This window comes from Amblyomma mixtum, chromosome 1 (assembly GCF_055824585.1).
Source record: "Amblyomma mixtum isolate Tamu chromosome 1, ASM5582458v1, whole genome shotgun sequence".
In the NCBI taxonomy this organism is placed as follows: Eukaryota; Metazoa; Arthropoda; class Arachnida; order Ixodida; family Ixodidae; genus Amblyomma; species Amblyomma mixtum.
This window is the reverse complement of record NC_143012.1, coordinates 117,891,296-117,957,153: the sequence shown is the minus strand read 5'-3', so window position 1 is coordinate 117,957,153 and position 65,858 is coordinate 117,891,296.

Sequence of the window (65,858 nt, the reverse complement as noted above, 5' to 3'; positions counted from 1 at the left end):
TCAGAGTTTTCGAGGTTCAGGGTTGTGGAGTTTCGGAATTTTTGAGTTTTGGAGTTTCGGAGTTTTGGAGTTTTGGTGTTTTGGAGTTTCGAATTTTCAGAGTTTCGGATTTTTGGAGTTTTGGAGTTCCGGAGATTTGGAGTTTCAGAGTTTTGGAGGTTCAGGGTTGTGGAGTTTCGGAATTTTTGAGTTTTGGAGTTTCGGAGTTTTGGAGTTTTGGAGTTTCGGAGTTTCAGAGTTTTCGAGGTTTAGGGTTGTGGAGTTTCGGAATTTTTGAGTTTTGGAGTTTTGGAGTTTTGGAGTTTTGGAGTGTCGGAGTTTTGGAGTGTTGGAGTTTTGGAGTTTCGGAGTTTCGGAGTTTTGGAGTTTCAGACTTTTCGAGGTTCAGGGTTGTGGAATTTCGGAATTTTTGAGTTTTGGAGTTTCGGAGTTCCGGAGTTTCGGAGTTTTGGAGTTTTGCAGTTTCGGAGTTTTGGAGTTTTGGAGTTTTGGAGTTTCGGAGTTTTGGAGTTTCAGAGTTTTCGAGGTTCAGGGTTGTGGAGTTTCGGAATTTTTGAGTTTTGGAGTTTCGGAGTTTTGGAGTTTTGGTGTTTTGGAGTTTCGAATTTTCAGAGTTTCGGATTTTTGGAGTTTTGGAGTTCCGGAGATTTGGAGTTTCAGAGTTTTGGAGGTTCAGGGTTGTGGAGTTTCGGAATTTTTGAGTTTTGGAGTTTCGGAGTTTTGGAGTTTTGGAGCTTTGGAGTTTCAGAGTTTTGGAGGTTCAGGGTTGTGGAGTTTCGGAATTTTTGAGTTTTGGAGTTTCGGAGTTTTGGAGAATTGCAGTTTTGGAGTTTTGGGGTTTTGGAGTTTCGAATTTTCAGAGTTTCGGATTTTTGGAGTTTTGGAGTTTCGGAGTTTCGGAGTTTTGGAGTTTCAGAGTTTTCGAGGTTCAGGGTTGTGGAGTTTCGGAATTTTTGAGTTTTGGAGTTTCGGAGTTTCGGAGTTTTGGAGTTTTGGAGTTTTGGAGTTTCGAATTTTCAGAGTTTCGGATTTTTGGAGTTTCGGAGATTTGGAGTTTTGGCGTTTTGGAGATTCGGAATCTTGGAGTTTCGGAATTTTGTAGTTTTGTAGTTTTGGAGTGTCAGAGTTCTGGAGTGTTGGAGCTTTGGAGTTTTGGAGTTTATGAGTTTTTGAGTTTTGGATTTTTGCACTTTTGGAGTTTTGGAGTTTTGGAGTTTTGGAGTTTCGGAGTTTCGGAGTTTTGGAGTTTCAGAGTTTTGGAGGTTCAGGGTTGTGGAGTTTCGGAATTTTTGAGTATTGGAGTTCCGGAGTTTCGGAGTTTTGGAGAATTGCAGTTTTGGAATTTTTGTAGTTTCGAATTTTCAGAGTTTCGGATTTTTGGAGTTTTGGAGTTTCGGAGTTTCGGAGTTTTGGAGTTTCAGACTTTTCGAGGTTCAGGGTTGTGGAATTTCGGAATTTTTGAGTTTTGGAGTTTCGGAGTTCCAGAGTTTCGGAGTTTTGGAGTTTTGCAGTTTCGGAGTTTTGGAGTTTTGGAGTTTCGGAGTTTTTGAGTTTCAGAGTTTTCGAGGTTCAGGGTTGTGGAGTTTCGGAATTTTTGAGTTTTGGAGTTTCGGAGTTTTGGAGTTTTGGTGTTTTGGAGTTTCGAATTTTCAGAGTTTCGGAATTTTGTAGTTTTGTAGTTTTCGAGTGTCGGAGTTTTGGAATGTTGGAGTTTTGGAGCCTTGGAGTTTTGGAGTTTTTGAGTTTTGGAGTTTTGGATTTTTGCAAATTTGGAGTTTTGGGGTTTTGGAGTTTCGGAATTTTTGAGTTTTGGAGTTTCGGAGTTTCGGAGATTTGGAGTTTTGGCGTTTTGGAGATTCGGCGTCTTGGAGTTTCGGAATTTTGCAGTTTTGTAGTTTTGGAGTGTCGGAGTTTTGGAGTGTTGGAGTTTTGGAGTTTCGGAGTTTCGGAGTTTTGGAGTTTCAGAGTTTCAGAGTTCTGGAGGTTCAGGGTTGTGGAGTTTCGGAATTTTTGAGTTTTGGAGTTTCGGAGTTTTGGAGTTTTGCGGTTTTGGAGTTTTGGAGTTTCGAATTTTCAGTTTCGGATTTTTGGAGTTTTCGAGTTTTCGAGATTTGGAGTTTCGGCGTTTTGGAGATTCGGAGTCTTGGAGTGTCGGAATTTTGTAGTTTTGTAGTTTTGGAGTTTGGGAGTTTTGGAGTGTTGGAGTTTTGGAGCTTTGGAGTTTTGGAGTTTTTGAGTTTTTTAGTTTTAGATTTTTGCACTTTTGGAGTTTTGGAGTTTTGGAGTTTCGGAGTTTTGGAGTTTCAGAGTTTTCGAGGTTCAGGGTTGTGGAGTTTCGGAATTTTTGAGTTTTGGAGTTTCGGAGTTTTGGAGTTTTGGAGTTTCGAATTTTCAGTTTCGGATTTTTGGAGTTTTGGAGTTTCGGAGATTTGGAGTTTTGGCGTTTTGGAGATTCGGAATCTTGGAGTTTCGGAATTTTGTAGTTTTGTAGTTTTGCAGTGTCAGAGTTCTGGAGTGTTGGAGCTTTGGAGTTTTGGAGTTTATGAGTTTTTGAGTTTTGGATTTTTGCACTTTTGGAGTTTTGGAGTTTTGGAGTTTTGGAGTTTCGGAGTTTCGGAGCTTTGGAGTTTCAGAGTTTTGGAGGTTCAGGGTTGTGGAGTTTCGGAATTTTTGAGTATTGGAGTTCCGGAGTTTCGGAGTTTTGGAGAATTGCAGTTTTGGAGTTTTGGAGATTCGAATTTTCAGAGTTTCGGATTTTTGGAGTTTTGGAGTTCCGGAGATTTGGAGTTTCAGAGTTTTGGAGGTTCAGGGTTGTGGAGTTTCGGAATTTTTGAGTTTTGGAGTTTCGGAGTTTCGGAGTTTTGGAGTATTGCAGTTTTGGAATTTTGGAGCTTGGGAGTTTCGAATTTTCAGAGTTTGGGATTTTTGGTGTTTTGGAGTTTTGGAGATTTGGAGTTTTGGCATTTTGGAGATTCGGAATTTTGGAGTTTCGGAATTTTGTAGTTTTGTAGTTTTGGAGTGTCAGAGTTTTGGAGTGTTGGAGTTTTGGAGCTTTGGAGTTTTGGAGTTTTTGAGTTTTGGATTTTTGCACTTTTGGAGTTTTGGAGTTTTGGAGTTTTGGAGTTTCGGAGTTTCGGAGTTTCGGAGTATTCGAGTTTCAGAGTTTTGGAGGTTCAGGGTTGTGGAGTTTCGGAATTTTTTAGTTTTGGAGTTTCGGAGTTTCGGAGTTTTGGAATATTGCAGTTTTGGAATTTTGGAGTTTTGGAGTTTCGAATTTTCAGAGTTTCGGATTTTTGGAGTTTTGGAGTTTCGGAGATTTGGAGTTTTGGCGTTTTGGAGATTCGGAATCTTGGAGTTTCGGAATTTTGTAGTTTTGTAGTTTTGGAGTGTCAGAGTTTTGGAGTGTTGGAGTTTTGGAGCTTTGGAGTTTTTGAGTTTTTGAGTTTTGGATTTTGACACTTTTGGAGTTTTGGAGTTTTGGAGTTTCGGAGTTTCGGAGTTTTGTAGTTTCAGAGTTTTGGAGGTTCAGGGTTGTGGAGTTTCGGAATTTTTGAGTATTGGAGTTTCGGAGTTTCGGAGTTTTGGAGTTTTGGAGTTTTGGAGTTTCGAATTTTCAGAGTTTCGGATTTTTGGAGTTTTGGAGTTTTGGAGATTTGGAGTTTTGGCGTTTTGGAGATTCGGAATCTTGGAGTTTCGGAATTTTGTAGTTTTGTAGTTTTGGAGTGTCAGAGTTCTGGAGTGTTGGAGCTTTGCAGTTTTGGAGTGTCAGAGGTTTGGAGTGTTGGAGTTTTGGAGTTTTGGAGTTTTGGAGTTTCGGAGTTTCGGAGTTTTGGAGTTTCAGCGTTTTGGAGGTTCAGGGTTGTGGAATTTCGGAATTTTTGAGTTTTGGAGTTTCGGAGTTTTGGAGTTTTGGAGTTTTTGAGTTTTTGAGTTTTTGAGATTTGGATTTTTGCACTTTTGGAGTTTTGGAGTTTCGGAGTTTCGGATTTTTGGAGTTTTGGAGTTTCGGAGTTTCGGAGTTTTGGAGTTTCAGAGTTTTCGAGGTTCAGGGTTGTGGAGTTTCGGAATTTTTGAGTTTTGGAGTTTCGGAGTTTTGGAGTTTCGGAGTTTTGGAGTTTCAGAGTTTTCGAGGTTCAGGGTTGTGGAGTTTCGGAATTTTTGAGTTTTGGAGTTTCGGAGTTTTGGAGTTTTAGTGTTTTGGAGTTTCGAATTTTCAGAGTTTCGGATTTTTGGAGTTTTGGAGTTCCGGAGATTTGGAGTTTCAGAGTTTTGGAGGTTCAGGGTTGAGGAGTTTCGGAATTTTTGAGTTTTGGAGTTTCGGAGTTTCGGAGTTTTGGAGTATTGCAGTTTTGGAATTTTGGAGTTTTGGAGTTTCGAATTTTCAGAGTTTGGGATTTTTGGTGTTTTGGAGTTTTGGAGATTTGGAGTTTTGGAGTGTCAGAGTTTTGGAGTGTTGGAGTTTTGGAGCTTTGGAGTTTTGGAGTTTTTGAGTTTTGGATTTTTGCACTTTTGGAGTTTTGGAGTTTTGGAGTTTTGGAGTTTCGGAGTTTCGGAGTTTCGGAGTATTCGAGTTTCAGAGTTTTGGAGGTTCAGGGTTGTGGAGTTTCGGAATTTTTGAGTTTTGGAGTTTCGGAGTTTCGGAGTTTTGGAATATTGCAGTTTTGGAATTTTGGAGTTTTGGAGTTTCGAATTTTCAGAGTTTCGGATTTTTGGAGTTTTGGAGTTTCGGAGATTTGGAGTTTTGGCGTTTTGGAGATTCGGAATCTTGGAGTTTCGGAATTTTGTAGTTTTATAGTTTTGGAGTGTCAGAGTTTTGGAGTGTTGGAGTTTTGGAGCTTTGGAGTTTTGGAGTTTTTGAGTTTTTGAGTTTTGGATTTTGACACTTTTGGAGTTTTGGAGTTTTGGAGTTTCGGAGTTTCGGAGTTTTGTAGTTTCAGAGTTTTGGAGGTTCAGGGTTGTGGAGTTTCGGAATATTTGAGTATTGGAGTTTCGGAGTTTCGGAGTTTTGGAGAATTGCAGTTTTGGAGTTTTGGAGTTTCGAATTTTCAGAGTTTCGGATTTTTGGAGTTTTGGAGTTTTGGAGATTTGGAGTTTTGTGCGTTTTGGAGATTCGGAATCTTGGAGTTTCGGAATTTTGTAGTTTTGTAGTTTTCGAGTGTCGGAGTTTTGGAGTGTTGGAGTTTTGGAGCCTTGGAGTTTTGGAGTTTTTGAGTTTTGGAGTTTTGGATTTTTGCAAATTTGGAGTTTTGGAGTTTTGGAGTTTCGGAGTTTTGGAGTCTCAGAGTTTTGGAGGTTCAGGGTTGTGTAGTTTCGGAATTTTTGAGTTTTGGAGTTTCGGAGTTTCAGAGTTTTGGAGTTTCGGAGATTTGGAGTTTTGGCGTTTTGGAGATTCGGGGTCTTGAGGTTTCGGAATTTTGCAGTTTTGTAGTTTTGGAGTGTCGGAGTTTTGGAGTGTTGGAGTTTTGGAGTTTCGGAGTTTCGGAGTTTTGGAGTTTCAGACTTTTCGAGGTTCAGGGTTGTGGAATTTCGGAATTTTTGAGTTTTGGAGTTTCGGAGTTCCGGAGTTTCGGAGTTTTGGAGTTTTGCAGTTTCGGAGTTTTTGAGTTTTGGAGTTTCGGAGTTTTGGAGTTTCAGAGTTTTCGAGGTTCAGGGTTGTGGAGTTTCGGAATTTTTGAGTTTTGGAGTTTCGGAGTTTTGGAGTTTTGGTGTTTTGGAGTTTCGAATTTTCAGAGTTTCGGATTTTTGGAGTTTTGGAGTTCCGGAGATTTGGAGTTTCAGAGTTTTGGAGGTTCAGGGTTGTGGAGTTTCGGAATTTTTGAGTTTTGGAGTTTCGGAGTTTCGGAGTTTTGGAGTTTTGGAGTTTTGGAGGTTCAGGGTTGTGGAGTTTCGGAATTTTTGAGTTTTGGAGTTTCGGAGTTTTGGAGCATTGCAGTTTTGGAGTTCTGGAGTTTTGGAGTTTGGAATTTTCAGAGTTTCGGATTTTTGGAGTTTTGGAGTTTCGGAGATTTGGAGTTTTGGCGTTTTGGAGATTCGGAATCTTGGAGTTTCGGAATTTTGTAGTTTTGTAGTTTTGGAGTGTCAGAGTTTTGGAGTGTTGGAGTTTTGGAGCTTTGGAGTTTTTGAGTTTTGGATTTTTGCACTTTTGGAGTTTTGGAGTTTCGGAGTTTCGGAGTTTTGGAGTTTCAGAGTTTTGGAGGTTCAGGGTTGTGGAGTTTCGGAATTTTTGAGTATTGGAGTTTCGGAGTTTTGGAGAATTGCAGTTTTGGAGTTTTGGAGTTTCGAATTTTCAGAGTTTCGGATTTTTGGAGTTTTGGAGTTTTGGAGTTTCAGAGTTTTCGAGGTTCAGGGTTGTGGAGTTTCGGAATTTTTGAGTTTTGGAGTTTCGGAGTTTCGGAGTTTTGGAGTTTTGGAGTTTCGGAGATTTGGAGTTTTGGCGTATTGGAGATTCGGAATCTTGGAGTTTCGGAATTTTGTAGTTTTGTAGTTTTCGAGTGTCGGAGTTTTGGAGTGTTGGAGTTTTGGAGCTTTGGAGTTTTGGAGTTTTTGAGTTTTGGATTTTTGCACTTTTGGAGTTTTGGAGTTTCAGAGTTTTAGAGGTTCAGGGTTGTGGAGTTTTGGAATTTTTGAGTTTTGGAGTTTCGGAGTTTCGGAGTTTTGGAGAATTGCAGTTTTGGAGTTTTGGGGTTTTGGAGTTTCGAACTTTCAGAGTTTCGGATTTTTGGAGTTTTGGAGTTTCGGAGTTTCGGAGTTTTGGAGTTTCAGAGTTTTCGAGGTTCAGGGTTGTGGAGTTTCGGAATTTTTGAGTTTTGGAGTTTCGGAGTTTCGGAGTTTTGGAGTTTTGGAGTTTTGGAGTTTCGAATTTTCAGAGTTTCGGATTTTTGGAGTATTGGAGTTTTGGAGATTTGGAGTTTTGGCGTTTTGGAGATTCGGAATCTTGGAGTTTCGGAATTTTGTAGCTTTGTAGTTTTGGAGTGTCAGAGTTCTGGAGTGTTGGAGCTTTGGAGTTTTGGAGTTTATGAGTTTTTGAGTTTTGGATTTTTGCACTTTTGGAGTTTTGGAGTTTTGGAGTTTTGGAGTTTCGGAGTTTTGGAGTTTCAGAGTTTTGGAGGTTCAGGGTTGTGGAGTTTCGGAATTTTTGAGTATTGGAGTTCCGGAGTTTCGGAGTTTTGGAGAATTGCAGTTTTGGAATTTTTGTAGTTTCGAATTTTCAGAGTTTCGGATTTTTGGAGTTTTGGAGTTTCGGAGTTTCGGAGTTTTGGAGTTTCAGAGTTTTCGAGGTTCAGGGTTGTGGAGTTTCGGAATTTTTGAGTTTTGGAGTTTCGGAGTTTTGGAGTTTTGGTGTTTTGGAGTTTCGAATTTTCAGAGTTTCGGATTTTTGGAGTTTTGGAGTTCCGGAGATTTGGAGTTTCAGAGTTTTGGAGGTTCAGGGTTGTGGAGTTTCGGAATTTTTGAGTTTTGGAGTTTCGGAGTTTTGGAGTTTTGGAGTTTCGGAGTTTCGGAGTTTCAGAGTTTTCGAGGTTCAGGGTTGTGGAGTTTCGGAATTTTTGAGTTTTGGAGTTTCGGAGTTTCGGAGTTTTGGAGTTTCAGAGTTTTGGAGGTTCAGGGTTGTGGAGTTTCGGAATTTTTGAGTTTTGGAGTTTCGGAGTTTTGGAGTTTTGGTGTTTTGGAGTTTCGAATTTTCAGAGTTTCGGATTTTTGGAGTTTTGGAGTTCCGGAGATTTGGAGTTTCAGAGTTTTGGAGGTTCAGGGTTGTGGAGTTTCGGAATTTTTGAGTTTTGGAGTTTCGGAGTTTTGGAGTTTTGGAGTTTCGGAGTTTCAGAGTTTTCGAGGTTTAGGGTTGTGGAGTTTCGGAATTTTTGAGTTTTGGAGTTTCGGAGTTTTGGAGTTTTGGAGTATCGGAGTTTTGGAGTTTCAGAGTTTTCGAGGTTCAGGGTTGTGGAGTTTCGGAATTTTTGAGTTTTGGAGTTTCGGAGTTTTGGAGTTTTGGTGTTTTGGAGTTTCGAATTTTCAGAGTTTCGGATTTTTGGAGTTTTGGAGTTCTGGAGATTTGGAGTTTCAGAGTTTTGGAGGTTCAGGGTTGTGGAGTTTCGGAATTTTTGAGTTTTGGAGTCTCGGAGTTTTGGAGTTTTGGAGTTTCGGAGTTTCGGAGTTTCAGAGTTTTCGAGGTTCAGGGTTGTGGAGTTTCGGAATTTTTGAGTTTTGGAGTTTCGGAGTTTCGGAGTTTTGGAGTTTCGGAGTTTTGGAGTTTCGGAGTTTTGGAGTATTGCAGTTTTGGAATTTTGGAGTTTTGGAGTTTCGAATTTTCAGAGTTTCGGATTTTTGGAGTTTTGGAGTTTCAGAGATTTGGAGTTTTGGCGTTTTCGAGATTCGGAATCTTGGAGTTTCGGAATTTTGTAGTTTTGTATTTTTGGAGTGTCGGAGTTTTGGAGTGTTGGAGTTTTGGAGCTTTGGAGCTTTGGAGTTTCGGAGTTTTGGAGTTTCAGAGTTTTGGAGGTTCAGGGTTGTGGAGTTTCGGAATTTTTGAGTTTTGGAGTTTCGGAGTTTTGGAGTTTTGGTGTTTTGGAGTTTCGAATTTTCAGAGTTTCGCATTTTTGGAGTTTTGGAGTTCCGGAGATTTGGAGTTTCAGAGTTTTGGAGGTTCAGGGTTGTGGAGTTTCGGAATTTTTGAGTTTTGGAGTTTCGGAGTTTTGGAGTTTTGGAGCTTTGGAGTTTCGGAGTTTCGGAGTTTCAGAGTTTTAGAGGTTCAGGGTTGTGGAGTTTCGGAATTTTTGAGTTTTGGAGTTTCGGAGTTTCGGAGTTTTGGAGTTTTGGAGTTTCAGAGTTTTGGAGGTTCAGGGTTGTGGAGTTTCGGAATTTTTGAGTTTTGGAGTTTCGGAGTTTTGGAGCATTGCAGTTTTGGAGTTCTGGAGTTTTGGAGTTTGGAATTTTCAGAGTTTCGGATTTTTGGAGTTTTGGAGTTTCGGAGATTTGGAGTTTTGGCGTTTTGGAGATTCGGAATCTTGGAGTTTCGGAATTTTGTAGTTTTGTAGTTTTGGAGTGTCAGAGTTTTGGAGTGTTGGAGTTTTGGAGCTTTGGAGTTTTTGAGTTTTGGATTTTTGCACTTTTGGAGTTTTGGAGTTTCGGAGTTTCGAATTTTCAGTTTCGGATTTTTGGAGTTTTGGAGTTTCGGAGTTTCGGAGTTTTGGAGTTTCAGAGTTTTCGAGGTTCAGGCTTGTGGAGTTTCGGAATTTTTGGAGTTTTGCAGTTTCGGAGTTTCGGAGTTTTGGAGTTTTGGAGTTTTGGAGTTTCGAATTTTCAGAGTTTCGGATTTTTGGAGTTTTGGAGTTTCGGAGATTTGGAGTTTTGGCGTTTTGGAGATTCGGAATCTTGGAGTTTCGGAATTTTGTAGTTTTGTAGTTTTGGAGTGTCAGAGTTCTGGAGTGTTGGAGCTTTGGAGTTTTGGAGTTTATGAGTTTTTGAGTTTTGGATTTTTGCACTTTTGGAGTTTTGGAGTTTTGGAGTTTTGGAGTTTTGGAGTTTCGGAGTTTTGGAGTTTCAGAGTTTTGGAGGTTCAGGGTTGTGGAGTTTCGGAATTTTTGAGTATTGGAGTTCCGGAGTTTCGGAGTTTTGGAGAATTGCAGTTTTGGAATTTTTGTAGTTTCGAATTTTCAGAGTTTCGGATTTTTGGAGTTTTGGAGTTTCGGAGTTTCGGAGTTTTGGAGTTTCAGACTTTTCGAGGTTCAGGGTTGTGGAATTTCGGAATTTTTGAGTTTTGGAGTTTCGGAGTTCCAGAGTTTCGGAGTTTTGGAGTTTCGGAGTTTTGGAGTTTCAGAGTTTTCGAGGTTCAGGGTTGTGGAGTTTCGGAATTTTTGAGTTTTGGAGTTTCGGAGTTTTGGAGTTTTGGTGTTTTGGAGTTTCGAATTTTCAGAGTTTCGGATTTTTGGAGTTTTGGAGTTCCGGAGATTTGGAGTTTCAGAGTTTTGGAGGTTCAGGGTTGTGGAGTTTCGGAATTTTTGAGTTTTGGAGTTTCGGAGTTTTGGAGTTTTGGAGTTTCGGAGTTTCGGAGTTTCAGAGTTTTCGAGGTTCAGGGTTGTGGAGTTTCGGAATTTTTGAGTTTTGGAGTTTCGGAGTTTCGGAGTTTTGGAGTTTCAGAGTTTTGGAGGTTCAGGGTTGTGGAGTTTCGGAATTTTTGAGTTTTGGAGTTTCGGAGTTTTGGAGCATTGCAGTTTTGGAGTTCTGGAGTTTTGGAGTTTGGAATTTTCAGAGTTTCGGATTTTTGGAGTTTTGGAGTTTCGGAGATTTGGAGTTTTGGCGTTTTGGAGATTCGGAATCTTGGAGTTTCGGAATTTTGTAGTTTTGTAGTTTTGGAGTGTCAGAGTTTTGGAGTGTTGGAGTTTTGGAGCTTTGGAGTTTTTGAGTTTTGGATTTTTGCACTTTTGGAGTTTTGGAGTTTCGGAGTTTTGGAGTTTCAGAGTTTTGGAGGTTCAGGGTTGTGGAGTTTCGGAATTTTTGAGTATTGGAGTTTCGGAGTTTTGGAGAATTGCAGTTTTGGAGTTTTGGAGTTTCGAATTTTCAGAGTTTCGGATTTTTGGAGTTTTGGAGTTTTGGAGTTTCAGAGTTTTCGAGGTTCAGGGTTGTGGAGTTTCGGAATTTTTGAGTTTTGGAGTTTCGGAGTTTCGGAGTTTTGGAGTTTTGGAGTTTCGGAGATTTGGAGTTTTGGCGTATTGGAGATTCGGAATCTTGGAGTTTCGGAATTTTGTAGTTTTGTAGTTTTCGAGTGTCGGAGTTTTGGAGTGTTGGAGTTTTGGAGCTTTGGAGTTTTGGAGTTTTTGAGTTTTGGATTTTTGCACTTTTGGAGTTTTGGAGTTTCAGAGTTTTAGAGGTTCAGGGTTGTGGAGTTTTGGAATTTTTGAGTTTTGGAGTTTCGGAGTTTCGGAGTTTTGGAGAATTGCAGTTTTGGAGTTTTGGGGTTTTGGAGTTTCGAACTTTCAGAGTTTCGGATTTTTGGAGTTTTGGAGTTTCGGAGTTTCGGAGTTTTGGAGTTTCAGAGTTTTCGAGGTTCAGGGTTGTGGAGTTTCGGAATTTTTGAGTTTTGGAGTTTCGGAGTTTCGGAGTTTTGGAGTCTTGGAGTTTTGGAGTTTCGAATTTTCAGAGTTTCGGATTTTTGGAGTTTTGGAGTTTTGGAGATTTGGAGTTTTGGCGTTTTGGAGATTCGGAATCTTGGAGTTTCGGAATTTTGTAGTTTTGTAGTTTTGGAGTGTCAGAGTTCTGGAGTGTTGGAGCTTTGGAGTTTTGGAGTTTATGAGTTTTTGAGTTTTAGATTTTTGCACTTTTGGAGTTTTGGAGTTTTGGAGTTTTGGAGTTTCGGAGTTTTGGAGTTTCAGAGTTTTGGAGGTTCAGGGTTGTGGAGTTTCGGAATTTTTGAGTATTGGAGTTCCGGAGTTTCGGAGTTTTGGAGAATTGCAGTTTTGGAATTTTTGTAGTTTCGAATTTTCAGAGTTTCGGATTTTTGGAGTTTTGGAGTTTCGGAGTTTCGGAGTTTTGGAGTTTCAGAGTTTTCGAGGTTCAGGGTTGTGGAGTTTCGGAATTTTTGAGTTTTGGAGTTTCGGAGTTTTGGAGTTTTGGTGTTTTGGAGTTTCGAATTTTCAGAGTTTCGGATTTTTGGAGTTTTGGAGTTCCGGAGATTTGGAGTTTCAGAGTTTTGGAGGTTCAGGGTTGTGGAGTTTCGGAATTTTTGAGTTTTGGAGTTTCGGAGTTTTGGAGTTTTGGAGTTTCGGAGTTTCGGAGTTTCAGAGTTTTCGAGGTTCAGGGTTGTGGAGTTTCGGAATTTTTGAGTTTTGGAGTTTCGGAGTTTCGGAGTTTTGGAGTTTCAGAGTTTTGGAGGTTCAGGGTTGTGGAGTTTCGGAATTTTTGAGTTTTGGAGTTTCGGAGTTTTGGAGTTTTGGTGTTTTGGAGTTTCGAATTTTCAGAGTTTCGGATTTTTGGAGTTTTGGAGTTCCGGAGATTTGGAGTTTCAGAGTTTTGGAGGTTCAGGGTTGTGGAGTTTCGGAATTTTTGAGTTTTGGAGTTTCGGAGTTTTGGAGTTTTGGAGTTTCAGAGTTTTCGAGGTTTAGGGTTGTGGAGTTTCGGAATTTTTGAGTTTTGGAGTTTCGGAGTTTTGGAGTTTTGGAGTTTCGGAGTTTTGGAGTTTCAGAGTTTTCGAGGTTCAGGGTTGTGGAGTTTCGGAATTTTTGAGTTTTGGAGTTTCGGAGTTTTGGAGTTTTGGTGTTTTGGAGTTTCGAATTTTCAGAGTTTCGGATTTTTGGAGTTTTGGAGTTCTGGAGATTTGGAGTTTCAGAGTTTTGGAGGTTCAGGGTTGTGGAGTTTCGGAATTTTTGAGTTTTGGAGTCTCGGAGTTTTGGAGTTTTGGAGTTTCGGAGTTTCGGAGTTTCAGAGTTTTCGAGGTTCAGGGTTGTGGAGTTTCGGAATTTTTGAGTTTTGGAGTTTCGGAGTTTCGGAGTTTTGGAGTTTCGGAGTTTTGGAGTTTCGGAGTTTTGGAGTATTGCAGTTTTGGAATTTTGGAGTTTTGGAGTTTCGAATTTTCAGAGTTTCGGATTTTTGGAGTTTTGGAGTTTCAGAGATTTGGAGTTTTGGCGTTTTCGAGATTCGGAATCTTGGAGTTTCGGAATTTTGTAGTTTTGTATTTTTGGAGTGTCGGAGTTTTGGAGTGTTGGAGTTTTGGAGCTTTGGAGCTTTGGAGTTTCGGAGTTTTGGAGTTTCAGAGTTTTGGAGGTTCAGGGTTGTGGAGTTTCGGAATTTTTGAGTTTTGGAGTTTCGGAGTTTTGGAGTTTTGGTGTTTTGGAGTTTCAAATTTTCAGAGTTTCGCATTTTTGGAGTTTTGGAGTTCCGGAGATTTGGAGTTTCAGAGTTTTGGAGGTTCAGGGTTGTGGAGTTTCGGAATTTTTGAGTTTTGGAGTTTCGGAGTTTTGGAGTTTTGGAGTTTCGGAGTTTCAGAGTTTTCGAGGTTTAGGGTTGTGGAGTTTCGGAATTTTTGAGTTTTGGAGTTTTGGAGTTTTGGAGTTTCAGAGTTTTGGAGGTTCAGGGTTGTGGAGTTTCGGAATTTTTGAGTTTTGCAGTTTCGGAGTTTCGGAGTTTTGGAGTATTGCAGTTTTGGAATTTTGGAGTTTTGGAGTTTCGAATTTTCAGAGTTTAGGATTTTTGGAGTTTTGGAGTTTTGGAGATTTGGAGTTTTGGCATTTTGGAGATTCGGAATTTTGGAGTTTCGGAATTTTGTAGTTTTGTAGTTCTGGAGTGTTGGAGCTTTGGAGTTTTGGAGTTTATGAGTTTTTGAGTTTTGGATTTTTGCACTTTTGGAGTTTTGGAGTTTTGGAGTTTCGGAGTTTTGGAGTTTCAGAGTTTTGGAGGTTCAGGGTTGTGGAGTTTCGGAATTTTTGAGTTTTGGAGTTTCGGAGTTCCAGAGTTTCGGAGTTTTGGAGAATTGCAGTTTTGGAATTTTTGTAGTTTCGAATTTTCAGAGTTTCGGATTTTTGGAGTTTTGGAGTTTCGGAGTTTCGGAGTTTCGGAGTTTTGGAGTTTTGCAGTTTCGGAGTTTTGGAGTTTTTGAGTTTCGGAGTTTCGAATTTTCAGTTTCGGATTTTTGGAGTTTTGGAGTTCCGGAGATTTGGAGTTTCAGAGTTTTGGAGGTTCAGGGTTGTGGAGTTTCGGAATTTTTGAGTTTTGGAGTTTCGGAGTTTTGGAGTTTTGGAGTTTTGGAGTTTCGGAGTTTCGGAGTTTCAGAGTTTTCGAGGTTCAGGGTTGTGGAGTTTCGGAATTTTTGAGTTTTGGAGTTTCGGAGTTTTGGAGTTTTGGAGTTTCAGAGTTTTGGAGGTTCAGGGTTGTGGAGTTTCGGAATTTTTGAGTTTTGGAGTTTCGGAGTTTCGGAGTTTTGGAGTATTGCAGTTTTGGAATTTTGGAGTTTTGGAGTTTCGAATTTTCAGTTTCGGATTTTTGGAGTTTTGGAGTTTCAGAGAATTGGAGTTTTGGCGTTTTCGAGATTCGGAATCTTGGAGTTTCGGAATTTTGTAGTTTTGTAGTTTTGGAGTGTTGGAGTTTTGGAGCTTTGGAGCTTTGGAGTTTTTGAGTTTTTGAGTTTTTGAGTTTTGGATTTTTGCACTTTTTGAAATTTGTAGTTTTGGAGTTTTGGAGTTTCGGAGTTTCGGAGTTTCGGAGTTTTGGAGTTTCAGAGTTTTGGAGGTTCAGGGTTGTGGAGTTTCGGAATTTTTGAGTTTTGGAGTTTCGGAGTTTTGGAGTTTTGGTGTTTTGGAGGTTCGAATTTTCAGAGTTTCGGATTTTTGAAGTTTTGGAGTTCCGGAGATTTGGAGTTTCAGAGTTTTGGAGGTTCAGGGTTGTGGAGTTTCGGAATTTTTGAGTTTTGGAGTTTCGGAGTTTTGGAGTTTCGGAGTTTCAGAGTTTTCGAGGTTTAGGGTTGTGGAGTTTCTTGAATTTTTGAGTTTTGGAGTTTCGGAGTTTTGGAGTTTCGGAGTTTTGGAGTTTTGCAGTTTCGGAGTTTTGGAGTTTCAGTTTTCGAGGTTCAGGGTTGTGGAGTTTCGGAATTTTTGAGTTTTGGAGTTTCGGAGTTTTGGAGTTTTGGTGTTTTGGAGTTTCGAATTTTCAGAGTTTCGGATTTTTGGAGTTTTGGAGTTCCGGAGATTTGGAGTTTCAGAGTTTTGGAGGTTCAGGGTTGTGGAGTTTCGGAATTTTTTACTTTTGGAGTTTCGGAGTTTTGGAGTTTTGGAGTTTCGGAGTTTCGGAGTTTCAGAGTTTTGGAGGTTCAGGGTTGTGGAGTTTCGGAATTTTTGAGTTTTGGAGTTTCGGAGTTTCGGAGTTTTGGAGTATTGCAGTTTTGGAATTTTGGAGTTTTGGAGTTTGGAATTTTCAGAGTTTCGGATTTTTGGAGTTTTGGAGTTTCAGAGATTTGGAGTTTTGGCGTTTTCGAGATTCGGAATCTTGGAGTTTCGGAATTTTGTAGTTTTGTAGTTTTGGAGTGTCGGAGTTTTGGAGTGTAGGAGTTTTGGAGCTTTGGAGCTTTGGAGTTTTTGAGTTTTTGAGTTTTTGAGTTTTGGATTTTTGCACTTTTTGAAATTTGGAGTTTTGGAGTTTTGGAGTTTCGGAGTTTCGGAGTTTCGCAGTTTTGGAGTTTCAGAGTTTTGGAGGTTCAGGGTTGTGGAGTTTCGGAATTTTTGAGTTTTGGAGTTTCGGAGTTTTGGAGTTTTGGTGTTTTGGAGTTTCGAATTTTCAGAGTTTCGGATTTTTGGAGTTTTGGAGTTCCGGAGATTTGGAGTTTCAGAGTTTTGGAGGTTCAGGGTTGTGGAGTTTCGGAATTTTTGAGTTTTGGAGTTTCGGAGTTTTGGAGTTTCAGAGTTTTGGAGGTTCAGGGTTGTGGAGTTTCGGAATTTTTGAGTTTTGGAGTTTCGGAGTTTCGGAGTTTTGGAGTTTCAGAGTTTTGGAGGTTCAGGGTTGTGGAGTTTCGGAATTTTTGAGTTTTGGAGTTTCGGAGTTTTGGAGCATTGCAGTTTTGGAGTTCTGGAGTTTTGGAGTTTGGAATTTTCAGAGTTTCGGATTTTTGGAGTTTTGGAGTTTCGGAGATTTGGAGTTTTGGCGTTTTGGAGATTCGGAATCTTGGAGTTTCGGAATTTTGTAGTTTTGTAGTTTTGGAGTGTCAGAGTTTTGGAGTGTTGGAGTTTTGGAGCTTTGGAGTTTTTGAGTTTTGGATTTTTGCACTTTTGGAGTTTTGGAGTTTCGGAGTTTCGGAGTTTTGGAGTTTCAGAGTTTTGGAGGTTCAGGGTTGTGGAGTTTCGGAATTTTTGAGTATTGGAGTTTCGGAGTTTTGGAGAATTGCAGTTTTGGAGTTTTGGAGTTTCGAATTTTCAGAGTTTCGGATTTTTGGAGTTTTGGAGTTTTGGAGTTTCAGAGTTTTCGAGGTTCAGGGTTTTGGAGTTTCGGAATTTTTGAGTTTTGGAGTTTCGGAGTTTCGGAGTTTTGGAGTTTTGGAGTTTCGGAGATTTGGAGTTTTGGCGTATTGGAGATTCGGAATCTTGGAGTTTCGGAATTTTGTAGTTTTGTAGTTTTCGAGTGTCGGAGTTTTGGAGTGTTGGAGTTTTGGAGCTTTGGAGTTTTGGAGTTTTTGAGTTTTGGATTTTTGCACTTTTGGAGTTTTGGAGTTTCAGAGTTTTGGAGGTTCAGGGTTGTGGAGTTTCGGAATTTTTGAGTTTTGGAGTTTCGGAGTTTCGGAGTTTTGGAGAATTGCAGTTTTGGAGTTTTGGGGTTTTGGAGTTTCGAACTTTCAGAGTTTCGGATTTTTGGAGTTTTGGAGTTTCGGAGTTTCGGAGTTTTGGAGTTTCAGAGTTTTCGAGGTTCAGGGTTGTGGAGTTTCGGAATTTTTGAGTTTTGGAGTTTCGGAGTTTCGGAGTTTTGGAGTTTTGGAGTTTTGGAGTTTCGAATTTTCAGAGTTTCGGATTTTTGGAGTTTTGGAGTTTCGGAGATTTGGAGTTTTGGCGTTTTGGAGATTCGGAATCTTGGAGTTTCGGAATTTTGTAGTTTTGTAGTTTTGGAGTGTCAGAGTTCTGGAGTGTTGGAGCTTTGGAGTTTTGGAGTTTATGAGTTTTTGAGTTTTGGATTTTTGCACTTTTGGATTTTTGGAGTTTTGGAGTTTTGGAGTTTTGGAGTTTTGGAGTTTCGGAGTTTTGGAGTTTCAGAGTTTTGGAGGTTCAGGGTTGTGGAGTTTCGGAATTTTTGAGTATTGGAGTTCCGGAGTTTCGGAGTTTTGGAGAATTGCAGTTTTGGAATTTTTGTAGTTTCGAATTTTCAGAGCTTCGGATTTTTGGAGTTTTGGAGTTTCGGAGTTTCGGAGTTTTGGAGTTTCAGACTTTTCGAGGTTCAGGGTTGTGGAATTTCGGAATTTTTGAGTTTTGGAGTTTCGGAGTTTTGGAGTTTCGGAGTTTTGGAGTTTCAGAGTTTTCGAGGTTCAGGGTTGTGGAGTTTCGGAATTTTTGAGTTTTGGAGTTTCGGAGTTTTGGAGTTTTGGTGTTTTGGAGTTTCGAATTTTCAGAGTTTCGGATTTTTGGAGTTTTGGAGTTCCGGAGATTTGGAGTTTCAGAGTTTTGGAGGTTCAGGGTTGTGGAGTTTCGGAATTTTTGAGTTTTGGAGTTTCGGAGTTTTGGAGTTTTGGAGTTTCGGAGTTTCGGAGTTTCAGAGTTTTCGAGGTTCAGGGTTGTGGAGTTTCGGAATTTTTGAGTTTTGGAGTTTCGGAGTTTCGGAGTTTTGGAGTTTCAGAGTTTTGGAGGTTCAGGGTTGTGGAGTTTCGGAATTTTTGAGTTTTGGAGTTTCGGAGTTTTGGAGTTTTGGTGTTTTGGAGTTTCGAATTTTCAGAGTTTCGGATTTTTGGAGTTTTGGAGTTCCGGAGATTTGGAGTTTCAGAGTTTTGGAGGTTCAGGGTTGTGGAGTTTCGGAATTTTTGAGTTTTGGAGTTTCGGAGTTTTGGAGTTTTGGAGTTTCGGAGTTTCAGAGTTTTCGAGGTTTAGGGTTGTGGAGTTTCGGAATTTTTGAGTTTTGGAGTTTCGGAGTTTTGGAGTTTTGGAGTTTCGGAGTTTTGGAGTTTCAGAGTTTTCGAGGTTCAGGGTTGTGGAGTTTCGGAATTTTTGAGTTTTGGAGTTTCGGAGTTTTGGAGTTTTGGTGTTTTGGAGTTTCGAATTTTCAGAGTTTCGGATTTTTGGAGTTTTGGAGTTCTGGAGATTTGGAGTTTCAGAGTTTTGGAGGTTCAGGGTTGTGGAGTTTCGGAATTTTTGAGTTTTGGAGTTTCGGAGTTTTGGAGTTTTGGAGTTTCGGAGTTTCGGAGTTTCAGAGTTTTCGAGGTTCAGGGTTGTGGAGTTTCGGAATTTTTGAGTTTTGGAGTTTCGGAGTTTCGGAGTTTTGGAGTTTCGGAGTTTTGGAGTTTCGGAGTTTTGGAGTATTGCAGTTTTGGAATTTTGGAGTTTTGGAGTTTCGAATTTTCAGAGTTTCGGATTTTTGGAGTTTTGGAGTTTCAGAGATTTGGAGTTTTGGCGTTTTCGAGATTCGGAATCTTGGAGTTTCGGAATTTTGTAGTTTTGTATTTTTGGAGTGTCGGAGTTTTGGAGTGTTGGAGTTTTGGAGCTTTGGAGCTTTGGAGTTTCGGAGTTTTGGAGTTTCAGAGTTTTGGAGGTTCAGGGTTGTGGAGTTTCGGAATTTTTGAGTTTTGGAGTTTCGGAGTTTTGGAGTTTTGGTGTTTTGGAGTTTCGAATTTTCAGAGTTTCGCATTTTTGGAGTTTTGGAGTTCCGGAGATTTGGAGTTTCAGAGTTTTGGAGGTTCAGGGTTGTGGAGTTTCGGAATTTTTGAGTTTTGGAGTTTCGGAGTTTTGGAGTTTTGGAGTTTCGGAGTTTCAGAGTTTTCGAGGTTTAGGGTTGTGGAGTTTCGGAATTTTTGAGTTTTGGAGTTTTGGAGTTTTGGAGTTTCAGAGTTTTGGAGGTTCAGGGTTGTGGAGTTTCGGAATTTTTGAGTTTTGCAGTTTCGGAGTTTCGGAGTTTTGGAGTATTGCAGTTTTGGAATTTTGGAGTTTTGGAGTTTCGAATTTTCAGAGTTTAGGATTTTTGGAGTTTTGGAGTTTTGGAGATTTGGAGTTTTGGCATTTTGGAGATTCGGAATTTTGGAGTTTCGGAATTTTGTAGTTTTGTAGTTCTGGAGTGTTGGAGCTTTGGAGTTTTGGAGTTTATGAGTTTTTGAGTTTTGGATTTTTGCACTTTTGGAGTTTTGGAGTTTTGGAGTTTCGGAGTTTTGGAGTTTCAGAGTTTTGGAGGTTCAGGGTTGTGGAGTTTCGGAATTTTTGAGTTTTGGAGTTTCGGAGTTTCGGAGTTTTGGAGTTTCAGACTTCTCGAGGTTCAGGGTTGTGGAATTTCGGAATTTTTGAGTTTTGGTGTTTCGGAGTTCCAGAGTTTCGGAGTTTTGGAGTTTTGCAGTTTCGGAGTTTTGGAGTTTTGGAGTTTCGGAGTTTCGAATTTTCAGTTTCGGATTTTTGGAGTTTTGGAGTTCCGGAGATTTGGAGTTTCAGAGTTTTGGAGGTTCAGGGTTGTGGAGTTTCGGAATTTTTGAGTTTTCGAGTTTCGGAGTTTTGGAGTTTTGGAGTTTCGGAGTTTCGGAGTTTCAGAGTTTTCGAGGTTCAGGGTTGTGGAGTTTCGGAATTTTTGAGTTTTGGAGTTTCGGAGTTTTGGAGTTTTGGAGTTTCAGAGTTTTGGAGGTTCAGGGTTGTGGAGTTTCGGAATTTTTGAGTTTTGGAGTTTCGGAGTTTCGGAGTTTCGGAGTTTTGGAGTATTGCAGTTTTGGAATTTTGGAGTTTTGGAGTTTCGAATTTTCAGTTTCGGATTTTTGGAGTTTTGGAGTTTCAGAGAATTGGAGTTTTGGCGTTTTCGAGATTCGGAATCTTGGAGTTTCGGAATTTTGTAGTTTTGTAGTTTTGGAGTGTTGGAGTTTTGGAGCTTTGGAGCTTTGGAGTTTTTGAGTTTTTGAGTTTTGGATTTTTGCACTTTTTGAAATTTGTAGTTTTGGAGTTTTGGAGTTTCGGAGTTTCGGAGTTTCGGAGTTTTGGAGTTTCAGAGTTTTGGAGGTTCAGGGTTGTGGAGTTTCGGAATTTTTGAGTTTTGGAGTTTCGGAGTTTTGGAGTTTTGGTGTTTTGGAGTTTCGAATTTTCAGTTTCGGATTTTTGAAGTTTTGGAGTTCCGGAGATTTGGAGTTTCAGAGTTTTGGAGGTTCAGGGTTGTGGAGTTTCGGAATTTTTGAGTTTTGGAGTTTCGGAGTTTTGGAGTTTCGGAGTTTCAGAGTTTTCGAGGTTTAGGGTTGTGGAGTTTCTTGAATTTTTGAGTTTTGGAGTTTCGGAGTTTTGGAGTTTCGGAGTTTTGGAGTTTTGCAGTTTCGGAGTTTTGGAGTTTCAGTTTTCGAGGTTCAGGGTTGTGGAGTTTCGGAATTTTTGAGTTTTGGAGTTTCGGAGTTTTGGAGTTTTGGTGTTTTGGAGTTTCGAATTTTCAGAGTTTCGGATTTTTGGAGTTTTGGAGTTCCGGAGATTTGGAGTTTCAGAGTTCTGGAGGTTCAGGGTTGTGGAGTTTCGGAATTTTTTACTTTTGGAGTTTCGGAGTTTTGGAGTTTTGGAGTTTCGGAGTTTCGGAGTTTCAGAGTTTTGGAGGTTCAGGGTTGTGGAGTTTCGGAATTTTTGAGTTTTGGAGTTTCGGAGTTTCGGAGTTTTGGAGTATTGCAGTTTTGGAATTTTGGAGTTTTGGAGTTTGGAATTTTCAGAGTTTCGGATTTTTGGAGTTTTGGAGTTTCAGAGATTTGGAGTTTTGGCGTTTTCGAGATTCGGAATCTTGGAGTTTCGGAATTTTGTAGTTTTGTAGTTTTGGAGTGTCGGAGTTTTGGAGTGTTGGAGTTTTGGAGCTTTGGAGCTTTGGAGTTTTGGAGTTTTTGAGTTTTTGAGTTTTGGATTTTTGCACTTTTTGAAATTTGGAGTTTTGGAGTTTTGGAGTTTCGGAGTTTCGCAGTTTTGGAGTTTCAGAGTTTTGGAGGTTCAGGGTTGTGGAGTTTCGGAATTTTTGAGTTTTGGAGTTTCGGAGTTTTGGAGTTTTGGTGTTTTGGAGTTTCGAATTTTCAGAGTTTCGGATTTTTGGAGTTTTGGAGTTCCGGAGATTTGGAGTTTCAGAGTTTTGGAGGTTCAGGGTTGTGGAGTTTCGGAATTTTTGAGTTTTGGAGTTTCGGAGTTTTGGAGTTTCAGTTTTGGAGGTTCAGGGTTGTGGAGTTTCGGAATTTTTGAGTTTTTCAGTTTCGGAGTTTCGGAGTTTTGGAGTATTGCAGTTTTGGAATTTTGGAGTTTTGGAGTTTCGAATTTTCAGAGTTTGGGATTTTTGGAGTTTTGGAGTTTTGGAGATTTGGAGTTTTGGCATTTTGGAGATTCGGAATTTTGGAGTTTCGGAATTTTGTAGTTTTGTAGTTTTGGAGTGTCGGAGTTTTGGAGTGTTGGAGTTTTGGAGCTTTGGAGTTTTGGAGTTTTGGAGTTTTGGATTTTTGCACTTTTGGAGTTTTGGAGTTTTGGAGTTTCGGAGTTTCGGAGTTTCGGAGTATTGGAGTTTCAGAGTTTTGTAGGTTCAGGGTTGTGGAGTTTCGGAATTTTTGAGTTTTGGAGTTTCGGAGTTTCGGAGTTTTGGAGTATTGCAGTTTTGGAATTTTGGAGTTTTGGAGTTTCGAATTTTCAGAGTTTCGGATTTTTGGAGTTTTGGAGTTTCGGAGATTTGGAGTTTTGGCGTTTTGGAGATTCGGAATCTTGGAGTTTCGGAATTTTGTAGTTTTGTTGTTTTGGAGTGTCAGAGTTTTGGAGTGTTGGAGTTTTGGAGCTTTGGAGTTTTGGACTTTTTGAGTTTTTGAGTTTTGGATTTTGACACTTTTGGAGTTTTGGAGTTTTGGAGTTTCGGAGTTTCGGAGTTTCGGAGTTTTGGAGTTTCAGAGTTTTGGAGGTTCAGGGTTGTGGATTTTCGGAATTTTTGAGTATTGGAGTTTCGGAGTTTCGGAGTTTTGGAGAATTGCAGTTTTGGAGTTTTGGAGTTTCGAATTTTCAGTTTCGGATTTTTGGAGTTTTGGAGTTTCGGAGATTTGGAGATTTGTGCGTTTTGGAGATTCGGAATCTTGGAGTTTCGGAATTTTGTAGTTTTGTAGTTTTCGAGTGTCGGAGTTTTGGAGTGTTGGAGTTTTGGAGCCTTGGAGTTTTGGAGTTTTTGAGTTTTGGAGTTTTGGATTTTTGCAAATTTGGAGTTTTGGAGTTTCGGAGTTTTGGAGTCTCAGAGTTTTGGAGGTTCAGGGTTGTGGAGTTTCGGAATTTTTGAGTTTTGGAGTTTCGGAGTTTCGGAGTTTTGGAGTTTCGGAGATTTGGAGTTTTGGCGTTTTGGAGATTCGGGGTCTTGGAGTTTCGGAATTTTGCAGTTTTGTAGGTTTGGAGTGTCGGAGTTTCGGAGTGTTGGAGTTTTGGAGTTTCGGAGTTTCGGAGTTTTGGAGTTTCAGAGTTTCAGAGTTCTGGAGGTTCAGGGTTGTGGAGTTTCGGAATTTTTGAGTTTTGGAGTTTCGGAGTTTCGGAGTTTTGGAGTTTTGTGGTTTTGGAGTTTTGGAGTTTCGAATTTTCAGTTTCGGATTTTTGGAGTTTTCGAGTTTTCGAGATTTGGAGTTTCGGCGTTTTCGAGATTCGGAGTCTGGGAGTGTTGGAATTTTGTAGTTTTGTAGTTTTGGAGTGTCGGAGTTTTGGAGTGTTGGAGTTTTGGAGCTTTGGAGTTTTTGAGTTTTTTAGTCTTGGATTTTTGCACTTTTGGAGTTTTGGAGTTTTGGAGTTTCGGAGTTTCGGTGTTTTGGAGTTTCAGAGTTTTGGAGGTTCAGGGTTGTGGAGATTCGGAATTTTTGAGTATTGGAGTTCCGGAGTTTCGGAGTTTTGGAGAATTGCAGTTTTGGAATTTTTGTAGTTTCGAATTTTCAGAGTTTCGGATTTTTGGAGTTTTGGAGTTTCGGAGTTTCGGAGTTTTGGAGTTTCAGACTTTTCGAGGTTCAGGGTTGTGGAATTTCGGAATTTTTGAGTTTTGGAGTTTCGGAGTTCCAGAGTTTCGGAGTTTTGGAGTTTTGCAGTTTCGGAGTTTTGGAGTTTTGGAGTTTCGGAGTTTTGGAGTTTCAGAGTTTTCGAGGTTCAGGGTTGTGGAGTTTCGGAATTTTTGAGTTTTGGAGTTTCGGAGTTTTGGAGTTTTGGTGTTTTGGAGTTTCGAATTTTCAGAGTTTCGGATTTTTGGAGTTTTGGAGTTCCGGAGATTTGGAGTTTCAGAGTTTTGGAGGTTCAGGGTTGTGGAGTTTCGGAATTTTTGAGTTTTGGAGGTTTGGAGTTTTGGAGTTTTGGAGTTTCGGAGTTTCGGAGTTTCAGAGTTTTCGAGGTTCAGGGTTGTGGAGTTTCGGAATTTTTGAGTTTTGGAGTTTCAGAGTTTCGGAGTTTTGGAGTTTCAGAGTTTTGGAGGTTCAGGGTTGTGGAGTTTCGGAATTTTTGAGTTTTGGAGTTTCGGAGTTTCGGAGTTTTGGAGTATTGCAGTTTTGGAATTTTGGAGTTTTGGAGTTTCGAATTTTCAGAGTTTCGGATTTTTGGAGTTTTCGAGTTTCAGAGAATTGGAGTTTTGGCGTTTTCGAGATTCGGAATCTTGGAGTTTCGGAATTTTGTAGTTTTGTAGTTTTGGAGTGTCGGAGTTTTGGAGTGTTGGAGTTTTGGAGCTTTGGAGTTTTGGAGTTTTTGAGTTTTTGAGTTTTGGATTTTTGCACTTTTTGAAATTTGGAGTTTTGGAGTTTCGGAGTTTCTGAGTTTTGGAGTTTCAGAGTTTTGGAGGTTCAGGGTAGTGGAGTTTCGGAATTTTTGAGTTTTGGAGTTTCGGAGTTTTGGAGTTTTGGTGTTTTGGAGTTTCGAATTTTCAGTTTCGGATTTTTGGAGTTTTGGAGTTCCGGAGATTTGGAGTTTCAGAGTTTTGGAGGTTCAGGGTTGTGGAGTTTCGGAATTTTTGAGTTTTGGAGTTTCGGAGTTTTGGAGTTTTGGAGTTTCGGAGTTTCAGAGTTTTCGAGGTTTAGGGTTGTGGAGTTTCGGAATTTTTGAGTTTTGGAGTTTCGGAGTTTTGGAGTTTTGGAGTTTCGGAGTTTTGGAGTTTCAGAGTTTTCGAGGTTCAGGGTTGTGGAGTTTCGGAATTTTTGAGTTTTGGAGTTTCGGAGTTTTGGAGTTTTGGTGTTTTGGAGTTTCGAATTTTCAGAGTTTCGGATTTTTGGAGTTTTGAAGTTCCGGAGATTTGGAGTTTCAGAGTTTTGGAGGTTCAGGGTTGTGGAGTTTCGGAATTTTTGAGTTTTGGAGTTTTGGAGTTTTGGAGTTTCGGAGTTTCGGACTTTCAGAGTTTTCGAGGTTCAGGGTTGTGGAGTTTCGGAATTTTTGAGTTTTGGAGTTTCGGAGTTTCAGAGTTTTGGAGGTTCAGGGTTGTGGAGTTTCGGAATTTTTGAGTTTTGGAGTTTCGGAGTTTCGGAGTTTCGGAGTTTTGGAGTATTGCAGTTTTGGAATTTTGGAGTTTTGGAGTTTCGAATTTTCAGAGTTTCGGATTTTTGGAGTTTTGGAGTTTCAGAGATTTGGAGTTTTGGCGTTTTCGAGATTCGGAATCTTGGAGTTTCGGAATTTTGTAGTTTTGTAGTTTTGGAGTGTCGGAGTTTTGGAGTGTTGGAGTTTTGGAGCTTTGGAGCTTTGGAGTTTTGGAGTTTTTGAGTTTTTGAGTTTTGGATTTTTGCACTTTTTGAAATTTGGAGTTTTGGAGTTTTGGAGTTTCGGAGTTTCGGAGTTTTGGAGTTTCAGAGTTTTGGAGGTTCAGGGTTGTGGAGTTTCGGAATTTTTGAGTTTTGGAGTTTCGGAGTTTTGGAGTTTTGGTGTTTTGGAGTTTCGAATTTTCAGAGTTTCGCATTTTTGGAGTTTTGGAGTTCCGGAGATTTGGAGTTTCAGAGTTTTGGAGGTTCAGGGTTGTGGAGTTTCGGAATTTTTGAGTTTTGGAGTTTCGGAGTTTCGGAGTTTTGGAGTATTGCAGTTTTGGAATTTTGGAGTTTTGGAGTTTCGAATTTTCAGAGTTTGGGATTTTTGGAGTTTTGGAGTTTTGGAGATTTGGAGTTTTGGCATTTTGGAGATTCGGAATTTTGGAGTTTCGGAATTTTGTAGTTTAGTAGTTCTGGAGTGTTGGAGCTTTGGAGTTTTGGAGTTTATGAGTTTTTGAGTTTTGCATTTTTGCACTTTTGGAGTTTTGGAGTTTTGGAGTTTCGGAGTTTCGGAGTTTTGGAGTTTCAGAGTTTTGGAGGTTCAGGGTTGTGGAGTTTCGGAATTTTTGAGTATTGGAGTTCCGGAGTTTCGGAGTTTTGGAGAATTGCAGTTTTGGAATTTTTGTAGTTTCGAATTTTCAGAGTTTCGGATTTTTGGAGTTTTGGAGTTTCGGAGTTCCAGAGTTTCGGAGTTTTGGAGTTTTGCAGTTTCGGAGTTTTGGAGTTTTGGAGTTTCGAATTTTCAGTTTCGGATTTTTGGAGTTTTGGAGTTCCGGAGATTTGGAGTTTCAGAGTTTTGGAGGTTCAGGGTTGTGGAGTTTCGGAATTTTGGAGTTTCGGAGTTTTGGAGTTTTGGAGTTTCGGAGTTTCGGAGTTTCAGAGTTTTCGAGGTTCAGGGTTGTGGAGTTTCGGAATTTTTGAGTTTTTGAGTTTCGGAGTTTCGGAGTTTTGGAGTTTTGGAGTTTCAGAGTTTTGGAGGTTCAGGGTTGTGGAGTTTCGGAATTTTTGAGTTTTGGAGTTTCGGAGTTTCGGAGTTTTGGAGTATTGCAGTTTTGGAATTTTGGAGTTTTGGAGTTTCGAATTTTCAGAGTTTCGGATTTTTGGAGTTTTGGAGTTTCAGAGAATTGGAGTTTTGGCGTTTTCGAGATTCGGAATCTTGGAGTTTCGGAATTTTGTAGTTTTGTAGTTTTGGAGTGTCGGAGTTTTGGAGTGTTGGAGTTTTGGAGCTTTGGAGCTTTGGAGTTTTGGAGTTTTTGAGTTTTTGAGTTTTGGATTTTTGCACTTTTTGAAATTTGGAGTTTTGGAGTTTTGGAGTTTCGGAGTTTCGGAGTTTAGGAGTTTCAGAGTTTTGGAGGTTCAGGGTTGTGGAGTTTCAGAATTTTTGAGTTTTGGAGTTTCGGAGTTTTGGAGTTTTGGAGTTTCGGAGTTTCAGAGTTTTCGAGGTTTAGGGTTGTGGAGTTTCGGAATTTTTGAGTTTTGGAGTTTCGGAGTTTTGGAGTTTCGGAGTTTTGGAGTTTTGGAGTTTCGGAGTTTCGGAGTTTCAGTGTTTTAGAGGTTCAGGGTTGTGGAGTTTCGGAATTTTTGAGTTTTGGAGTTTCGGAGTTTCGGAGTTTTGGAGTTTTGGAGTTTCAGAGTTTTGGAGGTTCAGGGTTGTGGAGTTTCGGAATTTTTGAGTTTTGGAGTTTCGGAGTTTCGGAGTTTTGGAGTATTGCAGTTTTGGAATTTTGGAGTTTTGGAGTTTCGAATTTTCAGTTTCGGATTTTTGGAGTTTTGGAGTTTCAGAGAATTGGAGTTTTGGCGTTTTCGAGATTCGGAATCTTGGAGTTTCGGAATTTTGTAGTTTTGTAGTTTTGGAGTGTCGGAGTTTTGGAGTGTTGGAGTTTTGGAGCTTTGGAGCTTTGGAGTTTTGGAGTTTTTGAGTTTTTGAGTTTTGGATTTTTGCACTTTTTGAAATTTGGAGTTTTGGAGTTTTGGAGTTTCGGAGTTTCGGAGTTTTGGAGTTTCAGAGTTTTGGAGGTTCAGGGTTGTGGAGTTTCAGAATTTTTGAGTTTTGGAGTTTCGGAGTTTTGGAGTTTTGGTGTTTTGGAGTTTCGAATTTTCAGAGTTTCGGATTTTTGAAGTTTTGGAGTTCCGGAGATTTGGAGTTTCAGAGTTTTGGAGGTTCAGGGTTGTGGAGTTTCGGAATTTTTGAGTTTTGGAGTTTTGGAGTTTCGGAGTTTCAGAGTTTTCGAGGTTTAGGGTTGTGGAGTTTCGGAATTTTTGAGTTTTGGAGTTTCGGAGTTTTGGAGTTTCGGAGTTTTGGAGTTTTGGAGTTTCGGAGTTTCGGAGTTTCAGTGTTTTAGAGGTTCAGGGTTGTGGAGTTTCGGAATTTTTGAGTTTTGGAGTTTCGGAGTTTCGGAGTTTTGGAGTTTTGGAGTTTCAGAGTTTTGGAGGTTCAGGGTTGTGGAGTTTCGGAATTTTTGAGTTTTGGAGTTTCGGAGTTTCGGAGTTTTGGAGTATTGCAGTTTTGGAATTTTGGAGTTTTGGAGTTTCGAATTTTCAGTTTCGGATTTTTGGAGTTTTGGAGTTTCAGAGAATTGGAGTTTTGGCGTTTTCGAGATTCGGAATCTTGGAGTTTCGGAATTTTGTAGTTTTGTAGTTTTGGAGTGTCGGAGTTTTGGAGTGTTGGAGTTTTGGAGCTTTGGAGCTTTGGAGTTTTGGAGTTTTTGAGTTTTTGAGTTTTGGATTTTTCACTTTTTGAAATTTGGAGTTTTGGAGTTTTGGAGTTTCGGTTTCGGAATTTTGGAGTTTCAGAGTTTTGGAGGTTCAGGGTTGTGGAGTTTCGGAATTTTTGAGTTTTGGAGTTTCGGAGTTTTGGAGCATTGCAGTTTTGGAGTTCTGGAGTTTTGGAGTTTGGAATTTTCAGAGTTTCGGATTTTTGGAGTTTTGGAGTTTCAGAGATTTGGAGTTTTGGCCTTTTGGAGATTCGGGGTCTTGGAGTTTCGGAATTTTGTAGTTTTGCAGTTCTGGAGTGTCGGAGGTTTGGAGTGTTGGAGTTTTGGAGTTTTGGAGTTTTGGAGTTTCGGAGTTTTGGAGTTTCAGAGTTTTGGAGGTTCAGGGTTGTGGAATTTCGGAATTTTTGAGTTTTGGAGTTTCGGAGTTTTGGAGTATTGCAGTTTTGGAATTTTGGAGTTTTGGAGTTTCGAATTTTCAGAGTTTCGGATTTTTGTAGTTTTGGAGTTTCGGAGATTTGGAGTTTTGGCGTTTTGGAGATTCGGAATCTTGGAGTTTCGGAATTTTGTAGTTTTGTAGTTTTGGAGTGTCAGAGTTTTGGAGTTTTGGAGTTTTGGAGCTTTGGAGTTTTGGAGTTTTTGAGTTTTGGAGTTTTGGATTTTTGCACTTTTGGAGTTTTGGAGTTTCAGAGTTTTGGAGGTTCAGGGTTGTGGAGATTCGGAATTTTTGAGTTTTGGAGTTTCGGAGTTTCGGAGTTTTGGAGAATTGCAGTTTTGGAGTTTTGGGGTTTTGGAGTTTCGAATTTTCAGTTTCGGATTTTTGGAGTTTTGGAGTTTCGGAGTTTCGGAGTTTTGGAGTTTCAGAGTTTTCGAGGTTCAGGGTTGTGGAGTTTCGGAATTTTTGAGTTTTGGAGTTTCGGAGTTTCGGAGTTTCGGAGTTTTGGAGTTTTGGAGTTTTGGAGTTTCGAATTTTCAGTTTCGGATTTTTGGAGTTTTGGAGTTTCGGAGATTTGGAGTTTTGGCGTTTTGGAGATTCGGAATCTTGGAGTTTCGGAATTTTGTAGTTTTGTAGTTTTGGAGTGTCAGAGTTCTGGAGTGTTGGAGATTTGGAGTTTTGGAGTTTTTGAGTTTTGGAGTTTTGGATTTTTGCACTTTTGGAGTTTTGGAGTTTTGGAGTTTTGGAGTTTCAGAGTTTCGGAGTTTCGGAGTTTTGGAGTTTCAGAGTTTTGGAGGTTCAGGGTTGTGGAGTTTCGGAATTTTTGAGTTTTGGAGTTTCGGAGTTTCGGAGTTTCGGAGTATTGCAGTTTTGGAATTTTGGAGTTTTGGAGTTTCGGAGATTTGGAGTTTTGGCGTTTTGGAGATTCGGAATCTTAGAGTTTCGGAATTTTGTAGTTTTGTAGTTTTGGAGTGTCAGAGTTTTGGAGTGTTGGAGTTTTGGAGCTTTGGAGTTTTTGAGTTTTTGAGTTTTTGAGTTTTGGATTTTGACACTTTTGGAGTTTTGGAGTTTTGGAGTTTCGGAGTTTCGGAGTTTTGGAGTTTCAGAGTTTTGGAGGTTCAGGGTTGTGGAGTTTCGGAATTTTTGAGTTTTGGAGTTTCGGAGTTTCGGAGTTTTGGAGTATTGCAGTTTTGGAATTTTGGAGTTTTGGAGTTTCGAATTTTCAGAGTTTGGGATTTTTGGAGTTTTGGAGTTTTGGAGATTTGGAGTTTTGGCATTTTGGAGATTCGGAATTTTGGAGTTTCGGAATTTTGTAGTTTTGTAGTTTATAGTGTCGGAGTTTTGGAGTGTTGGAGTTTTGGAGCTTTGGAGTTTCGGAGTTTTTGAGTTATGGAGTTTTGGATTTTTGCACTTTTGGAGTTTTGGAGTTTTGGAGTTTTGGAGTTTCGCAGTTTCGGAGTTTCGGAGTATTCGAATTTCAGAGTTTTGGAGGATCAGGGTTGTGGAGTTTCGGAATTTTTGAGTTTTGGAGTTTCGGAGTTTCGGAGTTTTGGAGTATTGCAGTTTTGGAATTTTGGAGTTTTGGAGTTTCGAATTTTCAGTTTCGGATTTTTGGAGTTTTGGAGTTTCGGAGATTTGGAGTTTTTGCGTTTTGGAGATTCGGAATCTTGGAGTTTCGGAATTTTGTAGTTTTGTAGTTTTGGAGTGTCAGAGTTTTGGAGTGTTGGAGTTTTGGAGCTTTGGAGTTTTGGAGTTTTTGAGTTTTTGAGTTTTGGATTTTGACACTTTTGGAGTTTTGGAGTTTTGGAGTTTCAGAGTTTTGGAGTTTCAGAGTTTTGGAGGTTCAGGGTTGTGGAGTTTCGGAATTTTTGAGTATTGGAGTTTCGGAGTTTCGGAGTTTTGGAGAATTGCAGTTTTGGAGTTTTGGAGTTTCGAATTTTCAGAGTTTCGGATTTTTGGAGTTTTGGAGTTTCGGAGATTTGGAGTTTTGTGCGTTTTGGAGATTCGGAATATTGGAGTTTCGGAATTTTGTAGTTTTGTAGTTTTCGAGTGTCGGAGTTTTGGAGTGTTGGAGTTTTGGAGCCTTGGAGTTTTGGAGTTTTTGAGTTTTGGAGTTTTGGATTTTTGCAAATTTGGAGTTTTGGAGTTTTGGAGTTTCGGAGTTTTGGAGTCTCAGAGTTTTGGAGGTTCAGGGTTGTGGAGTTTCGGAATTTTTGAGTTTTGGAGTTTCGGAGTTTCAGAGTTTTGGAGTTTCGGAGTTTTGGAGTTTCGGAGTTTCGGAGTTTTGGAGTTTCAGACTTTTCGAGGTTCAGGGTTGTGGAATTTCGGAATTTTTGAGTTTTGGAGTTTCGGAGTTCCGGAGTTTCGGAGTTTTGGAGTTTTGCAGTTTCGGAGTTTTGGAGTTTTGGAGTTTCGGAGTTTTCGAGTTTCATAGTTTTCGAGGTTCAGGGTTGTGGAGTTTCGGAATTTTGGAGTTTTGGAGTTTCGGAGTTTCGGAGTTTCGGAGTATTCGAATTTCAGAGTTTTGGAGGATCAGGGTTGTGGAGTTTCGGAATTTTTGAGTTTTGGAGTTTCGGAGTTTCGGAGTTTTGGAGTATTGCAGTTTTGGAATTTTGGAGTTTTGGAGTTTCGAATTTTCAGAGTTTCGGATTTTTGGAGTTTTGGAGTTTCGGAGATTTGGAGTTTTTGCGTTTTGGAGATTCGGAATCTTGGAGTTTCGGAATTTTGTAGTTTTGTAGTTTTGGAGTGTCAGAGTTTTGGAGTGTTGGAGTTTTGGAGCTTTGGAGTTTTGGACTTTTTGAGTTTTTGAGTTTTGGATTTTGACACATTTGGAGTTTTGGAGTTTTGGAGTTTCGGAGTTTCGGAGTTTCGGAGTTTCAGAGTTTTGGAGTTTCAGAGTTTTGGAGGTTCAGGGTTGTGGAGTTTCGGAATTTTTGAGTATTGGAGTTTCGGAGTTTTGGAGAATTGCAGTTTTGGAGTTTTGGAGTTTCGAATTTTCAGAGTTTCGGATTTTTGGAGTTTTGGAGTTTCGGAGATTTGGAGTTTTGTGCGTTTTGGAGATTCGGAATATTGGAGTTTCGGAATTTTGTAGTTTTGTAGTTTTCGAGTGTCGGAGTTTTGGAGTGTTGGAGTTTTGGAGCCTTGGAGTTTTGGAGTTTTTGAGTTTTGGAGTTTTGGATTTTTGCAAATTTGGAGTTTTGGAGTTTTGGAGTTTCGGAGTTTTGGAGTCTCAGAGTTTTGGAGGTTCAGGGTTGTGGAGTTTCGGAATTTTTGAGTTTTGGAGTTTCGGAGTTTCAGAGTTTTGGAGTGTTGGAGTTTTGGAGTTTCGGAGTTTCGGAGTTTTGGAGTTTCAGACTTTTCGAGGTTCAGGGTTGTGGAATTTCGGAATTTTTGAGTTTTGGAGTTTCGGAGTTCCGGAGTTTCGGAGTTTTGGAGTTTTGCAGTTTCGGAGTTTTGGAGTTTTGGAGTTTCGGAGTTTTGGAGTTTCAGAGTTTTCGAGTTCAGGGTTGTGGAGTTTCGGAATTTTTGAGTTTTGGAGTTTCGGAGTTTTGGAGTTTTGGAGTTTCGGAGTTTCGGAGTTTCAGTGTTTTAGAGGTTCAGGGTTGTGGAGTTTCGGAATTTTTGAGTTTTGGAGTTTCGGAGTTTGAGTTTTGGAGTTGTGGAGTTTCAGAGTTTTGGAGGTTCAGGGTTGTGGAGTTTCGGAATTTTTGAGTTTTGGAGTTTCGGAGTTTCGGAGTTTTGGAGTATTGCAGTTTTGGAATTTTGGAGTTTTGGAGTTTCGAATTTTCAGTTTCGGATTTTTGGAGTTTTGGAGTTTCAGAGAATTGGAGTTTTGGCGTTTTCGAGATTCGGAATCTTGGAGTTTCGGAATTTTGTAGTTTTGTAGTTTTGGAGTGTCGGAGTTTTGGAGTGTTGGAGTTTTGGAGCTTTGGAGTTTTGGAGTTTTTGAGTTTTTGAGTTTTGGATTTTTGCACTTTTTGAAATTTGGAGTTTTGGAGTTTCGGAGTTTCTGAGTTTTGGAGTTTCAGAGTTTTGGAGGTTCAGGGTAGTGGAGTTTCGGAATTTTTGAGTTTTGGAGTTTCGGAGTTTTGGAGTTTTGGTGTTTTGGAGTTTCGAATTTTCAGTTTCGGATTTTTGGAGTTTTGGAGTTCCGGAGATTTGGAGTTTCAGAGTTTTGGAGGTTCAGGGTTGTGGAGTTTCGGAATTTTTGAGTTTTGGAGTTTCGGAGTTTTGGAGTTTTGGAGTTTCGGAGTTTCAGAGTTTTCGAGGTTTAGGGTTGTGGAGTTTCGGAATTTTTGAGTTTTGGAGTTTCGGAGTTTTGGAGTTTTGGAGTTTCGGAGTTTTGGAGTTTCAGAGTTTTCGAGGTTCAGGGTTGTGGAGTTTCGGAATTTTTGAGTTTTGGAGTTTCGGAGTTTTGGAGTTTTGGTGTTTTGGAGTTTCGAATTTTCAGAGTTTCGGATTTTTGGAGTTTTGAAGTTCCGGAGATTTGGAGTTTCAGAGTTTTGGAGGTTCAGGGTTGTGGAGTTTCGGAATTTTTGAGTTTTGGAGTTTTGGAGTTTTGGAGTTTCGGAGTTTCGGACTTTCAGAGTTTTCGAGGTTCAGGGTTGTGGAGTTTCGGAATTTTTGAGTTTTGGAGTTTCGGAGTTTCAGAGTTTTGGAGGTTCAGGGTTGTGGAGTTTCGGAATTTTTGAGTTTTGGAGTTTCGGAGTTTCGGAGTTTCGGAGTTTTGGAGTATTGCAGTTTTGGAATTTTGGAGTTTTGGAGTTTCGAATTTTCAGAGTTTCGGATTTTTGGAGTTTTGGAGTTTCAGAGATTTGGAGTTTTGGCGTTTTCGAGATTCGGAATCTTGGAGTTTCGGAATTTTGTAGTTTTGTAGTTTTGGAGTGTCGGAGTTTTGGAGTGTTGGAGTTTTGGAGCTTTGGAGCTTTGGAGTTTTGGAGTTTTTGAGTTTTTGAGTTTTGGATTTTTGCACTTTTTGAAATTTGGAGTTTTGGAGTTTTGGAGTTTCGGAGTTTCGGAGTTTTGGAGTTTCAGAGTTTTGGAGGTTCAGGGTTGTGGAGTTTCGGAATTTTTGAGTTTTGGAGTTTCGGAGTTTTGGAGTTTTGGTGTTTTGGAGTTTCGAATTTTCAGAGTTTCGCATTTTTGGAGTTTTGGAGTTCCGGAGATTTGGAGTTTCAGAGTTTTGGAGGTTCAGGGTTGTGGAGTTTCGGAATTTTTGAGTTTTGGAGTTTCGGAGTTTCGGAGTTTTGGAGTATTGCAGTTTTGGAATTTTGGAGTTTTGGAGTTTCGAATTTTCAGAGTTTGGGATTTTTGGAGTTTTGGAGTTTTGGAGATTTGGAGTTTTGGCATTTTGGAGATTCGGAATTTTGGAGTTTCGGAATTTTGTAGTTTAGTAGTTCTGGAGTGTTGGAGCTTTGGAGTTTTGGAGTTTATGAGTTTTTGAGTTTTGCATTTTTGCACTTTTGGAGTTTTGGAGTTTTGGAGTTTCGGAGTTTCGGAGTTTTGGAGTTTCAGAGTTTTGGAGGTTCAGGGTTGTGGAGTTTCGGAATTTTTGAGTATTGGAGTTCCGGAGTTTCGGAGTTTTGGAGAATTGCAGTTTTGGAATTTTTGTAGTTTCGAATTTTCAGAGTTTCGGATTTTTGGAGTTTTGGAGTTTCGGAGTTCCAGAGTTTCGGAGTTTTGGAGTTTTGCAGTTTCGGAGTTTTGGAGTTTTGGAGTTTCGAATTTTCAGTTTCGGATTTTTGGAGTTTTGGAGTTCCGGAGATTTGGAGTTTCAGAGTTTTGGAGGTTCAGGGTTGTGGAGTTTCGGAATTTTGGAGTTTCGGAGTTTTGGAGTTTTGGAGTTTCGGAGTTTCGGAGTTTCAGAGTTTTCGAGGTTCAGGGTTGTGGAGTTTCGGAATTTTTGAGTTTTTGAGTTTCGGAGTTTCGGAGTTTTGGAGTTTTGGAGTTTCAGAGTTTTGGAGGTTCAGGGTTGTGGAGTTTCGGAATTTTTGAGTTTTGGAGTTTCGGAGTTTCGGAGTTTTGGAGTATTGCAGTTTTGGAATTTTGGAGTTTTGGAGTTTCGAATTTTCAGAGTTTCGGATTTTTGGAGTTTTGGAGTTTCAGAGAATTGGAGTTTTGGCGTTTTCGAGATTCGGAATCTTGGAGTTTCGGAATTTTGTAGTTTTGTAGTTTTGGAGTGTCGGAGTTTTGGAGTGTTGGAGTTTTGGAGCTTTGGAGCTTTGGAGTTTTGGAGTTTTTGAGTTTTTGAGTTTTGGATTTTTGCACTTTTTGAAATTTGGAGTTTTGGAGTTTTGGAGTTTCGGAGTTTCGGAGTTTAGGAGTTTCAGAGTTTTGGAGGTTCAGGGTTGTGGAGTTTCAGAATTTTTGAGTTTTGGAGTTTCGGAGTTTTGGAGTTTTGGAGTTTCGGAGTTTCAGAGTTTTCGAGGTTTAGGGTTGTGGAGTTTCGGAATTTTTGAGTTTTGGAGTTTCGGAGTTTTGGAGTTTCGGAGTTTTGGAGTTTTGGAGTTTCGGAGTTTCGGAGTTTCAGTGTTTTAGAGGTTCAGGGTTGTGGAGTTTCGGAATTTTTGAGTTTTGGAGTTTCGGAGTTTCGGAGTTTTGGAGTTTTGGAGTTTCAGAGTTTTGGAGGTTCAGGGTTGTGGAGTTTCGGAATTTTTGAGTTTTGGAGTTTCGGAGTTTCGGAGTTTTGGAGTATTGCAGTTTTGGAATTTTGGAGTTTTGGAGTTTCGAATTTTCAGTTTCGGATTTTTGGAGTTTTGGAGTTTCAGAGAATTGGAGTTTTGGCGTTTTCGAGATTCGGAATCTTGGAGTTTCGGAATTTTGTAGTTTTGTAGTTTTGGAGTGTCGGAGTTTTGGAGTGTTGGAGTTTTGGAGCTTTGGAGCTTTGGAGTTTTGGAGTTTTTGAGTTTTTGAGTTTTGGATTTTTGCACTTTTTGAAATTTGGAGTTTTGGAGTTTTGGAGTTTCGGAGTTTCGGAGTTTTGGAGTTTCAGAGTTTTGGAGGTTCAGGGTTGTGGAGTTTCAGAATTTTTGAGTTTTGGAGTTTCGGAGTTTTGGAGTTTTGGTGTTTTGGAGTTTCGAATTTTCAGAGTTTCGGATTTTTGAAGTTTTGGAGTTCCGGAGATTTGGAGTTTCAGAGTTTTGGAGGTTCAGGGTTGTGGAGTTTCGGAATTTTTGAGTTTTGGAGTTTTGGAGTTTCGGAGTTTCAGAGTTTTCGAGGTTTAGGGTTGTGGAGTTTCGGAATTTTTGAGTTTTGGAGTTTCGGAGTTTTGGAGTTTCGGAGTTTTGGAGTTTTGGAGTTTCGGAGTTTCGGAGTTTCAGTGTTTTAGAGGTTCAGGGTTGTGGAGTTTCGGAATTTTTGAGTTTTGGAGTTTCGGAGTTTCGGAGTTTTGGAGTTTTGGAGTTTCAGAGTTTTGGAGGTTCAGGGTTGTGGAGTTTCGGAATTTTTGAGTTTTGGAGTTTCGGAGTTTCGGAGTTTTGGAGTATTGCAGTTTTGGAATTTTGGAGTTTTGGAGTTTCGAATTTTCAGTTTCGGATTTTTGGAGTTTTGGAGTTTCAGAGAATTGGAGTTTTGGCGTTTTCGAGATTCGGAATCTTGGAGTTTCGGAATTTTGTAGTTTTGTAGTTTTGGAGTGTCGGAGTTTTGGAGTGTTGGAGTTTTGGAGCTTTGGAGCTTTGGAGTTTTGGAGTTTTTGAGTTTTTGAGTTTTGGATTTTTCACTTTTTGAAATTTGGAGTTTTGGAGTTTTGGAGTTTCGGTTTCGGAATTTTGGAGTTTCAGAGTTTTGGAGGTTCAGGGTTGTGGAGTTTCGGAATTTTTGAGTTTTGGAGTTTCGGAGTTTTGGAGCATTGCAGTTTTGGAGTTCTGGAGTTTTGGAGTTTGGAATTTTCAGAGTTTCGGATTTTTGGAGTTTTGGAGTTTCAGAGATTTGGAGTTTTGGCCTTTTGGAGATTCGGGGTCTTGGAGTTTCGGAATTTTGTAGTTTTGCAGTTCTGGAGTGTCGGAGGTTTGGAGTGTTGGAGTTTTGGAGTTTTGGAGTTTTGGAGTTTCGGAGTTTTGGAGTTTCAGAGTTTTGGAGGTTCAGGGTTGTGGAATTTCGGAATTTTTGAGTTTTGGAGTTTCGGAGTTTTGGAGTATTGCAGTTTTGGAATTTTGGAGTTTTGGAGTTTCGAATTTTCAGAGTTTCGGATTTTTGTAGTTTTGGAGTTTCGGAGATTTGGAGTTTTGGCGTTTTGGAGATTCGGAATCTTGGAGTTTCGGAATTTTGTAGTTTTGTAGTTTTGGAGTGTCAGAGTTTTGGAGTTTTGGAGTTTTGGAGCTTTGGAGTTTTGGAGTTTTTGAGTTTTGGAGTTTTGGATTTTTGCACTTTTGGAGTTTTGGAGTTTCAGAGTTTTGGAGGTTCAGGGTTGTGGAGATTCGGAATTTTTGAGTTTTGGAGTTTCGGAGTTTCGGAGTTTTGGAGAATTGCAGTTTTGGAGTTTTGGGGTTTTGGAGTTTCGAATTTTCAGTTTCGGATTTTTGGAGTTTTGGAGTTTCGGAGTTTCGGAGTTTTGGAGTTTCAGAGTTTTCGAGGTTCAGGGTTGTGGAGTTTCGGAATTTTTGAGTTTTGGAGTTTCGGAGTTTCGGAGTTTCGGAGTTTTGGAGTTTTGGAGTTTTGGAGTTTCGAATTTTCAGTTTCGGATTTTTGGAGTTTTGGAGTTTCGGAGATTTGGAGTTTTGGCGTTTTGGAGATTCGGAATCTTGGAGTTTCGGAATTTTGTAGTTTTGTAGTTTTGGAGTGTCAGAGTTCTGGAGTGTTGGAGATTTGGAGTTTTGGAGTTTTTGAGTTTTGGAGTTTTGGATTTTTGCACTTTTGGAGTTTTGGAGTTTTGGAGTTTTGGAGTTTCAGAGTTTCGGAGTTTCGGAGTTTTGGAGTTTCAGAGTTTTGGAGGTTCAGGGTTGTGGAGTTTCGGAATTTTTGAGTTTTGGAGTTTCGGAGTTTCGGAGTTTCGGAGTATTGCAGTTTTGGAATTTTGGAGTTTTGGAGTTTCGGAGATTTGGAGTTTTGGCGTTTTGGAGATTCGGAATCTTAGAGTTTCGGAATTTTGTAGTTTTGTAGTTTTGGAGTGTCAGAGTTTTGGAGTGTTGGAGTTTTGGAGCTTTGGAGTTTTTGAGTTTTTGAGTTTTTGAGTTTTGGATTTTGACACTTTTGGAGTTTTGGAGTTTTGGAGTTTCGGAGTTTCGGAGTTTTGGAGTTTCAGAGTTTTGGAGGTTCAGGGTTGTGGAGTTTCGGAATTTTTGAGTTTTGGAGTTTCGGAGTTTCGGAGTTTTGGAGTATTGCAGTTTTGGAATTTTGGAGTTTTGGAGTTTCGAATTTTCAGAGTTTGGGATTTTTGGAGTTTTGGAGTTTTGGAGATTTGGAGTTTTGGCATTTTGGAGATTCGGAATTTTGGAGTTTCGGAATTTTGTAGTTTTGTAGTTTATAGTGTCGGAGTTTTGGAGTGTTGGAGTTTTGGAGCTTTGGAGTTTCGGAGTTTTTGAGTTATGGAGTTTTGGATTTTTGCACTTTTGGAGTTTTGGAGTTTTGGAGTTTTGGAGTTTCGCAGTTTCGGAGTTTCGGAGTATTCGAATTTCAGAGTTTTGGAGGATCAGGGTTGTGGAGTTTCGGAATTTTTGAGTTTTGGAGTTTCGGAGTTTCGGAGTTTTGGAGTATTGCAGTTTTGGAATTTTGGAGTTTTGGAGTTTCGAATTTTCAGTTTCGGATTTTTGGAGTTTTGGAGTTTCGGAGATTTGGAGTTTTTGCGTTTTGGAGATTCGGAATCTTGGAGTTTCGGAATTTTGTAGTTTTGTAGTTTTGGAGTGTCAGAGTTTTGGAGTGTTGGAGTTTTGGAGCTTTGGAGTTTTGGAGTTTTTGAGTTTTTGAGTTTTGGATTTTGACACTTTTGGAGTTTTGGAGTTTTGGAGTTTCAGAGTTTTGGAGTTTCAGAGTTTTGGAGGTTCAGGGTTGTGGAGTTTCGGAATTTTTGAGTATTGGAGTTTCGGAGTTTCGGAGTTTTGGAGAATTGCAGTTTTGGAGTTTTGGAGTTTCGAATTTTCAGAGTTTCGGATTTTTGGAGTTTTGGAGTTTCGGAGATTTGGAGTTTTGTGCGTTTTGGAGATTCGGAATATTGGAGTTTCGGAATTTTGTAGTTTTGTAGTTTTCGAGTGTCGGAGTTTTGGAGTGTTGGAGTTTTGGAGCCTTGGAGTTTTGGAGTTTTTGAGTTTTGGAGTTTTGGATTTTTGCAAATTTGGAGTTTTGGAGTTTTGGAGTTTCGGAGTTTTGGAGTCTCAGAGTTTTGGAGGTTCAGGGTTGTGGAGTTTCGGAATTTTTGAGTTTTGGAGTTTCGGAGTTTCAGAGTTTTGGAGTTTCGGAGTTTTGGAGTTTCGGAGTTTCGGAGTTTTGGAGTTTCAGACTTTTCGAGGTTCAGGGTTGTGGAATTTCGGAATTTTTGAGTTTTGGAGTTTCGGAGTTCCGGAGTTTCGGAGTTTTGGAGTTTTGCAGTTTCGGAGTTTTGGAGTTTTGGAGTTTCGGAGTTTTCGAGTTTCATAGTTTTCGAGGTTCAGGGTTGTGGAGTTTCGGAATTTTGGAGTTTTGGAGTTTCGGAGTTTCGGAGTTTCGGAGTATTCGAATTTCAGAGTTTTGGAGGATCAGGGTTGTGGAGTTTCGGAATTTTTGAGTTTTGGAGTTTCGGAGTTTCGGAGTTTTGGAGTATTGCAGTTTTGGAATTTTGGAGTTTTGGAGTTTCGAATTTTCAGAGTTTCGGATTTTTGGAGTTTTGGAGTTTCGGAGATTTGGAGTTTTTGCGTTTTGGAGATTCGGAATCTTGGAGTTTCGGAATTTTGTAGTTTTGTAGTTTTGGAGTGTCAGAGTTTTGGAGTGTTGGAGTTTTGGAGCTTTGGAGTTTTGGACTTTTTGAGTTTTTGAGTTTTGGATTTTGACACATTTGGAGTTTTGGAGTTTTGGAGTTTCGGAGTTTCGGAGTTTCGGAGTTTCAGAGTTTTGGAGTTTCAGAGTTTTGGAGGTTCAGGGTTGTGGAGTTTCGGAATTTTTGAGTATTGGAGTTTCGGAGTTTTGGAGAATTGCAGTTTTGGAGTTTTGGAGTTTCGAATTTTCAGAGTTTCGGATTTTTGGAGTTTTGGAGTTTCGGAGATTTGGAGTTTTGTGCGTTTTGGAGATTCGGAATATTGGAGTTTCGGAATTTTGTAGTTTTGTAGTTTTCGAGTGTCGGAGTTTTGGAGTGTTGGAGTTTTGGAGCCTTGGAGTTTTGGAGTTTTTGAGTTTTGGAGTTTTGGATTTTTGCAAATTTGGAGTTTTGGAGTTTTGGAGTTTCGGAGTTTTGGAGTCTCAGAGTTTTGGAGGTTCAGGGTTGTGGAGTTTCGGAATTTTTGAGTTTTGGAGTTTCGGAGTTTCAGAGTTTTGGAGTGTTGGAGTTTTGGAGTTTCGGAGTTTCGGAGTTTTGGAGTTTCAGACTTTTCGAGGTTCAGGGTTGTGGAATTTCGGAATTTTTGAGTTTTGGAGTTTCGGAGTTCCGGAGTTTCGGAGTTTTGGAGTTTTGCAGTTTCGGAGTTTTGGAGTTTTGGAGTTTCGGAGTTTTGGAGTTTCAGAGTTTTCGAGTTCAGGGTTGTGGAGTTTCGGAATTTTTGAGTTTTGGAGTTTCGGAGTTTTGGAGTTTTGGAGTTTCGGAGTTTCGGAGTTTCAGTGTTTTAGAGGTTCAGGGTTGTGGAGTTTCGGAATTTTTGAGTTTTGGAGTTTCGGAGTTTGAGTTTTGGAGTTGTGGAGTTTCAGAGTTTTGGAGGTTCAGGGTTGTGGAGTTTCGGAATTTTTGAGTTTTGGAGTTTCGGAGTTTCGGAGTTTTGGAGTATTGCAGTTTTGGAATTTTGGAGTTTTGGAGTTTCGAATTTTCAGTTTCGGATTTTTGGAGTTTTGGAGTTTCAGAGAATTGGAGTTTTGGCGTTTTCGAGATTCGGAATCTTGGAGTTTCGGAATTTTGTAGTTTTGTAGTTTTGGAGTGTCGGAGTTTTGGAGTGTTGGAGTTTTGGAGCTTTGGAGCTTTGGAGTTTGGAGTTTTTGAGTTTTTGAGTTTTGGATTTTTCACTTTTTGAAATTTGGAGTTTTGGAGTTTTGGAGTTTCGGAGTTTCGGAGTTTCGGAGTATTCGAGTTTCAGAGTTTTGGAGGTTCAGGGTTGTGGAGTTTCGGAATTTTTGAGTTTTGGAGTTTCGGAGTTTCGGAGTTTTGGAGTATTGCAGTTTTGGAATTTTAGAGTTTTGGAGTTTCGAATTTTCAGAGTTTCGGATTTTTGGAGTTTTGGAGTTTCGGAGATTTGGAGTTTTGGCGTTTTGGAGATTCGGAATCTTGGAGTTTCGGAATTTTGTAGTTTTGTAGTTTTGGAGTGTCAGAGTTTTGGGGTGTTGGAGTTTTGGAGCATTGGAGTTTTGGAGTTTTTGAGTTTTTGAGTTTTGGGTTTTGACACTTTTGGAGTTTTGGAGTTTTGGAGTTTCGGAGTTTCGGAGTTTCGGAGTTTTGGAGTTTCAGAGTTTTGGAGGTTCAGGGTTGTGGAGTTTCGGAATTTTTGAGTATTGGAGTTTCGGAGTTTCGGAGTTTTGGAGAATTGCAGTTTTGGAGTTTTGGAGTTTCGAATTTTCAGAGTTTCGGATTTTTGGAGTTTTGGAGTTTCGGAGATTTGGAGTTTTGTGCGTTTTGGAGATTCGGAATCTTGGAGTTTCGGAATTTTGTAGTTTTGTAGTTTTCGAGTGTCGGAGTTTTGGAGTGTTGGAGTTTTGGAGCCTTGGAGTTTTGGAGTTTTGGAGTTTTTGAGTTTTGGAGTTTTGGATTTTTGCAAATTTGGAGTTTTGGAGTTTCGGAGTTTTGGAGTCTCAGAGTTTTGGAGGTTCAGGGTTGTGGAGTTTCGGAATTTTTGAGTTTTGGAGTTTCGGAGTTTCGGAGTTTTGGAGTTTCGGAGATTTGGAGTTTTGGCGTTTTGGAGAATCGGGGTCTTGGAGTTTCGGAATTTTGCAGTTTTGTAGTTTTGGAGTGTCGGAGTTTTGGAGTTTTGGAGTTTTGCAGTTTCAGAGTTTCGGAGTTTTGGAGTTTCGGAGATTTGGAGTTTATGCGTTTTGGAGATTCGGGGTCTTGGAGTTTCGGAATTTTGCAGTTTTGTAGTTTTGGAGTGTCGGAGTTTTGGAGTGTTGGAGTTTTGGAGTTTCGGAGTTTCGGAGTTTTGGAGTTTCAGAGTTTCAGAGTTCTGGAGGTTCAGGGTTGTGGAGTTTCGGAATTTTTGAGTTTTGGAGTTTCGGAGTTTCGGAGTTTTGGAGTTTTGGAGTTTCGGAGATTTGGAGTTTTGTGCGTTTTGGAGATTCGGAATATTGGAGTTTCGGAATTTTGTAGTTTTGTAGTTTTCGAGTGTCGGAGTTTTGGAGTGTTGGAGTTTTGGAGCCTTGGAGTTTTGGAGTTTTTGAGTTTTGGAGTTTTGGATTTTTGCAAATTTGGAGTTTTGGAGTTTTGGAGTTTCGGAGTTTTGGAGTGTCAGAGTTTTGGAGGTTCAGGGTTGTGGAGTTTCGGAATTTTTGAGTTTTGGAGTTTCGGAGTTTCAGAGTTTTGGAGTGTTGGAGTTTTGGAGTTTCGGAGTTTCGGAGTTTTGGAGTTTCAGACTTTTCGAGGTTCAGGGTTGTGGAATTTCGGAATTTTTGAGTTTTGGAGTTTCGGAGTTCCGGAGTTTCGGAGTTTTGGAGTTTTGCAGTTTCGGAGTTTTGGAGTTTTGGAGTTTCGGAGTTTTGGAGTTTCAGAGTTTTCGAGTTCAGGGTTGTGGAGTTTCGGAATTTTTGAGTTTTGGAGTTTCGGAGTTTTGGAGTTTTGGTGTTTTGGAGTTTCGAATTTTCAGAGTTTCGGATTTTTGGAGTTTTGGAGTTCCGGAGATTTGGAGTTTCAGAGTTTTGGAGGTTCAGGGTTGTGGAGTTTCGGAATTTTTGAGTTTTGGAGTTTCGGAGTTTTGGAGTTTTGGAGTTTCGGAGTTTCGGAGTTTCAGTGTTTTAGAGGTTCAGGGTTGTGGAGTTTCGGAATTTTTGAGTTTTGGAGTTTCGGAGTTTCTGAGTTTTGGAGTTGTGGAGTTTCAGAGTTTTGGAGGTTCAGGGTTGTGGAGTTTCGGAATTTTTGAGTTTTGGAGTTTCGGAGTTTCGGAGTTTTGGAGTATTGCAGTTTTGGAATTTTGGAGTTTTGGAGTTTCGAATTTTCAGTTTCGGATTTTTGGAGTTTTGGAGTTTCAGAGAATTGGAGTTTTGGCGTTTTCGAGATTCGGAATCTTGGAGTTTCGGAATTTTGTAGTTTTGTAGTTTTGGAGTGTCGGAGTTTTGGAGTGTTGGAGTTTTGGAGCTTTGGAGCTTTGGAGTTTGGAGTTTTTGAGTTTTTGAGTTTTGGATTTTTCACTTTTTGAAATTTGGAGTTTTGGAGTTTTGGAGTTTCGGAGTTTCGGAGTTTCGGAGTATTCGAGTTTCAGAGTTTTGGAGGTTCAGGGTTGTGGAGTTTCGGAATTTTTGAGTTTTGGAGTTTCGGAGTTTCGGAGTTTTGGAGTATTGCAGTTTTGGAATTTTAGAGTTTTGGAGTTTCGAATTTTCAGAGTCTCGGATTTTTGGAGTTTTGGAGTTTCGGAGATTTGGAGTTTTGGCGTTTTGGAGATTCGGAATCTTGGAGTTTCGGAATTTTGTAGTTTTGTAGTTTTGGAGTGTCAGAGTTTTGGGGTGTTGGAGTTTTGGAGCTTTGGAGTTTTGGAGTTTTTGAGTTTTTGAGTTTTGGATTTTGACACTTTTGGAGTTTTGGAGTTTTGGAGTTTCGGAGTTTCGGAGTTTTGGAGTTTCAGAGTTTTGGAGGTTCAGGGTTGTGGAGTTTCGGAATTTTTGAGTATTGGAGTTTCGGAGTTTCGGAGTTTTGGAGAATTGCAGTTTTGGAGTTTTGGAGTTTCGAATTTTCAGAGTTTCGGATTTTTGGAGTTTTGGAGTTTCGGAGATTTGGAGTTTTGTGCGTTTTGGAGATTCGGAATCTTGGAGTTTCGGAATTTTGTAGTTTTGTAGTTTTCGAGTGTCGGAGTTTTGGAGTGTTGGAGTTTTGGAGCCTTGGAGTTTTGGAGTTTTTGAGTTTTGGAGTTTTGGATTTTTGCAAATTTGGAGTTTTGGAGTTTCGGAGTTTTGGAGTCTCAGAGTTTTGGAGGTTCAGGGTTGTGGAGTCTCGGAATTTTTGAGTTTTGGAGTTTCGGAGTTTCGGAGTTTTGGAGTTTCGGAGATTTGGAGTTTTGGCGTTTTGGAGATTCGGGGTCTTGGAGTTTCGGAATTTTGCAGTTTTGTAGTTTTGGAGTGTCGGAGTTTTGGAGTTTTGGAGTTTTGCAGTTTCAGAGTTTCGGAATTTTGGAGTTTCGGAGATTTGGAGTTTATGCGTTTTGGAGATTCGGGGTCTTGGAGTTTCGGAATTTTGCAGTTTTGTAGTTTTGGAGTGTCGGAGTTTTGGAGTGTTGGAGTTTTGGAGTTTCGGAGTTTCGGAGTTTTGGAGTTTCAGAGTTTCAGAGTTCTGGAGGTTCAGGGTTGTGGAGTTTCGGAATTTTTGAGTTTTGGAGTTTCGGAGTTTCGGAGTTTTGGAGTTTTGTGGTTTTGGAGTTTTGGAGTTTCGAATTTTCAGTTTCGGATTTTTGGAGTTTTCGAGCTTTCGAGATTTGGAGTTTCGGCGTTTTGGAGATTCGGAGTCTGGGAGTGTCGGAATTTTGTAGTTTTGCAGTTTTGGAGTGTCGGAGTTTTGGAGTGTTGGAGTTTTGGAGCTTTGGAGTTTTTGAGTTTTTTAGTCTTGGATTTTTGCACTTTTGGAATTTTGGAGTTTTGGAGTTTCGGAGTTTCGGAGTTTTGGAGTTTCAGAGTTTTGGAGGTTCAGGGCTGTGGAGTTTCGGAATTTTTGAGTTTTGGAGTTTCGGAGTTTCGGAGTTTTGGAGAATTGCAGTTTTGGAGTTTTGGGGTTTTGGAATTTCGAATTTTCAGAGTTTCGGATTTTTGGAGTTTTGGATTTTCGGAGTTTCGGAGTTTTGGAGTTTCAGAGTTTTCGAGGTTCAGGGTTGTGGAGTCTCGGAATTTTTGAGTTTTGGAGTTTCGGAGTTTCGGAGTTTTGGAGTTTTGGAGTTTCGAATTTTCAGTTTCGGATTTTTGGAGTTTCGGAGTTTCGGAGATTTGGAGTTTTGGCGTTTTGGAGATTCGGAATCTTGGAGTTTCGGAATTTTGTAGTTTTGTAGTTTTGGAGTGTCAGAGTTCTGGAGTGTTGGAGCTTTGGAGTTTTGGAGTTTATGAGTTTTTGAGTTTTGGATTTTTGCACTTTTGGAGTTTTGGAGTTTTGGAGTTTTGGAGTTTCGGAGTTTCGGAGTTTTGGAGTTTCAGAGTTTTGGAGGTTCAGGGTTGTTGAGTTTCGGAATTTTAGAGTATTGGAGTTCCAGAGTTTCGGAGTTTTAGAGAATTGCACTTTTGGAATTTTTGTAGTTTTGAATTTTCAGAGTTTCGGATTTTTGGAGTTTTGGAGTTTCGGAGTTTCGGAGTTTTGGAGTTTCAGACTTTTCGAGGTTCAGGGTTGTGGAATTTCGGAATTTTTGAGTTTTGGAGTTTCGGAGTTCCGGAGTTTCGGAGTTTTGGAGTTTCAGACTTTTCGAGGTTCAGGGTTGTGGAATTTCGGAATTTTTGAGTTTTGGAGTTTCGGAGTTCCGGAGTTTCGGAGTTTTGGAGTCTTGCAGTTTCGGAGTTTTGGAGTTTGGGAGTTTCGGAGTTTTGGAGTTTCAGAGTTTTCGAGGTTCAGGGTTGTGGAGTTTCGGAATTTTTGAGTTTTGGAGTTTCGGAGTTTTGGAGTTTTAGTGTTTTGGAGTTTCGAATTTTCAGTTTCGGATTTTTGGAGTTTTGGAGTTCCAGAGATTTGGAGTTTCAGAGTTTTGGAGGTTCAGGGTTGTGGAGTTTCGGAATTTTTGAGTTTTGGAGTTTCGGAGTTTTGGAGTTTTGGAGTTTCGGAGTTTCGGAGTTTCAGAGTTTTCGAGGTTCAGGGTTGTGGAGTTTCGGAATTTTTGAGTTTTGGAGTTTCGGAGTTTCGGAGTTTTGGAGTTTTGGAGTTTCAGAGTATTGGAGGTTCAGGGTTGTGGAGTTTCGGAATTTTTGAGTTTTGGAGTTTCGGAGTTTCGGAGTTTTCGAGTATTGCAGTTTTGGAATTTTGGAGTTTTGGAGTTTCGAATTTTCAGAGTTTGGGGTTTTTGGAGTTTTGGAGTTTTGGAGATTTGGAGTTTTGGCATTTTGGAGATTCGGAATTTTGGAGTTTCGGAATTTTGTAGTTTTGTAGTTTTGGAGTGTCGGAGTTTTGGAGTGTTGGAGTTTTGGAGCTTTGGAGTTTTGGAGTTTTTGAGTTTTGGAGTTTTGGATTTTTGCACTTTTGGAGTTTTGGAGTTTTAGAGTTTTGGAGTTTCGGAGTTTCGGAGTTTCGGAGTATTCGAGTTTCACAGTTTTGGAGGTTCAGGGTTGTGGAGTTTCGGAATTTTTGAGTATTGGAGTTTCGGAGTTTCGGAGTTTTGGAGAATTGCAGTTTTGGAGTTTTGGAGTTTCGAATTTTCAGAGTTTCGGATTTTTGGAGTTTTGGAGTTTCGGAGATTTGGAGTTTTGTGCGTTTTGGAGATTCGGAATCTTGGAGTTTCGGAATTTTGTAGTTTTGTATTTCGAGTGTCGGAGTTTTGGAGTGTTGGAGTTTTGGAGCCTTGGAGTTTTCGAGTTTTTGAGTTTTGGAGTTATGGATTTTTGCAAATTTGGAGTTTTGGAGTTTCGGAGTTTTGGAGTCTCAGAGTTTTGGAGGTTCAGGGTTGTGGAGTTTCGGAATTTTTGAGTTTTGGAGTTTCGGAGTTTCGGAGTTTTGGAGTTTCGGAGATTTGGAGTTTTGGCGTTTTGGAGATTCGGGGTCTTGGAGTTTCGGAATTTTGCAGTTTTGTAGTTTTGGAGTGTCGGAGTTTTGGAGTGTTGGAGTTTTGGAGTTTCGGAGTTTCGGAGTTTTGGAGTTTCAGACTTTTCGAGGTTCAGGGTTGTGGAATTTCGGAATTTTTGAGTTTTGGAGTTTCGGAGTTCCGGAGTTTCGGAGTTTTGGAGTTTTGCAGTTTCGGAGTTTTGGAGTTTTGGAGTTTCGGAGTTTTGGAGTTTCAGAGTTTTCGAGGTTCAGGGTTGTGGAGTTTCGGAATTTTTGAGTTTTGGAGTTTCGGAGTTTTGGAGTTTTGGTGTTTTGGAGTTTCGAATTTTCAGAGTTTCGGATTTTTGGAGTTTTGGAGTTCCGGAGATTTGGAGTTTCAGAGTTTTGGAGGTTCAGGGTTGTGGAGTTTCGGAATTTTTGAGTTTTGGAGTTTCGGAGTTTTGGAGTTTTGGAGTTTCGGAGTTTCGGAGTTTCAGAGTTTTCGAGGTTCAGGGTTGTGGAGTTTCGGAATTTTTGAGTTTTGGAGTTTCGGAGTTTCGGAGTTTTGGAGTTTTGGAGTTTCAGAGTTTTGGAGGTTCAGGGTTGTGGAGTTTCGGAATTTTTGAGTTTTGGAGTTTCGGAGTTTCGGAGTTTTGGAGTATTGCAGTTTTGGAATTTTGGAGTTTTGGAGTTTCGAATTTTCAGAGTTTCGGATTTTTGGAGTTTTGGAGTTTCAGAGAATTGGAGTTTTGGCGTTTTCGAGATTCGGAATCTTGGAGTTTCGGAATTTTGTAGTTTTGTAGTTTTGGAGTGTCGGAGTTTTGGAGTGTTGGAGTTTTGGAGCTTTGGAGCTTTGGAGTTTTGGAGTTTTTGAGTTTTGGAGTTTTGGATTTTTGCACTTTTTGAAATTTGGAGTTTTGGAGTTTTGGAGTTTCGGAGTTTCGGAGTTTTGGAGTTTCAGAGTTTTGGAGCTTCAGGGTTGTGGAGTTTCGGAATTTTTGAGTTTTGGAGTTTCGGAGTTTTGGAGCATTGCAGTTTTGGAGTTCTGGAGTTTTGGAATTTGGAATTTTCAGAGTTTCGGATTTTTGGAGTTTTGGAGTTTCGGAGATTTGGAGTTTTGGCCTTTTGGAGATTCGGGGTCTTGGAGTTTCGGAATTTTGTAGTTTTGCAGTTTTGGAGTGTCGGAGGTTTGGAGTGTTGGAGTTTTGGAGCTTTGGAGTTTTTGAGTTTTTGAGTTTTTGAGTTTTGGATTTTTGCACTTTTGGAGTTTTGGAGTTTTGGAGTTTCGGAGTTTCGGAGTTTCGGAGTTTGAGAGTTTTGGAGGTTCAGGGTTGTGGAGTTTCGGAATTTTTGAGTATTGGAGTTTCGGAGTTTCGGAGTTTTGGAGAATTGCAGTTTTGGAGTTTTGGAGTTTCGAATTTTCAGAGTTTCGGATTTTTGGAGTTTTGGAGTTTCGGAGTTTTGGAGTTTCAGAGTTTTCGAGGTTCAGGGTTGTGGAGTTTCGGAATTTTTTAGTTTTGGAGTTTCGGAGTTTCGGAGTTTTGGAGTTTTGGCGTTTTGGAGATTCGGAATCTTGGAGTTTCGGAATTTTGTAGTTTTGTAGTTTTCGAGTGTCGGAGTTTTGGAGTGTTGGAATTTTGGAGCTTTGGAATTTTGGAGTTTTTGAGTTTTGGAGTTTTGGATTTTTGCACTTTTGGAGTTTTGGAGTTTCTGAGTTTTGGAGGTTCAGGGTTGTGGAGTTTCGGAATTTTTGAGTTTTGGAGTTTCGGAGTTTCGGAGTTTTGGAGAATTGCAGTTTTGGAGTTTTGGGGTTTTGGAGTTTCGAATTTTCAGTTTCGGATTTTTGGAGTTTTGGAGTTTCGGAGTTTCGGAGTTTTGGAGTTTCAGAGTTTTCGAGGTTCAGGGTTGTGGAGTTTCGGAATTTTTGAGTTTTGGAGTTTCGGAGTTTCGGAGTTTTGGAGTTTTGGAGTTTCGAATTTTCAGTTTCGGATTTTTGGAGTTTTGGAGTTTCGGAGATTTGGAGTTTTGGCGTTTTGGAGATTCGGAATCTTGGAGTTTCGGAATTTTGTAGTTTTGTAGTTTTGGAGTATCAGAGTTCTGGAGTGTTGGAGCTTTGCAGTTTTGGAGTTTATGAGTTTTTGAGTTTTGGATTTTTGCACTTTTGGAGTTTTGGAATTTTGGAGTTTTGGAGTTTCGGAGTTTCGGAGTTTTGGAGTTTCAGAGTTTTGGAGGTTCAGGGTTGTGGAGTTTCGGAATTTTTGAGTATTGGAGTTCCGGAGTTTCGGAGTTTTGGAGAATTGCAGTTTTGGAATTTTTGTAGTTTCGAATTTTCAGAGTTTCGGATTTTTGGAGTTTTGGAGTTTCGGAGTTTCGGAGTTTTGGAGTTTCAGACTTTTCGAGTTTCAGGGTTGTGGAATTTCGGAATTTTTGAGTTTTGGAGTTTCGGAGTTCCGGAGTTTCGGAGTTTTGGAGTTTCAGAGTTTTCGAGGTTCAGGGTTGTGGAGTTTCGGAATTTTTGAGTTTCGGAGTTTCAGAGTTTCGGAGTTTTGGAGTTTCAGAGTTTCAGAGTTCTGGAGGTTCAGGGTTGTGGAGTTTCGGAATTTTTGAGTTTTGGAGTTTCGGAGTTTCGGAGTTTTGGAGTTTTGCGGTTTTGGAGTTTTGGAGTTTCGAATTTTCAGTTTCGGATTTTTGGAGTTTTGGAGTTTTCGAGATTTGGAGTTTCGGCGTTTTGGAGATTCGGAGTCTTGGAGTGTCAGAATTTTGTAGTTTTGTAGTTTTGGAGTGTCGGAGTTTTGGAGTGTTGGAGTTTAGGAGCTTTGGAGTTTTGGAGTTTTGGAGTTTCGGAGTTTCGGAGTTTTGGAGTTTCAGAGTTTTGGAGGTTCAGGGTTGTGGAGTTTCGGAATTTTTGAGTTCTGGAGTTTCGGAGTTTTGGAGTTTTGGAGAATTGCAGTTTTGGAGTTTTGGGGTTTTGGAGTTTCGAATTTTCAGAGTTTCGGAGTTTTGGAGTTTCGGAGTTTCGGAGTTTTGGAGTTTCAGACTTTTCGAGGTTCAGGGTTGTGGAATTTCAGAATTTTTGAGTTTTGGAGTTTCGGAGTTCCGGAGTTTCGGAGTTTTGGAGTTTCAGAGTTTTCGAGGTTCAGGGTTGTGGAGTTTCGGAATTTTTGAGTTTTGGAGTTTCGGAGTTTTGGAGTTTTGGTGTTTTGGAGTTTCGAATTTTCATAGTTTCGGATTTTTGGAGTTTTGGAGTTCCGGAGATTTGGAGTCTCAGAGTTTTGGAGGTTCAGGGTTGTGGAGTTTCGGAATTTTGCAGTTTTGTAGTTTTGGAGTGTCGGAGTTTTGGAGTGTTGGAGTTTTGGAGTTTCGGAGTTTCGGAGTTTTGGAGTTTCAGACTTTTCGAGGTTCAGGGTTGTGGAATTTCGGAATTTTTGAGTTTTGGAGTTTCGGAGTTCCGGAGTTTCGGAGTTTTGGAGTTTTGCAGTTTCGGAGTTTTGGAGTTTTGGAGTTTCGGAGTTTTGGAGTTTCAGAGTTTTCGAGGTTCAGGGTTGTGGAGTTTCGGAATTTTTGAGTTTTGGAGTTTCGGAGTTTTGGAGTTTTGGTGTTTTGGAGTTTCGAATTTTCAGAGTTTCGGATTTTTGGAGTTTTGGAGTTCCGGAGATTTGGAGTTTCAGAGTTTTGGAGGTTCAGGGTTGTGGAGTTTCGGAATTTTTGAGTTTTGGAGTTTCGGAGTTTTGGAGTTTTGGAGTTTCGGAGTTTCGGAGTTTCAGAGTTTTCGAGGTTCAGGGTTGTGGAGTTTCGGAATTTTTGAGTTTTGGAGTTTCGGAGTTTCGGAGTTTTGGAGTTTTGGAGTTTCAGAGTTTTGGAGGTTCAGGGTTGTGGAGTTTCGGAATTTTTGAGTTTTGGAGTTTCGGAGTTTCGGAGTTTTGGAGTATTGCAGTTTTGGAATTTTGGAGTTTTGGAGTTTCGAATTTTCAGAGTTTCGGATTTTTGGAGTTTTGGAGTTTCAGAGAATTGGAGTTTTGGCGTTTTCGAGATTCGGAATCTTGGAGTTTCGGAATTTTGTAGTTTTGTAGTTTTGGAGTGTCGGAGTTTTGGAGTGTTGGAGTTTTGGAGCTTTGGAGCTTTGGAGTTTTGGAGTTTTTGAGTTTTTGAGTTTTGGATTTTTGCACTTTTTGAAATTTGGAGTTTTGGAGTTTTGGAGTTTCGGAGTTTCGGAGTTTTGGAGTTTTGGAGGTTCAGGGTTGTGGAGTTTCGGAATTTTTGAGTTTTGGACTTTCGGAGTTTTGGAGCATTGCAGTTTTGGAGTTCTGGAGTTTTGGAATTTGGAATTTTCAGAGTTTCGGATTTTTGGAGTTTTGGAGTTTCGGAGATTTGGAGTTTTGGCCTTTTGGAGATTCGGGGTCTTGGAGTTTCGGAATTTTGTAGTTTTGCAGTTTTGGAGTGTCGGAGGTTTGGAGTGTTGGAGTTTTGGAGCTTTGGAGTTTTTGAGTTTTTGAGTTTCTGAGTTTTGGATTTTTGCAATTTTGGAGTTTTGGAGTTTTGGAGTTTCGGAGTTTCGGAGTTTCGGAGTTTCGGAGTTTGAGAGTTTTGGAGGTTCAGGGTTGTGGAGTTTCGGAATTTTTGAGTATTGGAGTTTCGGAGTTTCGGAGTTTTGGAGAATTGCAGTTTTGGAGTTTTGGAGTTTCGAATTTTCAGAGTTTCGGATTTTTGGAGTTTTGGAGTTTCGGAGTTTTGGAGTTTCAGAGTTTTCGAGGTTCAGGGTTGTGGAGTTTCGGAATTTTTTAGTTTTGGAGTTTCGGAGTTTCGGAGTTTTGGAGTTTTGGCGTTTTGGAGATTCGGAATCTTGGAGTTTCGGAATTTTGTAGTTTTGTAGTTTTCGAGTGTCGGAGTTTTGGAGTGTTGGAATTTTGGAGCTTTGGAATTTTGGAGTTTTTGAGTTTTGGAGTTTTGGATTTTTGCACTTTTGGAGTTTTGGAGTTTCAGAGTTTTGGAGGTTCAGGGTTGTGGAGTTTCGGAATTTTTGAGTTTTGGAGTTTCGGAGTTTCGGAGTTTTGGAGAATTGCAGTTTTGGAGTTTTGGGGTTTTGGAGTTTCGAATTTTCAGTTTCGGATTTTTGGAGTTTTGGAGTTTCGGAGTTTTGGAGTTTCAGAGTTTTCGAGGTTCAGGGTTGTGGAGTTTCGGAATTTTTGAGTTTTGGAGTTTCGGAGTTTCGGAGTTTTGGAGTTTTGGAGTTTCGAATTTTCAGTTTCGGATTTTTGGAGTTTTGGAGTTTCGGAGATTTGGAGTTTTGGCGTTTTGGAGATTCGGAATCTTGGAGTTTCGGAATTTTGTAGTTTTGTAGTTTTGGAGTATCAGAGTTCTGGAGTGTTGGAGCTTTGCAGTTTTGGAGTTTATGAGTTTTTGAGTTTTGGATTTTTGCACTTTCGGAGTTTTGGAATTTTGGAGTTTTGGAGTTTCGGAGTTTTGGAGTTTCAGAGTTTTGGAGGTTCAGGGTTGTGGAGTTTCGGAATTTTTGAGTATTGGAGTTCCGGAGTTTCGGAGTTTTGGAGAATTGCAGTTTTGGAATTTTTGTAGTTTCGAATTTTCAGAGTTTCGGATTTTTGGAGTTTTGGAGTTTCGGAGTTTCGGAGTTTTGGAGTTTTGGAGTTTTGCAGTTTCGGAGTTTTGGAGTTTTGGAGTTTTAGAGTTTCGGAGTTTCGGAGTTTTGGAGTTTCAGAGTTTTCGAGGTTCAGGGTTGTGGAGTTTCGGAATTTTTGAGTTTCGGAGTTTCAGAGTTTCGGAGTTTTGGAGTTTCAGAGTTTCAGAGTTCTGGAGGTTCAGGGTTGTGGAGTTTCGGAATTTTTGAGTTTTGGAGTTTCGGAGTTTCGGAGTTTTGGAGTTTTGCGGTTTTGGAGTTTTGGAGTTTCGAATTTTCAGTTTCGGATTTTTGGAGTTTTGGAGTTTTCGAAATTTGGAGTTTCGGCGTTTTGGAGATTCGGAGTCTTGGAGTGTCAGAATTTTGTAGTTTTGTAGTTTTGGAGTGTCGAAGTTTTGGAGTGTTGGAGTTTAGGAGCTTTGGAGTTTTAGAGTTCTTGAGTTTTTTAGTTTTGGATTTTTGCACTTTTGGAGTTTTGGAGTTTTGGAGTTTTGGAGTTTCGGAGTTTCGGAGTTTCAGAGTTTTGGAGGTTCAGGGTTGTGGAGTTTCGGAATTTTTGAGTTCTGGAGTTTCGGAGTTTTGGAGTTTTGGAGAATTGCAGTTTTGGAGTTTTGGGGTTTTGGAGTTTTTGAGTTTTTGAGTTTTGGATTTTTGCACTTTTTGAAATTTGGAGTTTTGGAGTTTTGGAGTTTCGGAGTTTCGGAGTTTTGGAGTTTTGGAGGTTCAGGGTTGTGGAGTTTCGGAATTTTTGAGTTTTGGACTTTCGGAGTTTTGGAGCATTGCAGTTTTGGAGTTCTGGAGTTTTGGAATTTGGAATTTTCAGAGTTTCGGATTTTTGGAGTTTTGGAGTTTCGGAGATTTGGAGTTTTGGCCTTTTGGAGATTCGGGGTCTTGGAGTTTCGGAATTTTGTAGTTTTGCAGTTTTGGAGTGTCGGAGGTTTGGAGTGTTGGAGTTTTGGAGCTTTGGAGTTTTTGAGTTTTTGAGTTTTTGAGTTTTGGATTTTTGCAATTTTGGAGTTTTGGAGTTTTGGAGTTTCGGAGTTTCGGAGTTTCGGAGTTTCGGAGTTTGATAGTTTTGGAGGTTCAGGGTTGTGGAGTTTCGGAATTTTTGAGTATTGGAGTTTCGGAGTTTCGGAGTTTTGGAGAATTGCAGTTTTGGAGTTTTGGAGTTTCGAATTTTCAGAGTTTCGGATTTTTGGAGTTTTGGAGTTTCGGAGTTTTGGAGTTTCAGAGTTTTCGAGGTTCAGGGTTGTGGAGTTTCGGAATTTTTTAGTTTTGGAGTTTCGGAGTTTCGGAGTTTTGGAGTTTTGGCGTTTTGGAGTTTCGGAATCTTGGAGTTTCGGAATTTTGTAGTTTTGTAGTTTTCGAGTGTCGGAGTTTTGGAGTGTTGGAATTTTGGAGCTTTGGAATTTTGGAGTTTTTGAGTTTTGGAGTTTTGGATTTTTGCACTTTTGGAGTTTTGGAGTTTCAGAGTTTTGGAGGTTCAGGGTTGTGGAGTTTCGGAATTTTTGAGTTTTGGAGTTTCGGAGTTTCGGAGTTTTGGAGAATTGCAGTTTTGGAGTTTTGGGGTTTTGGAGTTTCGAATTTTCAGTTTCGGATTTTTGGAGTTTTGGAGTTTCGGAGTTTTGGAGTTTCAGAGTTTTCGAGGTTCAGGGTTGTGGAGTTTCGGAATTTTTGAGTTTTGGAGTTTCGGAGTTTCGGAGTTTTGGAGTTTTGGAGTTTCGAATTTTCAGTTTCGGATTTTTGGAGTTTTGGAGTTTCGGAGATTTGGAGTTTTGGCGTTTTGGAGATTCGGAATCTTGGAGTTTCGGAATTTTGTAGTTTTGTAGTTTTGGAGTATCAGAGTTCTGGAGTGTTGGAGCTTTGCAGTTTTGGAGTTTATGAGTTTTTGAGTTTTGGATTTTTGCACTTTCGGAGTTTCGGATTTTTGGAGTTTTGGAGTTTCGGAGTTTCGGAGTTTTGGAGTTTCAGACTTTTCGAGTTTCAGGGTTGTGGAATTTCGGAATTTTTGAGTTTTGGAGTTTCGGAGTTCCGGAGTTTCGGAGTTTTGGAGTTTTGCAGTTTCGGAGTTTTGGAGTTTTAGAGTTTCGGAGTTTCGGAGTTTTGGAGTTTCAGAGTTTTCGAGGTTCAGGGTTGTGGAGTTTCGGAATTTTTGAGTTTCGGAGTTTCAGAGTTTCGGAGTTTTGGAGTTTCAGAGTTTCAGAGTTCTGGAGGTTCAGGGTTGTGGAGTTTCGGAATTTTTGAGTTTTGGAGTTTCGGAGTTTCGGAGTTTTGGAGTTTTGCGGTTTTGGAGTTTTGGAGTTTCGAATTTTCAGTTTCGGATTTTTGGAGTTTTGGAGTGTTCGAAATTTGGAGTTTCGGCGTTTTGGAGATTCGGAGTCTTGGAGTGTCAGAATTTTGTAGTTTTGTAGTTTTGGAGTGTCGAAGTTTTGGAGTGTTGGAGTTTAGGAGCTTTGGAGTTTTAGAGTTCTTGAGTTTTTTAGTTTTGGATTTTTGCACTTTTGGAGTTTTGGAGTTTTGGAGTTTTGGAGTTTCGGAGTTTCGGAGTTTCAGAGTTTTGGAGGTTCAGGGTTGTGGAGTTTCGGAATTTTTGAGTTTTGGAGTTTCGGAGTTTCGGAGTTTTGGAGTTTCAGACTTTTCGAGGTTCAGGGTTGTGGAATTTCAGAATTTTTGAGTTTTGGAGTTTCGGAGTTCCGGAGTTTCGGAGTTTTGGAGTTTCAGAGTTTTCGAGGTTCAGGGTTGTGGAGTTTCGGAATTTTTGAGTTTTGGAGTTTCGGAGTTTTGGAGTTTTGGTGTTTTGGAGTTTCGAATTTTCATAGTTTCGGATTTTTGGAGTTTTGGAGTTCCGGAGATTTGGAGTTTCAGAGTTTTGGAGGTTCAGGGTTGTGGAGTTTCGGAATTTTTGAGTTTTGGAGTTTCGGAGTTTTGGAGTTTCAGAGTTTTGGAGGTTCAGGGTTGTGGAGTTTCGGAATTTTTGAGTTTTGGAGTTTCGGAGTTTCGGAGTTTTGGAGTATTGCAGTTTTTGAATTTTGGAGTTTTTGAGTTTCGGAGATTTGGAGTTTTGGCGTTTTGGAGATTCGGAATCTTGGAGTTTCGGAATTTTGTAGTTTTGTAGTTTTGGAGTGTCAGAGCTTTGGAGTTTTGGAGTTTTTGAGTTTTTGAGTTTTGGATTTTGACACTTTTGGAGTTTTGGAGTTTCGGAGTTTCGGAGTTTTGGAGGTTCAGGGTTGTGGAGTTTCGGAATTTTTGAGTTTTGGAGTTTTGGAGCTTTGGAGTTTTGGAGTTTTGGAGTTTCGGAGTTTTGGAGTTTCAGAGTTTTCGAGGTTCAGGGTTGTGGAGTTTCGGAATTTTTGAGTTTTGGAGTTTCGGAGTTTTGGAGTTTTGGAGTTTCGAATTTTCAGAGTTTGGGATTTTTGGAGTTTTGGAGTTTCGGAGTTTCGGAGTTTTGGAGTTTCAGACTTTTCGAGTTTCAGGGTTGTGGAATTTCGGAATTTTTGAGTTTTGGAGTTTCGGAGTTCCGGAGTTTCGGAGTTTTGGAGTTTCAGAGTTTTCGAGGTTCAGGGTTGTGGAGTTTCGGAATTTTTGAGTTTCGGAGTTTCAGAGTTTCGGAGTTTTGGAGTTTCAGAGTTTCAGAGTTCTGGAGGTTCAGGGTTGTGGAGTTTCGGAATTTTTGAGTTTTGGAGTTTCGGAGTTTCGGAGTTTTGGAGTTTTGCGGTTTTGGAGTTTCGGAGTTTCGAATTTTCAGTTTCGGATTTTTGGAGTTTTGGAGTTTTCGAGATTTGGAGTTTCGGCGTTTTGGAGATTCGGAGTCTTGGAGTGTCAGAATTTTGTAGTTTTGTAGTTTTGGAGTGTCGGAGTTTTGGAGTGTTGGAGTTTAGGAGCTTTGGAGTTTTAGAGTTCTTGAGTTTTTTAGTTTTGGATTTTTGCACTTTTGGAGTTTTGGAGTTTTGGAGTTTCGGAGTTTCGGAGTTTTGGAGTTTCAGAGTTTTGGAGGTTCAGGGTTGTGGAGTTTCGGAATTTTTGAGTTCTGGAGTTTCGGAGTTTTGGAGTTTTGGAGAATTGCAGTTTTGGAGTTTTGGGGTTTTGGAGTTTCGAATTTTCAGAGTTTCGGAGTTTCGGAGTTTTGGAGTTTTGCGGTTTTGGAGTTTCGGAGTTTCGAATTTTCAGTTTCGGATTTTTGGAGTTTTGGAGTTTTCGAGATTTGGAGTTTCGGCGTTTTGGAGATTCGGAGTCTTGGAGTGTCAGAATTTTGTAGTTTTGTAGTTTTGGAGTGTCGAAGTTTTGGAGTGTTGGAGTTTAGGAGCTTTGGAGTTTTAGAGTTCTTGAGTTTTTTAGTTTTGGATTTTTGCACTTTTGGAGTTTTGGAGTTTTGGAGTTTTGGAGTTTCGGAGTTTCGGAGTTTCAGAGTTTTGGAGGTTCAGGGTTGTGGAGTTTCGGAATTTTTGAGTTTTGGAGTTTCGGAGTTTCGGAGTTTTGGAGTTTCAGACTTTTCGAGGTTCAGGGTTGTGGAATTTCAGAATTTTTGAGTTTTGGAGTTTCGGAGTTCCGGAGTTTCGGAGTTTTGGAGTTTCAGAGTTTTCGAGGTTCAGGGTTGTGGAGTTTCGGAATTTTTGAGTTTTGGAGTTTCGGAGTTTTGGAGTTTTGGTGTTTTGGAGTTTCGAATTTTCATAGTTTCGGATTTTTGGAGTTTTGGAGTTCCGGAGATTTGGAGTTTCAGAGTTTTGGAGGTTCAGGGTTGTGGAGTTTCGGAATTTTTGAGTTTTGGAGTTTCGGAGTTTTGGAGTTTCAGAGTTTTGGAGGTTCAGGGTTGTGGAGTTTCGGAATTTTTGAGTTTTGGAGTTTCGGAGTTTCGGAGTTTTGGAGTATTGCAGTTTTTGAATTTTGGAGTTTTTGAGTTTCGGAGATTTGGAGTTTTGGCGTTTTGGAGATTCGGAATCTTGGAGTTTCGGAATTTTGTAGTTTTGTAGTTTTGGAGTGTCAGAGCTTTGGAGTTTTGGAGTTTTTGAGTTTTTGAGTTTTGGATTTTGACACTTTTGGAGTTTTGGAGTTTCGGAGTTTCGGAGTTTTGGAGGTTCAGGGTTGTGGAGTTTCGGAATTTTTGAGTTTTGGAGTTTTGGAGCTTTGGAGTTTTGGAGTTTTGGAGTTTCGGAGTTTTGGAGTTTCAGAGTTTTCGAGGTTCAGGGTTGTGGAGTTTCGGAATTTTTGAGTTTTGGAGTTTCGGAGTTTTGGAGTTTTGGAGTTTCGAATTTTCAGAGTTTGGGATTTTTGGAGTTTTGGAGTTTCGGAGTTTCGGAGTTTTGGAGTTTCAGACTTTTCGAGTTTCAGGGTTGTGGAATTTCGGAATTTTTGAGTTTTGGAGTTTCGGAGTTCCGGAGTTTCGGAGTTTTGGAGTTTCAGAGTTTTCGAGGTTCAGGGTTGTGGAGTTTCGGAATTTTTGAGTTTCGGAGTTTCAGAGTTTCGGAGTTTTGGAGTTTCAGAGTTTCAGAGTTCTGGAGGTTCAGGGTTGTGGAGTTTCGGAATTTTTGAGTTTTGGAGTTTCGGAGTTTCGGAGTTTTGGAGTTTTGCGGTTTTGGAGTTTCGGAGTTTCGAATTTTCAGTTTCGGATTTTTGGAGTTTTGGAGTTTTCGAGATTTGGAGTTTCGGCGTTTTGGAGATTCGGAGTCTTGGAGTGTCAGAATTTTGTAGTTTTGTAGTTTTGGAGTGTCGGAGTTTTGGAGTGTTGGAGTTTAGGAGCTTTGGAGTTTTAGAGTTCTTGAGTTTTTTAGTTTTGGATTTTTGCACTTTTGGAGTTTTGGAGTTTTGGAGTTTCGGAGTTTCGGAGTTTTGGAGTTTCAGAGTTTTGGAGGTTCAGGGTTGTGGAGTTTCGGAATTTTTGAGTTCTGGAGTTTCGGAGTTTTGGAGTTTTGGAGAATTGCAGTTTTGGAGTTTTGGGGTTTTGGAGTTTCGAATTTTCAGAGTTTCGGAGTTTTGGAGTTTCGGAGTTTCGGAGTTTTGGAGTTTCAGACTTTTCGAGGTTCAGGGTTGTGGAATTTCAGAATTTTTGAGTTTTGGAGTTTCGGAGTTCCGGAGTTTCGGAGTTTTGGAGTTTCAGAGTTTTCGAGGTTCAGGGTTGTGGAGTTTCGGAATTTTTGAGTTTTGGAGTTTCGGAGTTTTGGAGTTTTGGTGTTTTGGAGTTTCGAATTTTCATAGTTTCGGATTTTTGGAGTTTTGGAGTTCCGGAGATTTGGAGTCTCAGAGTTTTGGAGGTTCAGGGTTGTGGAGTTTCGGAATTTTTGAGTTTTGGAGTTTCGGAGTTTCGGAGTTTTGGAGTTTCGGAGATTTGGAGTTTTGGCGTTTTGGAGATTCGGGGTCTTGGAGTTTCGGAATTTTGCAGTTTTGTAGTTTTGGAGTGTCGGAGTTTTGGAGTGTTGGAGTTTTGGAGTTTCGGAGTTTCGGAGTTTTGGAGTTTCAGACTTTTCGAGGTTCAGGGTTGTGGAATTTCGGAATTTTTGAGTTTTGGAGTTTCGGAGTTCCGGAGTTTCGGAGTTTTGGAGTTTTGCAGTTTCGGAGTTTTGGAGTTTTGGAGTTTCGGAGTTTTGGAGTTTCAGAGTTTTCGAGGTTCAGGGTTGTGGAGTTTCGGAATTTTTGAGTTTTGGAGTTTCGGAGTTTTGGAGTTTTGGTGTTTTGGAGTTTCGAATTTTCAGAGTTTCGGATTTTTGGAGTTTTGGAGTTCCGGAGATTTGGAGTTTCAGAGTTTTGGAGGTTCAGGGTTGTGGAGTTTCGGAATTTTTGAGTTTTGGAGTTTCGGAGTTTTGGAGTTTTGGAGTTTCGGAGTTTCGGAGTTTCAGAGTTTTCGAGGTTCAGGGTTGTGGAGTTTCGGAATTTTTGAGTTTTGGAGTTTCGGAGTTTCGGAGTTTTGGAGTTTTGGAGTTTCAGAGTTTTGGAGGTTCAGGGTTGTGGAGTTTCGGAATTTTTGAGTTTTGGAGTTTCGGAGTTTCGGAGTTTTGGAGTATGCAGTTTTGGAATTTTGGAGTTTTGGAGTTTCGAATTTTCAGAGTTTCGGATTTTTGGAGTTTTGGAGTTTCAGAGAATTGGAGTTTTGGCGTTTTCGAGATTCGGAATCTTGGAGTTTCGGAATTTTGTAGTTTTGTAGTTTTGGAGTTTCGGAGTTTGGGATTTTTGGAGTTTTGGAGTTTCGGAGTTTCGGAGTTTTGGAGTTTCAGACTTTTCGAGTTTCAGGGTTGTGGAATTTCAGAATTTTTGAGTTTTGGAGTTTCGGAGTTCCGGAGTTTCGGAGTTTTGGAGTTTCAGAGTTTTCGAGGTTCAGGGTTGTGGAGTTTCGGAATTTTTGAGTTTCGGAGTTTCAGAGTTTCGGAGTTTTGGAGTTTCAGAGTTTCAGAGTTCTGGAGGTTCAGGGTTGTGGAGTTTCGGAATTTTTGAGTTTTGGAGTTTCGGAGTTTCGGAGTTTTGGAGTTTTGCGGTTTTGGAGTTTTGGAGTTTCGAATTTTCAGTTTCGGATTTTTGGAGTTTTGGAGTTTTCGAGATTTGGAGTTTCGGCGTTTTGGAGATTCGGAGTCTTGGAGTGTCAGAATTTTGTAGTTTTGTAGTTTTGGAGTGTCGGAGTTTTGGAGTGTTGGAGTTTAGGAGCTTTGGAGTTTTAGAGTTCTTGAGTTTTTTAGTTTTGGATTTTTGCACTTTTGGAGTTTTGGAGTTTTGGAGTTTCGGAGTTTCGGAGTTTTGGAGTTTCAGAGCTTTGGAGGTTCAGGGTTGTGGAGTTTCGGAATTTTTGAGTTCTGGAGTTTCGGAGTTTTGGAGTCTTGGAGAATTGCAGTTTCGGAGTTTTGGAGTTTCGGAGTTTCGGAGTTTTGGAGTTTCAGACTTTTCGAGGTTCAGGGTTGTGGAATTTCAGAATTTTTGAGTTTTGGAGTTTCGGAGTTCCGGAGTTTCGGAGTTTTGGAGTTTCAGAGTTTTCGAGGTTCAGGGTTGTGGAGTTTCGGAATTTTTGAGTTTTGGAGTTTCGGAGTTTTGGAGTTTTGGTGTTTTGGAGTTTCGAATTTTCATAGTTTCGGATTTTTGGAGTTTTGGAGTTCCGGAGATTTGGAGTCTCAGAGTTTTGGAGGTTCAGGGTTGTGGAGTTTCGGAATTTTTGAGTTTTGGAGTTTCGGAGTTTCGGAGTTTTGGAGTTTCGGAGATTTGGAGTTTTGGCGTTTTGGAGATTCGGGGTCTTGGAGTTTCGGAATTTTGCAGTTTTGTAGTTTTGGAGTGTCGGAGTTTTGGAGTGTTGGAGTTTTGGAGTTTCGGAGTTTCGGAGTTTTGGAGTTTCAGACTTTTCGAGGTTCAGGGTTGTGGAATTTCGGAATTTTTGAGTTTTGGAGTTTCGGAGTTCCGGAGTTTCGGAGTTTTGGAGTTTTGCAGTTTCGGAGTTTTGGAGTTTTGGAGTTTCGGAGTTTTGGAGTTTCAGTTTTCGAGGTTCAGGGTTGTGGAGTTTCGGAATTTTTGAGTTTTGGAGTTTCGGAGTTTTGGAGTTTTGGTGTTTTGGAGTTTCGAATTTTCAGAGTTTCGGATTTTTGGAGTTTTGGAGTTCCGGAGATTTGGAGTTTCAGAGTTTTGGAGGTTCAGGGTTGTGGAGTTTCGGAATTTTTGAGTTTTGGAGTTTCGGAGTTTTGGAGTTTTGGAGTTTCGGAGTTTCGGAGTTTCAGAGTTTTCGAGGTTCAGGGTTGTGGAGTTTCGGAATTTTTGAGTTTTGGAGTTTCGGAGTTTCGGAGTTTTGGAGTTTTGGAGTTTCAGAGTTTTGGAGGTTCAGGGTTGTGGAGTTTCGGAATTTTTGAGTTTTGGAGTTTCGGAGTTTCGGAGTTTTGGAGTATTGCAGTTTTGGAATTTTGGAGTTTTGGAGTTTCGAATTTTCAGAGTTTCGGATTTTTGGAGTTTTGGAGTTTCAGAGAATTGGAGTTTTGGCGTTTTCGAGATTCGGAATCTTGGAGTTTCGGAATTTTGTAGTTTTGTAGTTTTGGAGTGTCGGAGTTTTGGAGTGTTGGAGTTTTGGAGCTTTGGAGCTTTGGAGTTTTTGAGTTTTTGAGTTTTTGAGTTTTGGATGTTTGCACTTTTTGAAATTTGGAGTTTTGGAGTTTTGGAGTTTCGGAGTTTCGGAGTTTTGGAGTTTCAGAGTTTTGGAGGTTCAGGGTTGTGGAGTTTCGGAATTTTTGAGTTTTGGAGTTTCGGAGTTTTGGAGCATTGCAGTTTTGGAGTTCTGGAGTTTTGGAATTTGGAATTTTCAGAGTTTCGGATTTTTGGAGTTTTGGAGTTTCGGAGATTTGGAGTTTTGGCCTTTTGGAGATTCGGGGTCTTGGAGTTTCGGAATTTTGTAGTTTTGCAGTTTTGGAGTGTCGGAGGTTTGGAGTGTTGGAGTTTTGGAGCTTTGGAGTTTTTGAGTTTTTGAGTTTTTGAGTTTTGGATTTTTGCAATTTTGGAGTTTTGGAGTTTTGGAGTTTCGGAGTTTCGGAGTTTCGGAGTTTCGGAGTTTGAGAGTTTTGGAGGTTCAGGGTTGTGGAGTTTCGGAATTTTTGAGTTTTGGAGTTTCGGAGTTTCGGAGTTTTGGAGTTTTGGTGTTTTGGAGTTTCGAATTTTCATAGTTTCGGATTTTTGGAGTTTTGGAGTTCCGGAGATTTGGAGTTTCAGAGTTTTGGAGGTTCAGGGTTGTGGAGTTTCGGAATTTTTGAGTTTTGGAGTTTCGGAGTTTTGGAGTTTCAGAGTTTTGGAGGTTCAGGGTTGTGGAGTTTCGGAATTTTTGAGTTTTGGAGTTTCGGAGTTTCGGAGTTTTGGAGTATTGCAGTTTTTGAATTTTGGAGTTTTTGAGTTTCGGAGATTTGGAGTTTTGGCGTTTTGGAGATTCGGAATCTTGGAGTTTCGGAATTTTGTAGTTTTGTAGTTTTGGAGTGTCAGAGCTTTGGAGTTTTGGAGTTTTTGAGTTTTTGAGTTTTGGATTTTGACACTTTTGGAGTTTTGGAGTTTCGGAGTTTCGGAGTTTTGGAGGTTCAGGGTTGTGGAGTTTCGGAATTTTTGAGTTTTGGAGTTTTGGAGCTTTGGAGTTTTGGAGTTTTGGAGTTTCGGAGTTTTGGAGTTTCAGAGTTTTCGAGGTTCAGGGTTGTGGAGTTTCGGAATTTTTGAGTTTTGGAGTTTCGGAGTTTTGGAGTTTTGGAGTTTCGAATTTTCAGAGTTTGGGATTTTTGGAGTTTTGGAGTTTCGGAGTTTCGGAGTTTTGGAGTTTCAGACTTTTCGAGTTTCAGGGTTGTGGAATTTCGGAATTTTTGAGTTTTGGAGTTTCGGAGTTCCGGAGTTTCGGAGTTTTGGAGTTTCAGAGTTTTCGAGGTTCAGGGTTGAGGAGTTTCGGAATTTTTGAGTTTCGGAGTTTCAGAGTTTCGGAGTTTTGGAGTTTCAGAGTTTCAGAGTTCTGGAGGTTCAGGGTTGTGGAGTTTCGGAATTTTTGAGTTTTGGAGTTTCGGAGTTTCGGAGTTTTGGAGTTTTGCGGTTTTGGAGTTTCGGAGTTTCGAATTTTCAGTTTCGGATTTTTGGAGTTTTGGAGTTTTCGAGATTTGGAGTTTCGGCGTTTTGGAGATTCGGAGTCTTGGAGTGTCAGAATTTTGTAGTTTTGTAGTTTTGGAGTGTCGGAGTTTTGGAGTGTTGGAGTTTAGGAGCTTTGGAGTTTTAGAGTTCTTGAGTTTTTTAGTTTTGGATTTTTGCACTTTTGGAGTTTTGGAGTTTTGGAGTTTCGGAGTTTCGGAGTTTTGGAGTTTCAGAGTTTTGGAGGTTCAGGGTTGTGGAGTTTCGGAATTTTTGAGTTCTGGAGTTTCGGAGTTTTGGAGTTTTGGAGAATTGCAGTTTTGGAGTTTTGGGGTTTTGGAGTTTCGAATTTTCAGAGTTTCGGAGTTTTGGAGTTTCGGAGTTTCGGAGTTTTGGAGTTTCAGACTTTTCGAGGTTCAGGGTTGTGGAATTTCAGAATTTTTGAGTTTTGGAGTTTCGGAGTTCCGGAGTTTCGGAGTTTTGGAGTTTCAGAGTTTTCGAGGTTCAGGGTTGTGGAGTTTCGGAATTTTTGAGTTTTGGAGTTTCGGAGTTTTGGAGTTTTGGTGTTTTGGAGTTTCGAATTTTCATAGTTTCGGATTTTTGGAGTTTTGGAGTTCCGGAGATTTGGAGTCTCAGAGTTTTGGAGGTTCAGGGTTGTGGAGTTTCGGAATTTTTGAGTTTTGGAGTTTCGGAGTTTCGGAGTTTTGGAGTTTCGGAGATTTGGAGTTTTGGCGTTTTGGAGATTCGGGGTCTTGGAGTTTCGGAATTTTGCAGTTTTGTAGTTTTGGAGTGTCGGAGTTTTGGAGTGTTGGAGTTTTGGAGTTTCGGAGTTTCGGAGTTTTGGAGTTTCAGACTTTTCGAGGTTCAGGGTTGTGGAATTTCGGAATTTTTGAGTTTTGGAGTTTCGGAGTTCCGGAGTTTCGGAGTTTTGGAGTTTTGCAGTTTCGGAGTTTTGGAGTTTTGGAGTTTCGGAGTTTTGGAGTTTCAGAGTTTTCGAGGTTCAGGGTTGTGGAGTTTCGGAATTTTTGAGTTTTGGAGTTTCGGAGTTTTGGAGTTTTGGTGTTTTGGAGTTTCGAATTTTCAGAGTTTCGGATTTTTGGAGTTTTGGAGTTCCAGAGATTTGGAGTTTCAGAGTTTTGGAGGTTCAGGGTTGTGGAGTTTCGGAATTTTTGAGTTTTGGAGTTTCGGAGTTTTGGAGTTTTGGAGTTTCGGAGTTTCGGAGTTTCAGAGTTTTCGAGGTTCAGGGTTGTGGAGTTTCGGAATTTTTGAGTTTTGGAGTTTCGGAGTTTCGGAGTTTTGGAGTTTTGGAGTTTCAGAGTTTTGGAGGTTCAGGGTTGTGGAGTTTCGGAATTTTTGAGTTTTGGAGTTTCGGAGTTTCGGAGTTTTGGAGTATGCAGTTTTGGAATTTTGGAGTTTTGGAGTTTCGAATTTTCAGAGTTTCGGATTTTTGGAGTTTTGGAGTTTCAGAGAATTGGAGTTTTGGCGTTTTCGAGATTCGGAATCTTGGAGTTTCGGAATTTTGTAGTTTTGTAGTTTTGGAGTGTCGGAGTTTGGGATTTTTGGAGTTTTGGAGTTTCGGAGTTTCGGAGTTTTGGAGTTTCAGACTTTTCGAGTTTCAGGGTTGTGGAATTTCGGAATTTTTGAGTTTTGGAGTTTCGGAGTTCCGGAGTTTCGGAGTTTTGGAGTTTCAGAGTTTTCGAGGTTCAGGGTTGTGGAGTTTCGGAATTTTTGAGTTTCGGAGTTTCAGAGTTTCGGAGTTTTGGAGTTTCAGAGTTTCAGAGTTCTGGAGGTTCAGGGTTGTGGAGTTTCGGAATTTTTGAGTTTTGGAGTTTCGGAGTTTCGGAGTTTTGGAGTTTTGCGGTTTTGGAGTTTTGGAGTTTCGAATTTTCAGTTTCGGATTTTTGGAGTTTTGGAGTTTTCGAGATTTGGAGTTTCGGCGTTTTGGAGATTCGGAGTCTTGGAGTGTCAGAATTTTGTAGTTTTGTAGTTTTGGAGTGTCGGAGTTTTGGAGTGTTGGAGTTTAGGAGCTTTGGAGTTTTAGAGTTCTTGAGTTTTTTAGTTTTGGATTTTTGCACTTTTGGAGTTTTGGAGTTTTGGAGTTTCGGAGTTTCGGAGTTTTGGAGTTTCAGAGTTTTGGAGGTTCAGGGTTGTGGAGTTTCGGAATTTTTGAGTTCTGGAGTTTCGGAGTTTTGGAGTCTTGGAGAATTGCAGTTTCGGAGTTTTGGAGTTTCGGAGTTTCGGAGTTTTGGAGTTTCAGACTTTTCGAGGTTCAGGGTTGTGGAATTTCAGAATTTTTGAGTTTTGGAGTTTCGGAGTTCCGGAGTTTCGGAGTTTTGGAGTTTCAGAGTTTTCGAGGTTCAGGGTTGTGGAGTTTCGGAATTTTTGAGTTTTGGAGTTTCGGAGTTTTGGAGTTTTGGTGTTTTGGAGTTTCGAATTTTCATAGTTTCGGATTTTTGGAGTTTTGGAGTTCCGGAGATTTGGAGTCTCAGAGTTTTGGAGGTTCAGGGTTGTGGAGTTTCGGAATTTTTGAGTTTTGGAGTTTCGGAGTTTCGGAGTTTTGGAGTTTCGGAGATTTGGAGTTTTGGCGTTTTGGAGATTCGGGGTCTTGGAGTTTCGGAATTTTGCAGTTTTGTAGTTTTGGAGTGTCGGAGTTTTGGAGTGTTGGAGTTTTGGAGTTTCGGAGTTTCGGAGTTTTGGAGTTTCAGACTTTTCGAGGTTCAGGGTTGTGGAATTTCGGAATTTTTGAGTTTTGGAGTTTCGGAGTTCCGGAGTTTCGGAGTTTTGGAGTTTTGCAGTTTCGGAGTTTTGGAGTTTTGGAGTTTCGGAGTTTTGGAGTTTCAGTTTTCGAGGTTCAGGGTTGTGGAGTTTCGGAATTTTTGAGTTTTGGAGTTTCGGAGTTTTGGAGTTTTGGTGTTTTGGAGTTTCGAATTTTCAGAGTTTCGGATTTTTGGAGTTTTGGAGTTCCGGAGATTTGGAGTTTCAGAGTTTTGGAGGTTCAGGGTTGTGGAGTTTCGGAATTTTTGAGTTTTGGAGTTTCGGAGTTTTGGAGTTTTGGAGTTTCGGAGTTTCGGAGTTTCAGAGTTTTCGAGGTTCAGGGTTGTGGAGTTTCGGAATTTTTGAGTTTTGGAGTTTCGGAGTTTCGGAGTTTTGGAGTTTTGGAGTTTCAGAGTTTTGGAGGTTCAGGGTTGTGGAGTTTCGGAATTTTTGAGTTTTGGAGTTTCGGAGTTTCGGAGTTTTGGAGTATTGCAGTTTTGGAATTTTGGAGTTTTGGAGTTTCGAATTTTCAGAGTTTCGGATTTTTGGAGTTTTGGAGTTTCAGAGAATTGGAGTTTTGGCGTTTTCGAGATTCGGAATCTTGGAGTTTCGGAATTTTGTAGTTTTGTAGTTTTGGAGTGTCGGAGTTTTGGAGTGTTGGAGTTTTGGAGCTTTGGAGCTTTGGAGTTTTTGAGTTTTTGAGTTTTTGAGTTTTGGATTTTTGCACTTTTTGAAATTTGGAGTTTTGGAGTTTTGGAGTTTCGGAGTTTCGGAGTTTTGGAGTTTCAGAGTTTTGGAGGTTCAGGGTTGTGGAGTTTCGGAATTTTTGAGTTTTGGAGTTTCGGAGTTTTGGAGCATTGCAGTTTTGGAGTTCTGGAGTTTTGGAATTTGGAATTTTCAGAGTTTCGGATTTTTGGAGTTTTGGAGTTTCGGAGATTTGGAGTTTTGGCCTTTTGGAGATTCGGGGTCTTGGAGTTTCGGAATTTTGTAGTTTTGCAGTTTTGGAGTGTCGGAGGTTTGGAGTGTTGGAGTTTTGGAGCTTTGGAGTTTTTGAGTTTTTGAGTTTTTGAGTTTTGGATTTTTGCAATTTTGGAGTTTTGGAGTTTTGGAGTTTCGGAGTTTCGGAGTTTCGGAGTTTCGGAGTTTGAGAGTTTTGGAGGTTCAGGGTTGTGGAGTTTCGGAATTTTTGAGTATTGGAGTTTCGGAGTTTCGGAGTTTTGGAGAATTGCAGTTTTGGAGTTTTGGAGTTTCGAATTTTCAGAGTTTCGGATTTTTGGAGTTTTGGAGTTTCGGAGTTTTGGAGTTTCAGAGTTTTCGAGGTTCAGGGTTGTGGAGTTTCGGAATTTTTTAGTTTTGGAGTTTCGGAGTTTCGGAGTTTTGGAGTTTTGCGGTTTTGGAGTTTTGGAGTTTCGAATTTTCAGTTTCGGATTTTTGGAGTTTTGGAGTTTTCGAGATTTGGAGTTTCGGCGTTTTGGAGATTCGGAGTCTTGGAG